This window comes from Lynx rufus, unplaced genomic scaffold (assembly GCF_022079265.1).
Source record: "Lynx rufus isolate CCGP_SWC_20201006 ecotype Redwood Valley unplaced genomic scaffold, mLynRuf1.p SCAF_21, whole genome shotgun sequence".
NCBI classification, from domain to species: Eukaryota; Metazoa; Chordata; class Mammalia; order Carnivora; family Felidae; genus Lynx; species Lynx rufus.
The window spans coordinates 4977250-5049338 of NW_025814836.1; positions in this window are offsets into that span (position 1 = coordinate 4977250).

Genomic DNA, 72089 nt, shown 5'->3' on the forward strand with positions numbered 1-72089 from the left:
GGGTGGCTTAGTTGGTTGACTTTGGCTCAGGTCATGATCTAACGGGTCTGGAGTTTGAGCCCCACATCAGACTCTGTGCTGATAGCTCAGAGCCTGGAGCCTGCTTCAGATTCTGTGTCTTCCACTCTCTTCCCCTCCCCTGCTCACACTCTGTCTCTATTTCTCAAAAATAAATACACCTTTTAAATTTTTTTCTTTTTTTTAAATTTTATTTTTTATTTTTTAAAGTTTACATCCAAATTAGTTATCATATAGTGAAACAATGATTTCAGTAGATTACTTAATGCCCCTTACCCATTTAGCCCATCACCTCTCCCACAACCCTTCCAGCAACTCTCAGTTTGTTCTCCATATTTATGAGTCTCTTCTGTTTTGTCCCCTTCCCAGTTTTTATATTATTTTTGTTTCCCTTCCCTTATGTTCATCTGTTTTGTCTCTTAAAGTCCTCAAATGAGTGAAGTCATATGATTTTTTACTTTCTCTGACTGACTAATTTCACATAGCATGATACCCTCCAGTTCCATCCACATACTTGCAAATGGCAAGATTTCATTCTTTTTGATTGCCGAGTAATACTCCATTGTATGTATACCACATCTTCTTTATCCATTCATCCATTGGGCTCTTTCCATACTTTGGCTATTGTTGATAGTGCTGCTATAAACATGGGGGTGCATATGTCCCTTCGAAACAGCATATCTGTATCCTGTGGATAAATGCCTAGTAGTCCAATTGCTGGGTCCTAGGGTAGTTCTATTTTTAGTTTTTTGAGAAACCTGCATACTGTTTTCTAGAGTGGCTGCACCAGGTTGCATTGCCACCAACAATGCAAAAGAGATCCTCTTTCACCGCATCCTCGCCAACATCTGTTGTTGCCTGAGTTGTTAATGTTAGCCATTCAAAAAAAATTTTTTTTAAAGATTGCCTTGGTTCCTCAGGGTCTTTGGTCATTCCACACAAATTTTATAATTATTTATTGTAGCTCTGTGAAAAATGTTGTTGGCATTTTGATAGGGATTGTATTAAATCTGAAGATTGCTTTGGGTGGTATTGGCATTTTCACAATATTTGTTCTTTCAATCCATGAGCATGGAATATCCTTCCATCTATTTGTGTCATCTTCAATTTCTTCCATCAACATTGTATAGTTTTTGAGTTTAGATATACCACCTTCTTACTTAAGCTTATTTCTAGGTATTATATTATTTTAATGCAATTATAAAAGGGACTTTGGTGCATCCCAAAGATTTTGGGCCATTTATTTTTATTTTTATTTGTCTCCATGTATTATTTCTGTTTCCTCTTTGATTTCTTGGTTGACTCATTACTTTTTTAGTAGCATGTTATTTAACCTCCATGTATTTGTACCTGTTTCAGATTTTCTCTTGTGATTAATTTTTAGTTGGATACTACTGTGGTCAGAAAAGATGCACAATGTGATTTTGATTTTTTAAAAATTTATTGAGACTTATTTTGTGGCCTAACGTGATCTGTTCTCAAAAATGTTTTATGTACACTGGAAGAGAAGGTGTATGTTGTTGTTTTGGGTTGGAGTATTCTGGATATACCTGTTGTGTCCATCCCATGAAATATGTCATTCAAAGTCACTGTCTCCTTGTTGATTTTCTGGTTAGATGACTTATTAATTAATTAATTAATTTATTTATTTATTTTAAATTTTAAATGTTTGTTTTTGAGAGAGACAGAGCTTGAGCAGGGGAAAGACAGAGAGAGAGAAAGACACACAATCCGAAACAGGCTCCAGGTTCTGAGCTGTCAGCATAGAGCCTGATGCAGGGCTCGAACTCACAACCTGAGATCATGACCTGAGCCAAAGTTGAACGCATAACTGATCGAGCCACCCAGACGCCCCAAGGATGACCTATTTATTAATGTAAATGGGTGTTAAAATCCTCTACAATATTTATACTACCTTTTTTTTCCCCTTTACATATGTAATAGTTGCTTTATGTACGTGGGTGCTCCCACTTTGCCTGTTGTAGGCCAGGTATGGTCCCTCAGCTGTAAAAAGTGTCAGTTTGGTGCCACCATAGAAGTTTTTAATTGGGTGGTGTCAGAAGTCAGACCAGCTGCCTGTCCCCATTCTATCTTTCAGGGATGCAATTACCTAGAATTGCAGGATAATCTCACTGTGTTTCTTCCTGAGAGATACTTGTTGGCAGGTGCAGCTAGAAGTCAGAGCAGATGATTGCCCCCAAGTCTGTCTTCTAGGGCTGCAGATATACGGATCAGAAGTGCATTCTCTCCGCACTGCAATTATAAGGTTTGGCTCCTGGAGCTGTGTGTGTGTGTGTGTGTGTGTGTGTGTGTGCAATCTCCCCTTGTCCTAGGGGGAGTCACTTTGGATCATCACTTCTCCTTGCCAGGGTTGCTTGCAGGATGAGTCATAGCAGGGTATGATCTGGAGTGACACCTACTGAGTGGCAGGTTGGATGTGTTTAATCCTCTGGAGAAAGTGTGATATTTGTAAGGTAGGTGGAAACTGTTCCTGCTGGCTCCGTGTCCAGCTATCTAAGCTTGGGGGCAGAAGAGAAATGACACTGGCCATATCTATTTGTTCTCTAAATATCCCTGACCCTCCAGCACACATACTAAGATTAGTAAGTAAATCTCCTTCTTTTATACCCAAGGTTCTTTCAGATGGTTGGTTCTATATTTTGGCAAATTTTTTTGTTATACTGTGTCTTTAAGGGTAGGGGCTCAGTTTTCTTTGGCTCTTGGGCTCTCCCAGAGTTAAGCCTGATGATTTTTAAAGTACCTGGAGTTAATCCCAGCTGATTGCAAAAACCCATAAACTTAAGGCCCACTGGTTTTCAAAGGCAAATGTTATGGGGACTCTTCTTCCCAGGGCAGTTCCTCTGTGTCTTTGGTGCCTGGTATTGAGTCAGCTCCTCCCTATTCTCTGTGTTTGTGGTTTCCCTGCTTTTTTGTGTCTAGTCCTGCTAGGAGTTTATTTTTCACCGACATCTCTGCCCCTCCTACTTTTCCTGATGTGGCCTCCTCTCTATGATTAACTGTAAAAAGTCATTTATACCACTCTTTGGTTTGTTTTCTGGGTTATTTGTACTGATGTGTCTGTTATCTAGGTGTGTTCATAGACAAGGTGAGCTTGAGAATCTCTTAGCCCACCATCTTCTAGAAGTTTCTCATTTTAATGCATTGGATCTTTCCTCTGGTTCCATTATTATTATTATTTTTTGTATGACCACTTTGAAGCCCTTCCTCTAACCCTCTGTCCCTCAGCCAGCCTATACCTTTCCACCTCAGACCCTCAGATCTCACAGTCACTTGAACTTTAGGGCCCCTACCCTCTATTAATGTCTCAAAATGGGAAAGAGACCTATCACCCACCCCAACAAATCACCTGAGGCTGAAAAGAGAAAAAAATAATATTAGGAAACAAACCTGGATGTTTTCTCCACTAAGATAGGCTTGAGAGACATCGAAGCAGATGTTAGATATCTCCTCAGTCATTGGCCTACTGTTTACGTCCTAACCCACATCAGATTACATTTCTAAGCAAATGAACATATTAATTATCTCCTTCACAAACATCAGTAAATATATAAATTTATAAATATATATATTACTTGCCTGCTCATTTGCCAGAAGCACAATTCAGATAAAAATATAAACTAGAGATAAACCAGTGAGATTGCTTTTATATTTTAGAGTAAAAGATATTAAATACTATTTTGCATATCTTTAGGTTTATGTATGCATGTTTATGTTACATATATATGAATGCATGTATGTTTTGTATATGGCGTTTTCTATATTTGCATTATATTACTAAATTAATTTATAAAATACCTTAAAATAATCCTACCAAAAATGCTTAGAGATAAACAAGCACTTCTATAAATTAAGTGTTCCTCAAATTCTCAAAAATCTATTTTTTAAAAAGTCTACTTTGCTTAGGATAATCTCACATAAAGAGCAAAGTAGTAAATTAAAGGGAAAAAAAAAGAAGAAAAGATGTGGAGGCATACATTTAATTTTTAAACTGTTTCTGAGATTTTATTGATACTAGTGTAATTTCTCAATGGGAAAAATAACTTGAATGATGACTGCTCTTCTTTGATTATCCCATAATTTTCTTTTTCTTTTTTTTAATATGAAATTTATTGTCAAATTGTTTCCATACAATACCCAGTGCTCATCCCAAAATGTGCCCTCCTCAATACCCATCACCCACCCCCCCTCCTTCCCATCCCCCATCAACCCTCAGTTTGTTCTCAGTTTTTAAGAGTCTCATGTTTTGGCTCTCTCCCTCTCTAACCCTTTTTTTCCCCTTCCCCTCCCCCATGGTCTTCTGTTAAGTTTCTCAGGATCCACATAAGAGTGAAAACATATAGAATCTTTCTCTGTATGACTTATTTCACTTAGCATAACACTCTCCAGCTCCATCCACGTTGCTACAAAAGGCCATATTTCATTCTTTCTCATTTCCATGTAGTATTCCATTGTGTATATAAATCACAATTTCTTTATCCATTCATCAGTTGATGGACATTTAGGCTCTTTCCATAATTTGGCTATTGTTGAGAGTGCTGCTATAAACATTGGGGTACAAGCACCCCAATGCCTCAGCACTCCTGTATCCTTTGGATAAATTCCTAGCAGTGCTATTTCTGGGTCATCGGGTAGATCTATTTTTAACTTTTTGAGGAACCTCCACACTGTTTTCCAGAGCAGCTGCACAAGTTGGCATCCCCACAATCAGTACAAGAGGGTTCCCATTTCTCCACATCCTCGCCAGCATCTATAGTCTCCTGATTTGTTCATCTTAGCCACTCTGGTCGGTGTGAGGTGGTATCTGAGTGCGGTTTTGATTTGTATTTCCCTGATGAGGAAAAATGTTGAGCATCTTTTCATGTGCCTGTTGGCCATCCGGATGTCTTCTTTAGAGAAGTGTCTGTTCATGTTTTCTGCCCATTTCTTCACTGGATTATTTGTTTTTTGGGTGTGCAGTTTGGTGAGTTCCTTATAGATTTTGAATACTAGCCCTCTGTCTGATATGTCATTTGCAAATATCTTTTCCCATTCTGTTGGTTGCCTTTTAGTTTTATTGATTGTTTCCTTTGCAGTGCAGAAGCATTTATCTTCATGAGGTCCCAATAGTTCATTTTTGTTTTTAATTCCCTTGCCTTTGGAGATGTGTCAAGTAAGAAATTGTTGCGGCTGAGTTCAGAGAGGTTTTTTCCTGCTTTCTCCTCTAGGGTTTTGATGGTTTCCTGTCTCACATTCAGGTCCTTCATTGATTTTGAATTTGTTTTTCTGAATGGTTTAAGAAAGTGGTCTAGTTTCATTCTTCTGCATGTTGCTGTCCAGTTCTCCCAGCACCATTTGTTAAAGAGACTATTTTCCATTGGATATTCTTTCCTGCTTTGTCAAAGATTAGTTGGCCATACTTTTGTGGGTCTAGTTCTGGGGTTTCTATTCTATTCCATTGGTCTATGTGTCTGTTTTTGTGCCAATACCATGCTGTCTTGATGATGACAGCTTTGTAGTAGAGGCTAAAGTCTGGGACTGTGATGCCCTCCACTTTGGTCTTTTTCAATATTACTTTGGCTATTCAGGGTCTTTTGTGGTTCCATACAAATTTTAGGATTGCTTGCTCTAGCCCTGAGAAGAATGCTGGTGCAATTTTGATTGGGATTGCATTGAATGTGTAGATAGTCTTGGGTAGTATTGACATTTTAAAAATATTTATTCTTCCAATCCATGAGCATGGAATGTTTATCCATTTCTTTATATCTTTTCATTTTCCTTCATAAGCTTTCTATAGTTTTCAGCATACAGATCTTGTACATGTTTGGTTAGGTTTATTCCTAGGTATTTTATGCTTCTTGGTGCATTTGTGAATGGGATCAGTTTCTTTATTTGTCTTTCTGTTGCTTCATTATTAGCGTGTAACAATGCAACTGATTTCTGTGCATTGATTTTGTATCCTGCAGCTTTGCTGAATTCATGTATCAGTTCTAGTAGACTTTTGGTGGAGTCTCCAGGGTTTTCCTTGTATAGTATCATGCCATATGCCAAAAGTGAAAGCTTGACTTCATCTTTGCCAATTTTGATGCCTTTGATTTCCTTTTGTTGTGTGGCTGCTGATGCTAGAACCCCAACACTATGTTAAACAACAGCGCTGACAGTGGACATCCCTGTCATGTTTCTGATCTCAGGGGGAAAGCTCTCAGTTTTTCCCCATTGAGGATGATATTAGCTGTGGGCTTTTCATAAATGGCTTTTATGATATTGATGTATGTTCCTTGTATCCCGACTTTCTTGAGGGTTTTTATTAAGAAAGGATGCTGAATTTTGTCAAATGCTTTTTCTGCATCGATTGACAGGATCATATGGTTCTTTTCTTTTATTAATATGATGTATCACATTGATTGATTTGTGAAAATTGAACTATCCCTGCAGCCCAGGAATGAATCTCACTTGATCATAGTGAATAATTCTTTTTATACGTTGTTGAATTTGATTTGCTAGTATCTTATTTAGAATTTTTGCATCCATATTCATCAGGGATATTGGCCTGTATTTCTCTTTTTTTGCTGGGTCTCTGTCTGGTTTTGGAATCAAAGTAATGCTGACTTCATACAATGGATCTGGAAGTATTCCTTCCCTTTCTATTTTTTGGAACAGCTTGAGAAGGATGGGTTAATACCCATCTCTGCTCTAAATATGTGGTAGAATTCCCCAGGGAAGCCATCTGGTCATGAGCTCTTATTTGTTGCGAGATTTTTGATAACTGATTTAATTTCTTTGCTGGTTATGCGTCTGTTCAAGTTTTCTATTTTTTCCTGTTTGGGTTTTGGAATTGTGTGGGTGCTAAGAATTTGTCCATTTCTTCTAGGTTGTCCAGTTTGTTGGCATATAATTTTTCATAGTATTCCCTGATAATTTCTTGTATTTCTGAGGGATTGATTGTAATAATTCCATTTTCATTCATGATTTTATCTTTTTTAGTGTTCTACATTTTCTTTCTGAGAAGCCTGGCTAAAGGTTTATCAATTTTGTTTATTTTTTCAAAAACCAACTCTTGGTTTCATTGATCTCCCCTACTGTTTTTTTTTATTATTCTGTATTGTTTATTTCCGCTGTGGTCTTTATTATTTCTCTTCTTCTGCTGGGTTTGGGGTGTCTTTGATGTTCTGCTCTAGTTCCTTTAAGTGTGTAGTTAGGTTTTATATTTGGGATTTTTCTTGTTTCTTGAGATAGGCCTGGATTGCAATGTATTTTCCTCTCAGGACCACCTTCGCTGCATCCCAAAGTGTTTGGATTGTGGTATTTTCATTTTCATTTGTTTCCATATATGTTTTAATTTATTCTCTAATTGCCTGGTTGACCCTTTCATTCTTTTGTAGGGTATTCTTTAACCTCCATGCTTTTGGAGGTTTTCCAGACTTTTTCCCGTGGTTGATTTCAAGTTTCATTGCATTGTGGTCTGAAAGTATGCATGGTATGATCTCAATTCTTTTATACTTATGAAGGGCTGTTTTGTGACCCAGTCAGTATGTGATCTACCTTGGAGAATGTTCCATGTGCCCTTGAGAAGAAAATATATTCTGTTGCTTTGGTATGCAGAGTTCTAAATTTATCTGTCATGTCCATCTGATCCAATGTATTATTCAGGGCCCTTGTTTCTTTATTTATTATCTGTCTAAATTATCTATCCATTACTATCCATACTGTAAGTGGAGTATTAAAGTCTCCTGCAATTATCACATTCTTGTCAATAAGGTTGCTTATGTTTGTGAGTAATTGGTTTATATATTTGGGGGCTCCCGTATTTGGCACATAGACATTGATAATTGTTAGCTCTTCCTGATGGATAGACCCTATAATTATTACATAATGTCCTTCTTCATCTCTTGTTACAGCCTTCAATAAAGTCTAGTTTGTCTGATATAAGTTTGGCTACTCCAGCTTTCTTTTGAGTTCCAGTAGTATGATAAATAGTTCTCCATCCCCTCACTTTCAATCTGATGGTGTGCTCAGGTCTAAAATGGGTCTCTTGTAGACAGAAAATAGATGGGTCTTATTTTTTTGTTTTGTTTTTTTTTCCATTCTGATACCCCATGTCTTTTGGTTGGAGCATTTAGTCCATTTACATTCAGTGTTATTATAGAAAGACATGGGTTTAGAGTCATTGTGTTATCTGTAGGCTTCATGCTTGTAGTGGTGTCTCTGGTACTTTGTGGTCCTTGCAACATTTCACTCACAGAGTCCCCCTTAGGATCTCTTGTAGGGCTGTTTTAGTGGTGATGAATTCCTTCTGTTTTTGTTTGTTTGGGAAACCTTTATCTCTCCTATTGTGAATGACAGACTTGCTGGGTAAAGTATTCTCGGCTGCATATTTTTCCTGTTCATCACATTGAAGATTTCCTCCTATTCCTGTCTGGTCTGCCAAGTTTTAGTAGATAGGTCTACTATTACCTTTATGTGTTTACCTTTGTATGTTAAGGCCCATTTATCCCTAGCCGCTTTCAGAATTCTCTTTATTTATCCTTGTATTTTGCCAGTTTCACTATGATATGTCATGCAGAAGATCAATTCAAGTTACGTCTGAAGGGAGTTCTCTGTGCCTCTTGGATTTCAATGCCTTTTTCTTTCCCCAGATCAGGGAAGTTCTCAGCTAAGATTTTTTCAAGCACACCTTCAGCCCCTTTCTCTCTCTTCATCTCCTTCTGGAATTTTATGATATGGATATTGTTCCATTTGATTGCATCACTTAGTTCTCCAATTTTCCCCTCGTACTCCTGGATTTTTTTAACTCTTTTTTCAGCTTCCTGTTTTTCCAGAATTTTATCTTCTAATTCACCTATTCTCTCCTCTGCCTCTTCAATCCGTGCTGTGGCCGCCTCCATTTTATTTTGCACCTCATTCATAGCATTTTTAAATTCATCATGACTATTTTTTAGTACTTTGATATCTGTAGCAATAGATTCTCTGCTGTCCTCTATGCTTTTTTCAAGCCCAGCGATTAATTTTATGGCTATTATTCTAAATTCTTGTTCCGTTATATTGCTCAAATTGGTTTTAATCAATTCATTAGCTGTCACTACTTCTGGAATTTCTTTTCTGGAGAATTCTTCTGTTTCATCATTTTGGCTAGTTTTCTGTCCCTTATGCGTTTTAAAAGCTTGTTGTGTGCTCTGCACCTGTGAGCACTGCTATATTAAAGGAGGGTCATACCCTGTCCAGGGCCTGGCCCTTAAGGAAGTGCTTTTTCTAGAATTGTTCCCTGATCTCTCTTGTTGTGACTTTGGTTATTTTATTACCCTACTCCTAGTAATATTTTAGACCTTCCACCAGGTGTGCTTTGATTTGTTCCTTGGAGTAGCCCTGTAAAGGAAAACAGATAGACAAACAGGATACAAAAGCACGCAAGCACACAAACAAATAACATAAACAAATAAAGAAAAACAAAACCCTAAAGACTAAAAACAAAAAACCCTAAAACACTGACTACAAGTAAAGAAGAGGGTGGAGGTGGTGCTGATGGAAGAGCATATACAAAGAGAGAAATGACAGGAGCAGGGTGGGGGAGGGGTAATAAACATTGATTACCAGAGAGACTAAAAGGCTTAATCCAGAGAGAGAGAAAGGAAAATAAAGAAGGAGGCAGAGAAAATGAAATGAAAATAAAGTTATCCAGACAGAGAAACTGTATGGCTTGATTATTTCAGAGAGAGAGAAAGGAGTGTAAAGAAGGAGGTATAAAACATGTATCAAGACAATGGATTAAATATGTCTGTTTTTACAGACCAATAATCACAGTATCCAGCCCAGGGATGGGAAGAGATAAGGAGGAGAAATTGAGGGGGGGGATATATCTATATATCCAGAATTTACCTAGAGTTAATCCAGGCATTGCTGCATCACTGGTTGGGAGTAGCTGTCCGCAGGATCTGTGCCATTCCAGTGGATATGCAGTTACCCAGTGCAAGGGGGCGTGGTTTGGTGAAATCTGAACCCACCTCCACTATCAGCCCTGGGAGTGATCTCTGCCTTGGTGGTGGTGGAGGAGGGACAATGGTGATCCCCCATTCTCTTCTCCATGGAGCTGGGCCCAATGGACTCAGTCTGAGCTGTCATCACTGTGCTGTTGGCACAGACGGGTCAGTCCTTCTTGCTCTGCCAAATCCCCTTACCCTGCACTTGGCTAGGATTCCAAGTCACGCTCCATGCTCTCTGGCACTGGGGAAGCTCCTCTCAGTGAAGCTGTATGTGGTCTTGGCTGACTTTGTCCCCCATATTTCAGGGAGCATTGCCTTCTCTTACTGCAGAATGAGCCGCTGTGCTCACTGCAGTGAGTCCCCAGGGTGGAGGATGCAGGCAGACTTTGTCTTTTCCCACAGTACTCTAGGGAAATGGCAGCCTTATACTCCTGCAGACTGAGCCCTCAGCCCAGCCACTGTGCCCGGGGATGGTTGGTGCAAGCCACTTGTGTACTATCATGCAGCCATCCAGGGAGGGAACCACTTTCTCCAGGTGTGGACTGAGTCTCTTACTTGAAACCTCACCCAGGCTTGGCTCCCCTTCCTCCCCAGGTATGCAAACAGGGAGCCAGCTCGAGTCCAAAGAAAGACCTTCATTTAGAGATCAGATCCCTCTCAGTCTTAGTCTGAGGTCTTTCTCCTGTCCAGATAGGGTCCTGCACTTCCCTATCCACTCTTTCTCTTCCCTTTGTCCCTCCACAGAAGGGGGTCCCTTTTCTCCATGCCCACACAGCCTTTTTTTTAATCTCCCCTAGTTTGCAGTTACCCACCTATCTTTTTTACAGGTTTCCCATTTTCTTCCTAGTAAATTCCTTCTCTTCCTCCTAGGCTCTGGTGTTCAAAACCCTTTGGCTTCTACACTTTTTTTTTTGAGAGACAAGCAAAGGATTCCCCCTACTTCTCTGCCATGTTGGCTCCTCCTCTTACAGGTCAATATCCTTGATGAACCTGGATGAAAAACTCCTCAACAAGATACTATAAAATTGAATTCAAGAGTACATTGAAAGAATGATTCACCATGATCAAGTGGGATTTGTTCTTTGGCTGCAGGAGTGGTTTAATATTCACAAATTAATCAATGTAATATGCCACTTTAATAAAAGAAAGGAAAAGAGCAATATGATCCTTTAAATAGATTTAGAAAAAGTTGTTTGAAAAAATATAGCATCCATTCTTGATGAAAGCCCTCAACAAAGTAGGGATAGATGGAACATACTTCAATATAACATAGGTCATTTAAGAAAGACCCAGAACTAATATTATCTTTAATGGGGAAAAGCTGAGAGCCATTCTCCTATGGTCAATAATAAGACAAGGATGTCCACTGTCATTACTACTATTTAATGTAGTACTGTGGTCCTAGCCTCAACAATTGATAACAAAAAGAAATAAAATGCATCCAAATTGATAAAGAAGAAGTCAAACTTTCCCTATTTGTGGATGACATGATACCCCATATAGAAAACCCAAAAAACTCCACCAAAAAATTGCTATAACTAATACATGAATTCAGCAAAGTTTCAGGATAGGAAATCAATGTACAGAAATGTGTTGCATTTATATACATCAATAAATGAAGCATGAGAAAAAGAAATTAAGGATACAATCCCTTTTATAATTGCACCAGCAGCAATAAGACACTGAGAAATAAACCTAACCAAGGAAGTAAAAGATCTGAACTATGAAAACAATAGAGGACTTATGAGAGAACTTTAAGAGGAATCAAAGAAATGAAAATATATTCCATATTAATGGATTGGAAGAACTAACATTGTTAAAATGTCTATACTACCCAAAGCAATGAATAAAAGAATGGATAAAAAAACAAGGTCTATCTGTATGCTGCCTACAGGAAACTCATTTTACCTAAAGACACCTGCAGATTGAAAATGAGGGGATGGAGAACAATCTATCATGTTAATGGGTGTCAAAAGAAATCCAGGGTAGCCATACTTATCACAGACAAACTAGATTTTAAAACAAATATTATAAAACATGAGAGATGAAGAAAGACATTATATCATAATTAAGGGGTCTATCCATTAAGATCTAACAACTGTAAATATGTATGTCTCCAACTTGGGAGAACTCAAATATATAACTCAACTAACAACAAACATAAAGAAACTCATTGATAATAACATAATAATAGTAGTGACTTTAACATACTATTTATAGCAACGGACACATCATTTAAGCCAAAAATCAACAAGGAAAATGGCTTTGACTGATGCACTGGACCAGAAGGACTTAACAGATACATTCAGAACATTTCATGCTAAAGCAGCAGAATACACATTTTTCTTGAGTGCACATGGAACATTCTCCAGAATAGAGCACACATTGGGTCACAAATCAGCCCTCAACAGGTATTAAAAGATTGAGATCCGTTCATGCATATAATCAGATCACAACACTATGAAACTTGGAGTCAACCACAAGAAAAAAATTGGAAAGTCTTCAAATGCATGGAGGTTAATGAACATTCTACTAATGAATGAATGGATTGGCCAGGATATTAAATATGAAACAAAATAAAACACATGGAAGGAAATGAAAATGAAAACACAACAGTCCAAACCCTTTGGGAATGCATCAAAGACAGTCTTAAGAGGGAAATATATTGCAATTCAGGCATATCTTAAGAAGCAAGAAAGGTTCTTCAAAACACAACCTAACCTTACACCTAAAGGAGCTAGAAAAGGAACAGCAAATAAAGCTGACTTTAAAGTCAGCAGAAAATAGGAAATAATAAAGATTGGAGCAGAAATAAATGATACAGAACAAACAACCAAAAATCCCAGTGGAATATATCAACAAAATTTACAGCTGGTTCTTTGAAAGAATTAACAAAATTGATAAACACCTAGTCAGGATTATCAAAAAGAAAAGAGAAAGGACCACAAATAGATAAAATCACAAGTTAACTAGGAGAGATCAAAGCAATTTCTGCCTTAATCCTGCTGCACTGATACACCTAAGGTATCATGGAGAAATTTCTTGAATCAGTTGAAAAAGGAATAAAAGATGTAGGGCTGGTTCATAGATGCTTCTGCAATACATGCAGACACTATCCAAATGTGGAGAGCTGCATTATTATAGCCCATATCTCAGACATTTCTGTTGAACAGTGGTGAATGAAAATTATTCCAGGGGCATAACTTTGAACAGTGTGCTCGATCATTATCATTGTAAGGACAAATGTACAGATACGTGATTATATACCTGGTTGTGGCTAATGGAATGGCTTAATTATCAGGGACTTAAAAGAAACTTAAGTGGAAAATTGGTGACAATAAAGTTTGGAGAACAGGTATGTGGATAAACCTTAATGAGCTAAATACCTGAACAAATTTCTGTCCCATGTAAATACTCACCAAAATGTGAAGTCATTAGAGGCAGATTTCAATAATCAAATGGGTTAAATCTGTAGGAACCAGTTAGCTCATCCACTCCTGGTATTAAACATGGGCTCATGAACAAAGTGGCCATAGAGGCAGAGGTGGAGAATATTACTGTATTAAAAAAAAATATTTTCACTCACCAAGGATGAGTGCCCAATTATCCAGCAACAGACAGCAACACTAATTTCCTAATACAACACCTTTCCTGAGGAGTTAAACAAACTACCTGGTGGCAGGTTGACTGCATTGGACAGCTTCTATCGTGAAAGGGGCAGCATTTTGTCCTTACTGAAATATGCATTTTATTTGGATATTAATTTTTTTCCCTGTATGCAAAGCTTCAACCAATATTACCAAATGTGTTCTTACAGAATACATTATCTTGCTTTGGATCAAGAAACTTTCTTCTCAGAAGAAAAATATTGCAGTGGGCCATGCTCATGGAATTCATTCACTTACCATGTTCCAAACCATTCTAAAGCAGTTGGATAGGGGCGCCTGGGTGGCCCAGTCAGTTAAGCAGCCAACTTCAGCTCAGGTCACGATTTCGGTGTCCATGAATTCGAACCTTGCATTGGGCTCTGGGCTGACAGCTCAGAGCCTGGAGCCTGCTTCATATTCTGAGTGTCGCTCTCTCTCTACCCCTCCCTCACTCACCCTCACTCACTTTCTCCTCCGCACAAAAATAAGTAAACATAAAAAAAACATAAAGCAGTTGGATATTAGGGGTGTCGGGTGGCTCAGTTGGTTCAGTGACCAACTTTGGCTCAGGTCATTATCTCACAGTTAATGAGTTCAAGCCCCACATCAGTCTCTGTGCTGACAGCTCAGAGCCTGGAGTCTGCTTCTGATTCTGTGTCTCCCTTTCTCTCTGCTCTTCCCTCACTCACACTCTGTCTCTCTCTCAAAAATAAATAAACATTAAAAAAATAAAGCAGTTGGATGTTAAATAGACTAACAGAAGACCATTTTGAAGACTCTTAGAGAACTAGTAAGGTGGCAACACATTGCAGAGCTGTGGCAAGGTTCTCCAAGTTGTATATTCTCTGAGTCAATTTTATTTGCTGCTGTTTCTTTTATATCAAGAATTCATGCCAGTACCATACAGTTTGATTACTACAGCTTTGAAATATAACTTTAAGTCCAGAATCGTGATGCCTCCATCTATGCTTTTCTTTTTTTTTTTATTATTTTTTTTTTAATTTTTTTGGGTTTATTTTTATTTTTATTTTTATTTTTATTTTTTTTTATTTTTTTATTTTTTATTTTTTTTATATGAAGTTTATTGACAAATTGGTTTCCATACAACACCCAGTGCTCATCCCAAAAGGTGCCCTCCTCAATACCCATCACCCACCCGCCCCTCCCTCCCACCCCCATCAACCCTCAGTTTGTTCTCAGTTTTTAACAGTCTCTTATGCTTTGGCTCTCTCCCACTCTAACGTCCTTTTTTTTTTTTTTACCTTCCCCTCCCCCATGGGTTCCTGTTAAGTTTCTCAGGATCCACATAAGAGTGAAACCATATGGTATCTGTCTTTCTCTGTATGGCTTATTTCACTTAGCATCACACTCTCCAGTTCCATCCACGTTGCTACAAAAGGCCATATTTCATTCTTTCTCATTGCCACGTAGTATTCCATTGTGTATATAAACCACAATTTCTTTATCCATTCATCAGTTGATGGACATTTAGGCTCTTTCCATAATTTGGCTATTGTTGAGAGTGCTGCTATAAATATTGGGGTACAAGTGCCCCTATGCGTCAGTACTCCTGTATCCCTTGGGTAAATTCCTAGCAGTGCTATTTTTAATTTTCTGAGGAACCTCCACACTGCTTTCCAGAGTGGCTGCACCAATTTGCATTCCCACCAACAGTGCAAGAGGGTTCCCGTTTCTCCACATCCTCTCCAGCATCTATAGTCTCCTGATTTGTTCATTTTGGCCACTCTGACTGGCGTGAGGTGATACCTGAGTGTGGTTTTGATTTGTATTTCCCTGATAAGGAGCGATGCTGAACATCTTTTCATGTGCCTGTTGGCCATCTGGATGTCTTCTTTAGAGAAGTGTCTATTCATGTTTTCTGCCCATTTCTTCACTGGGTTATTTGTTTTTCAGGTGTGGAGTTTGCTGAGCTCTTTATAGATTTTAGATACTATCCCTTTGTCCGATAGGTCATTTGCAAATATCTTTTCCCATTTCGTTGGTTGCCTTTTAGTTTTCTTGGTTATTTCCTTTGCTGTGCAGAAGCTTTTTATCTTCATAAGGTCCCAGGAATTCACTTTTGCTTTTAATTCCCTTGCCTTTGGGGATGTGTCGAGTAAGAGATTGCTACGGCTGAGGTCAGAGAGGTCTTTTCCTGCTTTCTCCTCTAAGGTTTTGATGGTTTCCTGTCTCACATTTAGGTCCTTTATCCATTTTGAGTTTATTTTTGTAAATGGTGTGAGAAAGCGGTCTAGTTTCAACCTTCTGCATGTTGCTGTCCAGTTCTCCCAGCACCATTTGTTAAAGAGACTGTCTTTTTTCCATTGGATGTTCTTTCCTGCTTTGTCAAAGATGAGTTGGCCATACGTTTGTGGGTCCAGTTCTGGGGTTTCTATTCTATTCCATTGGTCTATGTGTCTGTTTTTGTGCCAATACCATGCTGTATTGATGATGACAGCTTTGTAGTAGAGGCTAAAGTTTGGGATTGTGATGCCTCCTGCTTTGGTCTTCTTCTTCAGAATTCCTTTGGCTATTCGGGGCCTTTTGTGGTTCCATAGGAATTTTAGGATTGCTTGTTCTAGTTTCGAGAAGAATGCTGGTGCAATTTTGATTGGGATTGCATTGAATGTGTAGATAGCTTTGGGTAGTATTGACATTTTGACAATATTTATTTTTCCAATCCATGAGCAGGGAATGTCTTTCCATTTCTTTAAATCTTCTTCAATTACCTTCATAAGCTTTCTATAGTTTTCAGCATACAGATCCTTTACATCTTTGGTTAGATTTATTCCTAGGTATTTTATGCTTCTTGGTGCAATTGTGAATGGGATCGGTTTCTTTATTTGTCTTTCTGTTGCTTCATTGTTAGTGTATAAGAATGCAACTGATTTCTGTACATTGATTTTGTATCCTGCAACTTTGCTGAATTCATGTATCAGTTCTAGCAGACTTTTGGTGGAGTCTATAGGATTTTCCATGTATAATATCATGTCATCTGCAAAAAGCGAAAGCTTGACTTCATCTTTGCCAATTTTGATGCCTTTGATTTCCTTTTGTTGTCTGATTGCTGATGCTAGAACTTCCAGCACTATGTTAAACAACAGCGGTGAGAGTGGGCATCCCTGTCGTGTTCCTGATCTCAGGGAAAAAGCTCTCTGTTTTTCCCCGTTGAGGATGATGTTAGCTGTGGGCTTTTCATAAATGGCTTTTATGATCTTTAAGTATGTTCCTTCTATCCCGACTTTCTCAAGGGTTTTTATTAAGAAAGGGTGCTGGATTTTGTCAAAGGCCTTTTCTGCATCGATTGACAGGATCATATGGTTCTTCTCTTTTTTTTTGTTAATGTGATGTATCACGTTGATTGATTTGCGAATGTTGAACCATCCCTGAATCCCAGGAATGAATCCCACTTGATCATGGTGAATAATTCCTTTTATATGCCGTTGAATTCGATTTGCTAGTATCTTATTGAGAATTTTTGCATTCATATTCATAAGGGATATTGGCCTGTAGTTCTCTTTTTTTACTGGGTCTCTGTCTGGTTTAGGAATCAAAGTAATACTGGCTTCATAGAATGAGTCTGGAAGTTTTCCTTCCCTTTCTATTTCTTGGAATAGTTTGAGAAGGATAGGTATTATCTCTGCTTTAAACGTCTGGTAGAACTCCCCTGGGAAGCCATCTGGTCCTGGACTCTTATTTGTTGGGAGATTTTTGATAACCGATTCAATTTCTTCGCTGGTTATGGGTCTGTTCAAGCTTTCTATTTCCTCCTGATTGAGTTTTGGAAGAGTGTGGGTGTTCAGGAATTTGTCCATTTCTTCCAGGTTGTCCAATTTGTTGGCATATAATTTTTCATAGTATTCCCTGATAATTGTTTGTATCTCTGAGGGATTGGTTGTAATAATTCCATTTCCATTCATGATTTTGTCTTTTTGAGTCATCTCCCTTTTCTTTTTGAGAAGCCAGGCTAGAGGTTTATCAATTTTGTTTATTTTTTCAAAAAACCAACTCTTGGTTTCATTGATCTGCTCTACATTTTTTTTAGATTCTATATTGTTTATTTCTGCTCTGATCTTTATTATTTCTCTTCTTCTGCTGGGTTTAGGCTGTCTTTGCTGTTCTGCTTCTATTTCCTTTAGGTGTGCTGTTAGATGTTGTATTTGGGATTTTTCTTGTTTCTTGAGATAGGCCTGGATTGCAATGTATTTTCCTCTCAGGACTGCCTTCGCTGCGTCCCAAAGCGTTTGGATTGTTGTATTTTCATTTTCGTTTGTTTCCATATATTTTTTAATTTCTTCTCTAGTTGCCTGGTTGACCCACTCATTCGTTAGTAGGGTGTTCTTTAACCTCCATGCTTTTGGAGGTTTTCCAGACTTTTTCCTGTAGTTGATTTCAAGCTTCATAGCATTGTGGTCTGAAAGTATGCATGGTATAATTTCAATTCTTGTAAACTTATGAAGGGCTGTGTTGTGACCCAGTATATGATCTATCTTGGAGAATGTTCCATGTGCCCTCGAGAAGAAAGTATATTCTGTTGCTTTGGGATGCAGAGTTCTAAATATATCTGTCAAGTCCATCTGATCCAATGTCTCATTCAGGGCCTTTGTTTCTTTATTGACCGTGTGTCTAGATGATCTATCCATTTCTGTAAGTGGGGTGGTAAAGTCCCCTGCAATTACCACATTCTTATCAATAAGGTTGCTTCTGTTTATGAGTAATTGTTTTATATATTTGGGGGCTCTGGTATTCGGCGCATAGACATTTATAATTGTTAGCTCTTCCTGATGGATAGACCCTGTAACTATTATATAATGTCCTTCTTCATCTCTTGTTACAGCCTTTAATTTAAAGTCTAGTTTGTCTGATATAAGTATGGCTACTCCAGCTTTCTTTTGGCTTCCAGTAGCATGATAAATAGTTCTCCATCCCCTCACTCTCAATCTAAAGGTGTCCTCAGGTCTAAAATGAGTCTCTTGTAGACAGCAAATAGATGGGTCTTGTTTTTTTATCCAGTCTGATACCCTATGTCTTTTGGTTGGCGCATTTAATCCATTTACATTCAGTGTTATTATAGAAAGATAAGGGTTTAGAGTCATTGTGATGTCTGTATGTTTTATGCTTGTAGTGATGTCTCTGGTACTTTGTCTCACAGGGTCCCCCTTAGGATCTCTTGTAGGGCTGGTTTAGTGGTGACAAATTCCTTCAGTTTTTGTTTGTTTGGGAAGACCTTTATCTCTCCTTCTATTCTAAATGACAGACTTGCTGGATAAAGGATTCTCGGCTGCATATTTTTGCTGTCTAGCACCCTGAAAATCTCGTGCCAATTCTTTCTGGCCTGCCAAGTTTCAAAAGAGAGATCAGTCACAAGTCTTATAGGTCTCCCTTTATATGTGAGGGCACGTTTACCCCTTGCTGCTTTCAGAATTTTCTCTTTATCCTTGTATTTTGCCAGTTTCACTATGGTATGTCGTGCAGAAGATCGATTCAAGTTATGTCTGAAGGGAGGTCTCTGTGCCTCTTGCACTTCAATGCCTTTTTCCTTCCCCAGTTCAGGGGAGTTCTCAGCTATTATTTCTTCAAGTACCCCTTCAGCACCTTTCCCTCTCTCTTCCTCCTCTGGGATACCAATTATGCGTAGATTATTTCTTTTTAGTGTATCACTTAGTTCTCTAATTTTCCCCTCATACTCCTGGATTTTTTTATCTCTCTTTTTCTCAGCTTCCTCTTTTTCCATAACTTTATCTTCTAGTTCACCTAGTCTCTCCTCTGCCTCTTCAATCAGAGCCGTGGTGGTTTCCATTTTGTTTTGCATTTCATTTAAAGCATTTTTCAGCTCCTCGTGACTGTTCCTTAGTCCCTTGATCTCTTTAGCAAGAGATTCTCTGCTGTCCTGTATACTGTTTTCAAGCCCAGCGATTAATTTTATGACTATTATTCTAAATTCACTTTCTGTTATATTATTTAAATCCTTTTTGATCAGCTCATTACCTGTTGTTATTTCCTGGAGATTCTTCTGAGGGGAATTCTTCCGCTTGGTCATTTTGGATAGTCCCTGGTGTGGTGAGGACCTGCAGGGCACTTCCCCTGTGCTGTGGTGTATAACTGGAATTGGTGGGCGGGGCCGCAGTCAGTCCTGATGTCTGCCCCCAGCCCACCGCTGGGGCCACAGTCAGACTGGTGTGTGCCTTCTCTTCCCCTCTCCTAGGGGCGGGATTCACTGTGGGGTGGTGTGACCCGTCTGGGCTACTTGCACACTGTCAGGCTTGTGATGCTGGGGATCTGGTGTATTAGCTGGGGTGGGTAGGCAAGGTGCATGGCGGCAGGGGGGGCAGGCTTAGCTTGCTTCTCCTAGGTGATCCACTTCAGGAGGGGCCCTGTGGCAGCCGGAGGGAGTCAGATCCGCTGCCAGAGGTTTGGCTCCGCAGAAGCACAGAGTTGGGTGTTTGCGTGGAGCGAGCAATTTCCCTGGCAGGAACCGGTTCCCTTTGGGATTTTGGCTGGGGGATGGGCAGGGGAGATGGCGCTGGTGAGCCCCTTTGTTCCCCACCAAACTGAGCTCTGTCGTCTGGGGGCTCAGCAGCTCTCCCTCCCTTTGTCCTCCAGCCTTCCCGCTTTCCGAGCAGAGCCGTTTACTTATGACCTCCCAGATGCTAAGTCGCGCTTGCTGTCGGAACACAGTCCGTCAGGCCCCTCCGCTTTTGCAAGCCAGACTCAGGGACTCTGCTTGGCTGGCTAGCCGCCCCTCCGCCCCGGCTCCCTCCCCCCAGTCCGTGGAGCACGCACCGCCTCGCCGCCCTTCCTACCCTCTTCCGTGGGCCTCTCGTCTGCGCTTGGGTCTGGCGACTCCGTTCTGCTAATCCTCTGGCGGTTTTCTGGGTTATTTAGGCAGGTGTAGGTGCAATCTAAGTGACCAGCAGGACGCGCGGTGAGCCCAGCATCCTCCTACGCCGCCATCTTCCCCCGAAATCTACTATTTCCTTTTAAAAATATAAGTGAATTTCTTCTTTGCTTGTCCTTTCCTATCAAAGAAAATAAAAATCTGATGAATATATTTGCAAAATAAATCGATCTATTAAATTTGATCTGATTATTATTTATATTAGCGCAGCAAGATTAGTGATATGTCATGTAGATCTCTTGAGTTTTCTTTGATTGAACTTTTCATAAAAATTGGACTTTATATTCTCTTGAGGCTAGGAAACCATGACTAGAACTTGCCATCAGATTTTTTTTACTATAATTGAAAGCAAAATGTAACTTTACTTCTTTACTATGATTATGTCCTATAGACCAGGATCAAATTCTTGCTACCTGAAATGTAAAATATGTACACTCGTGCACTATAAAGTATCATTATAGAATGGGATTCCATTACTCTTATTTAAAAAGGTTATTATCAAGTTTAAATATAAATATAAATATAAATTTTCCATTCTATATAATGTGCACTTTAAAATCTGGTATCTATATTCAGGGCACCTGGCTGGTTTAGCCAAGGGAGCATGGGACTTTTGATCTCAGGGTTGTAAGTTTGAGCCCCGTGTGGGGTGTAGAGATTACTTAAAAATAAAATCTTTTAAAATTTAAAAAATAAAATGAAGTCTGGTATCTATTTTCAATTCATGTCTTCACATTTGGCCCACACACATTTCTCTTCTATAGTGTTTTCATTCCCATTAAATCCATTATCAATATTTAAAGTACAGTAAATAAAAAAATACCCTGATTATCTTGGCTGAGAATTTTCATCTCAGTAAATTAAATTAAGCAACTTAATTGTTTGTGAATAAATACAGTTAAGAAGGTAAGTCATTTTGAATGACTACATGTACTATATCCGTAACACCCAGCAGAGTTATGCTGGATATAACAAAAAATGAGTAATTCCAAATACTATAAGATCAATATGCAAGGGGAGTGAAAAACAACTGAGCACTTTAAAGAATGGATTACTCAGCAACTTCTTCATGTACTGATTCTCCAAGAATCTCACATTGACACTGCCTGTTTATCACAGTCTTGAGGAAATAAAGTGATACACTATAGCTGCCATTTCAATTTAAAATATCATCATGTATAGTGTTTATAACTCTTTTTTATTTTATTTCATTTTATTATTTTTTAAATTTAAATTCAAGTTAGCCACTGTATTTAAATACAGTGTAGTCTTGGCCTCAGGACTAGAAACCAGTGATTCATCTCTTACATATGACATCCAGTGCTCATGCTTAAAAATGCCCTCCTCAATGCCCTCAAATTTTGCCCACAGAACCTATATGGATGGATTCTTCTCTTCTTGAAGTTCCCAAATATGCTGAGGTTCATGAACCTATCAAGAAGTTATCTTTCTTTGTGCCTTTTTTAAAAGTTTATTTATTTTTAGAGAGACAGAAACAACATGAGTGTAGGAAAGGCTGAGAGAGAGGGAGAGAGAGATCTCAAGCAGGCTCTGTGCTGCCAGCACAGAGCCCAATGCAGGGTTGAAACCCACGAAGCCATGAGATCATGATCTGAGCCAAAATGAAGAGTTGGATATTTGACTGAGCCACCCAGGTGCCCCTTTCTTTGTGCCTTTTATGTCAGGGTACACCATATGACTGTTATAGGATGCATTTTTCTAAGAGTGGTCTAACGAACATTAGCTTCTTAAAGTCAACCTTAGTTTTTAAAAACTTGTCATAAATATAAGAACATTCACTAAGAGTTTTCAAATTCTGGAGGATTCAGGTAAGGGAAAAAAGCTGTTTAATCTTAGGTCACAAAAGCATAATTTACAAATATTGTAACCTACATGTATATTAAGAGAAAAAAAATTATTTTATTCCAGGAAAAACAGAGAAAAAAAGAAAACATCATAAGGCAGACATTTTGAAGATGGTGGAGTCGGAGTATCCTGAGCTCCCCTTACTCTATGGACCACCGAGGCAACAGCTATGTCTATGCAACTAATTCAGAAACTGACCTGAAGACTGGCAGATCACCATAGCTAGTTATAGAGAAAAGACCACATCAAAAGAATAGGTGGAGTAGAAACATATTTGGGAACCAAACCCAACATGACTAATCACAAATGGGAACAATATCACATTCACAAAGAAGCAAGGGGATAAGACGCCACATAGGGCATCCCCATCACTGGGGGCCTGCATTGGGAAAATCAGTTCCTATAACATTTGGCTTTGAATGGAAAATTCAATTGGCTAGTCTGAATGTCAATCCTGCCCACCAAACAGCCCATGGCAGCAGTAGCCATGTCTCTCAACAGTGCTAGGAGCCCTCTCTGATAGCACACAAATGTCATTCATTGCAGTCAGCTAATCTTAAGTCAATAGTGGCTCAGGTACAACAGAAAGGCATACACAGCCTACACAGGGACACCCCTAGAGCAACTGGTTCTAATATTCATGGGGTATTGTACTATATAGGGAACCACAGAACCTTTTCTATACAATGTCATTACATTCAAGACCAGGAAATATAGGGGTGCCTCAGTAGCTTGGTTGGCTAAGCATCTGACTCTTGATTTAAGCTCAGGTAATGATCTTGCAGTTCATGAGTTCAGGACCCATGTCTGGCCCCACACTAACTGTGTGGTGCCTGCCTGGGATTCTCTCTCTTGAAAGAGAGAGCCCTCTCTCTGCTCCTCACCCATGCATGTGGTCTCCCTCTTGCTCTAAAAAATAAATAAACTTTTGGGGCACCTGGTAAGCCCAGTGAGTTAAGCATCTGACTTTGGCTCAGGTCATGATCTTGCAGTTCATGTTGAGCCCCACGTCAGGCCTTATGCTGATAGCTCAGAGCCTGGGGCCTGCTTCAGATTCTGTGTCTCCCTCTCTCTCTTTGTCGCTCCCCAGCTCAGCTCTGTTTCTCCCTCTATCAAAAATAAGTAAACATTTAAAAAATTAAATAAATAAATAAACTTATTTTTTGATGTTTATTTATTTTTTAGAGAGAGAGAGAGAGACATAGACAGAGACATAGACAGGGTATGAGTCAGGGAAGGGAAGAGAGAGAGAGGGAGACACAGAATCTGAAGCAATCTCCAGGTTCCAAGCTGTCAACACAAAGCCCAATATGGGCTAAAACCCATGAAACACGAGATCATGACCTGAGCTAAAGATGGATGCTTAACAAACTGAGCCACCCAGATACCCCCAAAATAAATAAACTTCAAAACAAAGCAGAACAAAAAAAAACAACCAGGAGATATAAGTAATATACCTAATATATAGAAACATACACACAGAATTAGACAAAACAAGGAGACAGAGGAATATGTCCTAAATGACAGAAAAAAAAAAACATCACAGGAAAAGAGCCAAATGAAAGAGATAAGCAACATGCTTGATAAAAAATTGAAGGTAATGGTTATAAAGACACTCATTTGACTTGAGGAAAGAGTGGATAAATTCAGTGAGAACTTCAACAAAGAGATAAAATAAATTAAAAAATAACTAGGCAGAGATGAAGAATTCAATAACTGAAAGGAAAAATACACTGGGGGGAATCAACAGCAGATTAGAGAATGCAGAAGAATGGATCAGCAATCTGGAAGACAGTGTAAATAAAAGCAAACAACCACCAGAATATCAAATGATGATGATGATGATGATGATGATGATATTAATAAATGAGAATAGGTTAAGGTACCTCTGTGATATTATCAAGCATAACATTTGCATTGTAAGGATCCAAGAGGACAAGGGGGGGGGATAAAATTTATTTGAAGAAATAATAACAAAACTTTCCAGATCTGAGGAAGAAAACAGACATCCAGGTACAGGAAGAACAGGGAGCTCTTAACAAGATAAACCCAAGGAAGTTTACACCAAGACACGTAATATTTAAAGTGGAAACAAGTGATGATAGTGAATTTTAAAAGCATCAAGAGAAAAGAAAATAGTTACATACAAAGGAAACCCCATAAGGTGTCAGCTGATTTTTTTAGCAGAAAGGTTTCAGACCAGAAGGGAGTGGCATGATATATTAAAATCATTAAAAGGAAACAGAATGTCCACTCTCAATACTTTTATTGAACATAGTACTGGAAGTGCTAGCTACAGCAATCAGACAAGAAAAATAAATAAAGGAAGTAAATCCACTATTTGCAAATGACATGATAATATGTATAGAAACCTTAGAAGACTATCCACGAACTATTAGAACTAACAAATGAATTCAGTAAATTGTAGTATACAAAATCAATGCAAAGAAATGTTGCATTTATATACACTAATAATAAAGTAGCATGAAGGCAAATAAAGAAAAATAATCCCATTTACAAGTGAATCTAAAAGAATAAAATAATTAGGCATAAATTTCACCAAGGAGGTGAAAAACCTATACTCTGAGCACTATAAAATATTGATGAAAAAATTGAAAACAATACAAATAGAAACATGTACCATGCTCTTGAATTGTAATAAATAATATTATTAAAATATCTATAGTACCAAAAGCAATTAACAATTAAATGAAATTTTATTTTTTAGTTTCTTTGTTTTTGGTTGCTTGTTTTTCAGGTATTTATTTAAATTCTAGTTAGGTAACATATGGTAAAATTGTTTTCCGGTGCAGAAAGCAGGTGATTCATCATTAACATATAGCACCCAGTGCTCATCATAACAAGTGCTCTCCTTAATACCCATCACCCATTTAGCCCATCTGCTACCCAACTCCCTCCAAAAACCCTGTTTGTTGTACATAGTTAAGAGTTACTTATAGTTTCTTTATCTCTTACTTTTTTTTCCCTCATTCCCATATGTTAACCTGTTTTGTTTTGTAAATTTCACATATGAGTGAAATCATATGCTATTTGCCTTTCTCTGACTTGTTTTGCTTAGCATAATACACTATAGCTCCATTCACATTATTGCAAATGGCAAGATTTCATTCTTTTTGTTTGCTGAGTAATATTCCCATACACACATATGTAACAAATAATAATAATAATAATGTAAACAAAAGCAAGTGAGATACACATACACATCTTTTTCTACTCACAAGTCAATGACCATTTGGGCTATTTCCATAATTTGGCTATTGTTGATAATGCTGCTATAAACATTGGGGTGCATGTGCCCCTTTGAATCAGTATTTTTGTAACCTTTGGGTAAATCCCTAGTAGTGCAATTGCTGAGTCATAGGGAAGTTTTATTTTTAACTTTTTGAGGAGCCTCCATACTGTTTTCCAGAATGGTTGCACCAGTTTGTATTCCCACCAACAGTGCAAGAGTGTTCCCCTTTCTCCCTATTCTTGCCAACATCTATTGTTTCCTGAGTTGTTACTTTTAGCCATTCTGTCTCGTGTGAAGTGTTATCTCATAGTGCTATTTATTTGTATTTCCCTGATGATGAGTTCCCTAAAGCATCTTTTCATATATTTGTTTGTTAACCATCTGTATGTCTTCTTTGGAAAAATGTTTATTCACTTCTGCCCATTTTAAGCTAGATTATTTATTTTTGAGGTGTTGAGTTTCATAAGTTTATAGATTTTGGATATTAAGCTTTTATAAGATGTGTAATTTGCAAATATCTTCTTCTATTTTGTGGGCTGACTTTTAATTTTCCTGATTGTATCCTTCAATGGGCAGAAGCTTTATATCTTCATAAAGTCTCAATAGTTCATTTTTACTTTTGTTTTCCTTGCCTCCGTAGATGTGTCTAGCAAGAAGGTGCTGCAGTCAAGGTCAAAAAGGGTGCTGTGTTGCTCACTGAAGTCTGTGAATGATGATTGGCAGGTTGGTGAAATGGCATCCCTTGCTCTCTCATCCATGGTGAGGTGATTTCACACCTGCTGCCATTCAGGAAACCCTCACAATAGAGCATAATAATGTCTCCTCTTGTGTCCAAAGCTTCTGTCAGAACCCTGCTTTCACTCTGTCTGTGTCTGAGCCATCTGTCTCCCTGGAGGTACAGTACTCCTGTGTTTTATCTCAGAAACATGGCTGGGTTTCAAACATTCCAAATTTTAGGGACCTGGCAGGGTGTGGACCCAGGCTAATCCTCTGAGGATGGGTCTTACCGGGCTGTGGCTGGTGCCGGGTTGTCCCAGGAAAGTAGTCTTAAAACTGTGCAGATTCATGGGTTTATGGTTAAGTGCAGCCAAAATCTGGCTTCAAGGTTAGCTGCCTTCAACACTGGCCTCTGCTGCTATGCTAATTAATGAGGCTGCTCAATGGTGTCTGCCATCTCTTTTGTCCTGTCAGATGTGCTACCTCTCCCAAATGCCATCCAAGAAGAATGGTTTCTCCTTGTGCAACCCAGGAGATCTTCAGACCATACTGTCCACTCCAGAGCCTCTGCCCTCCTTCCCCACAGCCCACAGGAACACCATCAAGACCATTGGGTACAAACTTGGCAATGCATGGACTTCTAAAATTTCAGACTTTGGGGTCTACTGCTTGTAAAAAGTTGTGAAAAGCAATCCTCTATTTTTCCCAGTCAATGGTTTTGGGGGAGAGTTTATCCTCTACAATCCCCTGCATGATGCTTTCTCTCTCTCTCTCTCTCTCTCTCTCTCTTCATAAGGGCTAATATCATTGACACATCTTTTTTTTTTCCCAAATCAAAACTCTGCAGCTCCTATCTTCCATGATATGGCCATTTTTCTACCTCTAGATGTGAAAATTTTCTCAGTCCTCAGATGGATTTCTTGGGTGTTCAGAATTATTTGATATTTATCTAGCTGTGCTTCAAGGATGAGGCAAGTATAAAGTCTCCCAACTACACTGCCATCTTAACTACTCCTGATAAGTTCTTTACAGATTTTGGATACTAACCCTTTGTCATAAATGTCATTTGCCAATATCTTCTTCCATTCAATAGGTTGTTTTCCACTTTTGTTGGTTATTTCCTTTGCTGTGTGGAAGCTTTTTATATGGATGAAGTCCCAATAGTTTATTTTTGGTTTTGTTTCCCTTGCTTAAGGAGATATATGTAGTAAAAGGTTGCTATGGCACATGTCAAAGATGTCACTGAGTGTGTTCTCCTCTAGGATTTCATTGTTTCATGTCTCACATTTAGGTCTTTAATCCATTTTGAATTTATCGTTGTGTGTGGGATAAGACAGTGGTCCAGTTTCATATTTTGCATTTTGCTGTCCAGTTTACCCAACATAATTTGTGTAAAAGACTGTTTTTTTTCCCCAATGGATATTCTTTCCTGCTTTGTCAAAGATTAATTGATCATATAGTTGTGGGTCAAATCTAAGTTCTGTATTCTGTTCTATTGATATATGTGTCTACTTTTGTGCAAGAAGCATACAATTTTGTTCACTAAAGCTTTGTAATATAACTTGAAGTCCAGAATTGTGATGCCTCCAGCATTGCTTATCATTTTCAATATTCCTTTGGCTATTTGGGGTCTAATGTGGTTCCACAGAAATTTTAGGATTGTTTGTTCTAGCTCTTAAAAATGCTATTGGTATTTTGAGAGGGATTGCATTGAATGTGTAGGTTGCTTTGGGTAATATAGATTATTTTTTTGTTTTTATTTTATTTTTTTAAATTTACATCCAAGTTAGCATACAGTGTAATAATGATTTCAGGAGTAGATTCCTTAATTGCCCTTACTCATTTAACCCACCCCCCAACCCACAACCCCTCCTGTAACCCTCTCTTTGTTCTCCATATTTAAGAGTCTCTTATGGGGGCGCCTGGGTGGCTCAGTCGGTTAAGCGGCTGACTTCGGCCCAGGTCATGATCTCGCGGTCCGTGAGTTCGAGCCCCACGTCGGGCTCTGTGCTGACAGCTCAGAGCCTGGAGCCTGTTTCAGATTCTGTGTCTCCCTCTCTCTGACCCTCCCCCGTTCATGCTTTGTCTCTCTCTGTCTCAAAAATAAATAAACGTTAAAAAAAATTAAAAAAAAAGAGTCTTTTATGTTTTCTCCCCCTCCGTGTTTTTATATTATTTTTGCTTCCTTTCCCTTATGCACCTCTGTTCTGTGTCTCAAAGTCCTCATATGAGTGAAGCCCTTGATATTTCTCTTTCTCTGTCTGACTAATTTCGCTTAGCATAATACCCTCTAGTTCCATCCATGTAGTTGCAAATGGCAAGATTTCATCCTTTTTGATTGCCAAGTAATACCCCATTGTGTGTGTGTGTGTGTGTGTGTGTGTGTGTGTGTGTATACCACATTTTCTTTATCCATTCATCCATCAATTGACATTTGCGCTCTTTCCATATTTTGGCTATTGTTAATAGTGCTGCTATAAACATTGGGGTGGATGTGTCCCTTCAAAACAGCCACCTGTATACCTTGGATAAATAGTGCAATTGCTGGGTCGTAGAGTAGTTCTATTTTTAATTTTTTGAGGAACCTCCATATTGTTTTCCAGAGTGGCTGCACCAGTTTGCATTTGCACCAGCAATGCAAAAGAGATCCTCTTTCTCTGCATCCTCACCAACATCTCTTGTTGCCTCACTTCTTAATGATAACCATTCTGACAGGTGTGAGGTGGTATCTCACTGTGGTTTTGATTTGTATTTCCCTGATGATGAGCGATGTTGAGCATTTTTTCATGTGTCGGTTGGCCATCTGAATGTCTTCCTTGGAGAAGTGTCTACTCATGTCCTTCGCCCATTTCTTCAATGGATTATTTGGGGTTTTTTTCTGGGGGGAGGGGGTTTGAGTTTGATAAGTTCTTTATAGATTTTGGATACTAACCCTTTATCTGATATGTCATTTGCAAATATCTTCTCCCATTCTGTTGGTTGTGTTTTAGTTTTGCTGATTGTTTTCTTTGCTGTGCAGAAGCTTTTTATTTTGATGAGATCCCAATAGTTCATTTTTGCTTTTGTTTCCCTTGCCTCTGGAGATGTGTTGAGGAAGAAGTTGCTGCGGCCAAGACAAAAGAAGTTTTTGCCTGCTTTCTCCTCGAGGATTTCGATGGCTTCCTGTCTTACATTTAGGTCTTTCATCCATTTTGAATTTACTTTTGTGTATGGTGTAAGAAAGTCATCTAGGTTAATTTTTCTGCATGTCACTGACCATTTGCTGAAGAGACTGTATTCGACTGAATATTTTCTCAGCACCATTTGCTGAAGAGACTGTATTCGACTGAATATTCTTTCCTGCTTTGTCAAAGATTAGTTGGCCATATGTTTGTGGGTCCATTTCGGGGTTCTCTAATCTGTTCCATTTATCCGAGTGTCTGTTTTTGTGCCAGTACCATACTGTCTTGATTAGAGCTTTGTAATACACCTTTAAGTCTAGGGTTGTGATGTCTCCTGCTTTGGTCTTATTTTTCAAGATTGCTTTGGCTATTTGGGGTCTTTTCTTGTTCAATAAAAATTTTAAGATTGTTTGTTCTAGTTCTGTGAAGAAAGCAGGTATTATTTTGATAGGCATTGCATTGAATATGTAGATTGCTTTGGATAATATTGACATTTTAACAATGGAGTATTTTTCCATTTTTTGGTGTCTTCTTCAATTTCTTTCATAAGCTTTCTATAGTTTTCCGTGTATAGATGTTTCACCTCTTTGGTTAGATTTATTCTTAGGTATTTTATCGTTTTTGGTGCAATTGTAAATGGGATCGATTCTTGGATTTCTGATTCAGTTGCTTCATTTATAGGAATTCAAAAAAATTCTGTGCATTGATTTTATATCCTGCAACTTTGTTGAATTTCTGAATCAGTTCTAGAAGTTTTTTGATAGAATATTTTGGGTTTTCCATTTAGAGTATCATGTCATCTGTGAAAAGTGAAAGTTATACTTCCTCCTGGCCAATTTGGTTACCTTTTATTCTTTTGTGTTATCTCATTGCTGAGGCTAAGACTTCCAATACTATGTTGAATAGCAGTGGTGAGAGGGGACATCCGTGTCTTGTTCCTGACCTAAGGGGGAAAGCTCTCAGTTCTTCCCCAATGAGGATGATATTAGTGTTAGATCATTCATATATGGCTTTTATGATCTTGAAGTATGCTCCTTCTATCCCTACTTTCTTGAGGGTTTTTATCAAGCAAGGATTCTGTATTTTGTCAAATGCTTTCTCTGCATCTACTGAGAGAATAATATGGTTCTTGCCCTTTCTTTTATTGATGTGATGAATCACATTGATTGTTTGGTGGATATTGAACCAGCCCTGCATCCCAGGTATAAGTCCCACTTGGTCATGGTGAATTATTTTTTAATGTATTGTTGGAGCCAGTTGGCTAATATCTTGAGGATTTTTGCATCCAGGCTCAACAAGGAAATTGGTCTACAGTTCTTTTTAGGGGGGTCTCTGTCTGGTTTCGGAATCAAGGTAATGTTGTCTTCGTAGAAAGAGTTTGGAAGTTTTCCATCCATTTCTATTTTTTGGAACAGCTCCAAGATAATAGGCGTTAACTTTTCCTTAAGTGTTTGGTAGAATTCCCCTGGATAGCCATCTAGCCTTGGACTCTTGCTTTTTGGGAGATTTTGATTACTAATTCAATTTCTTTACTGGTTATGGGTCTGTTCAAATTTTCTATATCTTCCTGTTTAAGTTTTGGTAATGTATATGTTTCGAGGAATTTGTCCATTTCTTCCAGATTGCCCATTTTATTGGTGTAAAACTGCTCATAATATTCTCTTATTATTGTTTTTATTTCTGTTGTGTTGGTTATGATCTCTCCTTTTTCAATCTTTATTTTATTTATTTGCGTCTTTTCCTTTTTCTTTTTGATCAAAATGGCTAGTGGTTTATCAATTTAGTTAATTCTTTCAAAGTACCAGTTACTGGTTTCATTGATCTCTTCTACTGTTTTGTTTTGTTTTGGTTTGGTTTGGTTTGGTTTTGATAGCATTAGTTTCTGCTCTAATCTTTATTTCAAGTCTTCTGCTGGTTTGGGTTTTATTTACTGTTCTTTTTCCAGCTCTTGGAGGTGTAAGGTTAGGTTGTGTATCTGAGATCTTTCTTCCTTCTTTAGGAAGGCCTGGATTGCTATGTACTTTCCTTTCTTATTGACTTTTTTTGTGTCCCAGAGGTTTGGGGTTGTTGTGTTATCATTTTAATTGACTTTCATGTACTTTTTAATTTACTCTTTAACTTCTTGGTTAGCCTATTCATTCTTTAGTTGGATGTTCTTTAGTCTCCAAGTATTTGTTACCTCTCCAAATTTTTTCTTGTGATTGATTTAGAGTTTCATAACATTGTGGTCTGAAAATTTGCATGGTATGATCTCAATCTTTTCGTACTTGCTGCGGGCGGATTTGTGTCCCAGTATGTGGTCTATTCTGGAGAACGTTCCATGTGCACTGGAGAAGAATGTATATTCTGCTGCTTTAGGATGAAATGCTCTGAATATATCTACTAAGTCCATTTGGTCCAGTGTGCCATTCAATGCCATTGTTTCCTTGTTGATTTTTTGATTAGATGATCTTTCCATTGCTGTAGGTGGGGTGATGAAGTCCCCTACTATTATGGCATTATTATCAATGAGTTTCTTTATGTTTGTCATTAGTTATTATGTTATTAATTTGTTTTTATGTTTTATTTGTTAATAATTTGTTATTATGTAATTAATTGATTTATATATTTGGGCATTATCACAATTTGGCACATAAATGTTTACAACTTTTTTATGTTTTATTTGTTAATTTGTTATTATGTTATTAATTGATTTATATACTTGGGCGTTTCCATATTTGGCACATAAATGTTTACAATTTTTAGGTCTTCTTGGTGGATAAATCCCTTAATTATAATATAATGCCCTTCTTCCTCATGATATAGTCTTTATTTTATTTTATTTATTTTTTAAAATATAAAATTTATTGTCAAATTGGTTTCCATACAACACCCAGTGATCATCCCAAAAGGTGCCCTCCTCAATACTTATCACCCACCCTCCCCTCCCTCTCACCCCCATCAACACTCAGTTTGTTCTCAGTTTTTAAGAGTCTCTTATGCTTTGGCTGTCTCCCACTCTAACCTCTTTTTTTTTTTTTTTCTTCCCCTTCCCCATGGTCTTCTGTTAAGTTTCTCAGGATCCACATAAGAGTGAAACCATATGGTATCTTTCTCTGTATGACTTATTTCACTTAGCATAACACTCTCCAGTTCCATCCACGTTGCTACAAAAGGCCATATTTCATTCTTTCTCATTGCCATGTAGTATTCCATTGTGTATATAAACCACAATTTCTGTATCCATTCATCAGTTGATGGACATTTAGGCGCTTTCCATAATTTGGCTATTGTTGAAAGTGCTGTTATAAACATTGGGGTACAATTGCCCCTACGCCTCAGCACTCCTGTTTCCCTTGGATAAATTCCTAGCAGTGATATTGCTGGATCATAGGGTAGATATATTTTTAAATTTTTGAGGAACCTCCACACTGTTTTCCAGAGTGGCTGCACCAGTTTGCATTCCCACCAACAGTGCAAGAGGGTTCCTGTTTCTCCACATCCTCTCCAGCATCTATAGTCTCCTGATTTGTTCATTTTAGCCATTCTGACCGGTGTGAGGTGGTATCTGAGTGTGGTTTTGATTTGTATTTTCCTGATGAGGAGTGACATTGAGCATCTTTTCATGTGCCTATTGGCCATCTGGATGTCTTCTTTAGAGAAGTGTCTATTCATGTTTTCTGCCCATTTCTTCACGGGATTATTTGTTTTTCAGGTGTGCAGTTTGGTGAGCTCTTTATAGATTTTGGATACTAGCCCTTTGTCCGATATGTCATTTGCAAATATCTTTTCCCATTCTGTTGGTTGCCTTTTAGTTTTGTTGATGGTTTGCTTTGCAGTGGAGAAACTTTTTATCTTCATGCGGTCCCAATATTTCATTTTTGTTTTTATTTCCCTTGCCTTTGGGGATGTGTCAAGTAAGAAATTGTTGCGGCTGAGTTCAGAGAGGTTTTTTCCTGCTTTCTCCTCTAGGGTTTTGATGGTTTCCTGTCTCACATTCAGGTCCTTTATCCATTTTGAGTTTGTTTTTGTGAACGTTGTAAGAAAATGGTCTAGTTTCATCCTTCTGCATGCTGCTGTCCAGTTCTTCCAGCACCATTTGTTAAAGAGACTATTTTCCATTGGATATTCTTTCCTGCTTTGTCAAAGATTAGTTGGCCATACTTTTGTGGGTCTATTTCTGGGGTTTCTATTCTATTCCATTGGTCTATGTGTCTGTTTTTGTGCCACTACCATGCTGTCTTTATGATTACAGCTTTGTAGTAGAGGCTAAAGTCTGGGATTGTGATGCCTCCTGCTTTGGTCTTATTCAAAATTACTTTGGCTATTCGGGGTCTTTTGTGGTTCCATACAAATTTTAGGATTACTTGTTCTAGCTTCAAGAAGAATGCTGGTGCAATTTTGATTGGGATTGCATTGAATGTGTAGATAGTCTTGGGTAGTATTGACATTTTGACAATATTTATTCTTCCAATCCATGAACATGGTTTGTTTTTCCATTTCTTTATATCTTCTTCAATTTCCTTTATAAGCTTTCTATAATTTTCAGCATACAGATCTTTTACATCTTTGTAAATTAGGTTTATTCCTAGGTATTTTATGCTTCTTGGTGCAATTGTGAATGGGATAAGTTTCTTATTTGTCTTTCTGTTGCTTCATTATTAGTGTATAAGAATGCAACTGATTTCTGTACATTGATTTTGTATCCTGTGACTTTGCTGAATTCATGTATCAGTTCTTGCAGACTTTTGGTAGAGTCTTTCGGATTTTCCATGTATAATATCATGTCATCTGCAAAAAGTGAAAGCTTAACTTCATCTTTGCCAATTTTGATGCCTTTCATTTCCTTATATTGTCTGATTGCTGATTTTAGAACTTCCAACACTATGTTAAACAACAGCGCTGAGAGGGGACATCCCTGTCGTGTTCTTGATATCAGGGAGAAAGCTCTCAGTTTTTCCCCATTGAGGATGATATTAGCTGTGGGCTTTTCATAAATGGCTTTTATGATGTTGAAGTATGTTCCTTCTGTCTCGGCTTTCTCGACTTTTTCTTTTTTATTAAGAAAGGATGATGAATTTTGACAAATGCTTTTTCTGCATCGATTGACAGGATTATATGGTTTTTATCTTTTCTTTATTAATGTGGTGTATCACATTGATTGATTTGCGAATGTTGAACCAGCCCTGCAGCCCGGGAATGAATCCCACTTGATCATGGTGTATAATTCTTTTTTATGTGGTGTTGAATTCGATTTGCTAGTATCTTGCTGAGAATTTTTGCATCCATATTCATCAGGGATATTGGCCTGTAGTTCTCTTTTTTTGCTGGGTCTCTGTCTGGTTTGGGGATCAAAGTAATGCTGGCTTCATAGAATGAGTCTGGAAGTTTTCCTTCTCTTTCTATTTTTTGGAACAGCTTGAGAAGGATAGGTATTATCTCTGCTTAAATGTCTCGTAGAATTCCCCTGGGAAGCCATCTGGTCATGGACTCTTATTTGTTGGGAGATTTTTGATGACTGATTCAATTTCTTCTCTGGTTATGGGTCTGTTCAAGTTTTTTATTTCTTCCTGTTTTAGTTTTGGAAGTTTGTGGGTGCTGATGAATTTGTCCATTTCTTCCAGGTTGTCCAGATTGTTGGCATATAATTTTTCATAGTATTCCCTGATAATTGCTTGTATTTCTGAGGGATTGGTTGTAATAATTCCATTTTTATTCATGATTTTATCTATTTTGGTCCTCTCCCTTTTCTTTTTGAGAAGACTGGCAAGAGGTTTATAAATTTTGTTTATTTTTTCAAAAACCAACTCTTGGTTTCATTGATCTGCTCTACAGTTTCTTTTTTTCTTTTTTCTTTTTTTTTTTTTTTTACATTCTATATTGTTTATTTCTGCTCTGGTCTTTATTATTTCTCTTCTTCTGATGGGTTTGGGGTGTCTTTGCTGTTCTGCTTCTAGTTCCTTTAGGTGTGCTATTAGATTTTGTATTTGGGATTTTTCTTATTTCTTGAGATAGGCCTGGATTGCAATGTATTTTCCTCTCAGGACCGCCTTTGCTGCATCCGAAAGCATTTGGATTGTTGTATTTTCATTTTCATTTGTTTCCATGTATTTTTTAAATTGTTCTCTAATTGCCTGGTTGACCCATTCATTCTTTAGTAGGGTGTTCTTTAACCTCCATACTTTTGGAGGTTTTCCAGACTTTTTCCTGTGGTTGATTTCAAGCTTCATGGCATTATGGTCTGAAAGTATGCATGGTATGATCTCAATTCTTGTATACTTATGACGGGCAGTTTTGTGACACAGTATGTGATCCATCTTGGAGAATATTCCATGTGCCCTCGAGAAGAAAGTATATTCTGTTGCTTTGAAATGCAGAGTTGTAAATATATCTGTCAAGTCCATCTGATCCAATGTATCATTCAAGGCCCTTGTTTCTTTATTGATCCTGTGTCTACATGATATCTCAATTGTTATAAGTGGAGTATTAAAATCCCCTGCAATTACCACATTCTTATCAATAAGGTTGCTTATGTTTGTGAGTAATTGTTTTATATATTTGGGGGCTCCTGTATTGGCACATACCATTTTTTTTTTTAATTTATTTTTTTTTCAACGTTTATTTATTTTTGGGACAGAGAGAGACAGAGCATGAACGGGGGAGGGGCAGAGAGAGAGGGAGACACAGAATCAGAAACAGGCTCCAGTCTCCGAGCCATCAGCCCAGAGCCTGACGCGGGGCTCGAACTCACGGACCGCGAGATCGTGACCTGGCTGAAGTCGGACGCTTAACCGACTGCGCCACCCAGGCGCCCCTGGCACATACCATTTATAATGTTTAGCTCTTCCTGATGGATAGACCCTGTAATTATTATATAATGCCCTTCTTCATCTCTTGTTACAGTCTTTAATTTAAAGTCCAGTTTGTCTGATATAAGTTTGGCTACTCCAGCTTTCTTTTGAGTTCCAGTAGCATGATAGATTGTTCTCCATCCCCTCACTTTCAATCTGAAGGTGCCCTCAGGTCTAAAATTAGTCTTTTGTAGACAGAAAATAGATGAGTCTTGTTTTGTTTTGTTTTGTTTTTTCTCCATTCTGATACCCTATGTCTTTTGGTTGGAGCATTTAGTCCATTCACATTCAGTGTTATATAGAAAGGTATGGAATTAGAGTCATTGTGATGTCTGTAGGTTTCATGCTTGTAGTGATGTCTCTGGTACTTTGTGGTCCTTGCAACATTTCACTCACAGAATCCCCTTTAGGATCTCTTGTAGGGCTGTTTTAGTGGTGATGAATTCCTTCAGTTTTTGTTTGTTTCGGAAGACCTTTATCTCTCCTTCTATTCTAAATGACAGACTTGCTGGATAGAGGATTCTCAGCTACATATTTTTTCTGTTCATCACATAAAGATTTCCTGCCATTCCTTTCCAGCCTGCCAAGTTTCAGTAGATAGATATGTCGCTAGTCTTATCAGTCTCCCTTTATATGTTAGAGCCTGTTTGTCCTAGGCTGCTTTCAGAATTTTCTCTTTATCCTTGTATTTTGTCAGTTTCAGTATGATATGTCGTGCAGAAGATTGATTCAAGTTAAGTCTGATGGGAGGTCTCTGTGCCTGTTGGATTTCAGTGCCTTTTTCCTTCCTCAGATTAGGGAAGTTCTCACCTATGATTTGTTCAACTACACCTTCAGCCCCTTTCTCTCTCTCTTCCTCCTCTGGAATCCCTATTATACAGATATTATTGTGTTTCATTGCATCATGTAGTTCTCTAATTCTCTCCTTATACTCCTGGATTTTTTTTATCTCTCTTTTTCTCAGGTTCCTCTTTTTCCATTATTTTATCTTCTAATTCACTCCTCTGTCTCTTCAATCCGAGCTGTGGTCACCTCCATTTTATTTTGCACCTCATTTATAGCAGTTTTTAACTCCTCCTGTTTCTTAGACCCTTGATCTCTGTAGCAATAGATTCTCTGCTGTCCTCTATACTTTTTTCAAGCCCAGTGATTAATTTTATGACTATTGTTTTAAATTCTTGTTCAGTTATATTGCTTAAATTGTTTTTGATCAGTTCATTAGCTGTCGCTACTTCCTGGAGTTTCTTTTGAGGAGAATTCTTCCGTTTCATCATTTTGGATAGTCTCTGGAGTGGTGCAGAACTGCAGAGCTCTTTCCCTGTGCTGTCTGGAGTAACTTGTGCAGTGGGAGGGGCCACAGTCAGATATGATATCTGCCCCCCAGCCCACCACTCGGGCCTCAGTTAGACTGGTTTGTACCTTATCTTCCCCTCTCACAGAGGCAGTACTCACTGTGGAGTGGTGTGGCCCTGTGTGGGTTACTTGCACACTGCCAGGCTTATGGTGCTGCTTCTGTGGGATCTGGCATATTAGCCGGGGTGGATCCACAGGTGCACAGGGATGGGAGGGGCAGGCTCAGCTTGCTTTGCCTTTGGTGGTCCGCTGCAGTAGGGGTGCTGCGGTACTGGGAGGGAGGCTGACCCATCGACGGGATAGATCCACAGAAGCACAGTGTTGGATGATTTGGTGGTGCAAGCAAGTTCTGTGATAGGAACTGGTTCCCTTTGGGATTTTGGCTGGGGGATGGGTGAGGGAGATGGTGCTGGCCAGTGCCTTGTTCCCTGCTGAGCTGAGCTCTGTCTTCTGGGGCTCAACTCTCCCTCCCTTTGTCCTCTAGCCCTTCCCACTCTCCGAGCAGAGATGTTGACTTATAACTTTCCAGATATTAAGTCCCGCTGGCTGTCAGAACTCACTCCGTCTGGCCCCTCTGCTTTTGCAAGTCAGACTTCGGGGGCTCTGCCTTGCTTGGTGGGCTGCCCCTCCATTGCCCCAGGTCCCTCCCACCAGTCCGTGTAATGTGCACTGCCTCTCTGCCCTTCCTACCCTCTTCTGTGGGCCTCTTGTCTACCCTTGGCTCTGGAGAGTCCATTCTGCTATTCTTCTGGTGGTTTTCTGGGTTATTTAAGCAGATGTGGGTGGGATCTAAGTGGTCAGCAGGAGCAGTGAGATCAGCATTCTCCTCCGCCCCCATCTTCCGATCCTAAGTCCAGTCTTTATTTTAAAGTGTAGATTGTCTGATATATAAGTATGGTTACTCTGGCTTCCTTTTGTTGACCATAAGCAAGGCAGATGATTTTCCATTCCCTTACTTTCAATATGAAGGTGTCTTTAGGTCTAAAGTGGGTCTCTTGTAAATAGCATATAGATGGTCTTGTTTTCTTATCCATTCTGTTACCCTGTATCTTTTGATTGGAGCATTTAGTCCACTGACGTTTAGAGTGAGTACTGAAAAAAGTGAATTTATTGCCCTTATGTTGCTTGTAGAGTTGGAGTTTCTGGTAGTGTTCTCTGGTCCTTTCTAGTCTTTGTTGCTTTCGGTCTTTATTTATTTGTTTTTTTCATCTTTTCTCCCCTCTCAGAAAGTCCCCCTTAAGATTTCTTGCAGGGCTGCTTTAGTGGTCACAAACTCCTTTAATTTTTCTTTCTCTGGGAAACTTTTAATTTCTCTTTCTATTTTGAATGACAGCCTTGCTGGTGAAGAATTCTTGGCTGCATATTTTTCTGATTGAACACATTGAATATATCCTGCCACTCCTTCTGGCCTGCCAGGTTTCTGTGAATAGATCTGCTGTAAACCTGATCTATCTTCCCTTGTAGGTTAAGGACTTTTTTCCCTTGCTGCTTTAATGATTCTTTCCTTGCCTGAATCACTTGTGAATTTGACTATATGTCTTGTTGATGGTCAGTTTTTGTTGAATCTAGTGGGAGTCATCTGTGCATCCTGGATTTTGATGTTTGTGTCTTTCCCCAGGTTAGGAAAGTTTTCTGCTATGATTTGCTCACATAACCCTTCTATCCCTATTTCTCTCCCTTCCTCTTCTGGAACCCCTATAATTCCAATGTTGTTCATTTTTAATGAGTCACATGATTTCTCTAATTCTTAAATAGTGCTTTTTTAAGAATTTTGCCTTAGTCTGCCTCTTTTTTTCTGCTTTATTATTCTCCAGAAGTTTGTCCTCTATATCGCTGATTCTCTGCTCTGCCTCATCCATCCTTGCCACCATGGCATACTTTCAAGATTCCAGCTCAGTTATAGCATTTCTTTTATTTCATCCTGACTAGCTTTTACTTCTTTTATCTCTGCAGAAAAGGATTCCAATCTGTTTTGACTCCAGCTAGTATTCTTATTATCATGCTTCTAAATTCTGATTCAGATTTCTTGCTTGTATCTGTGTTCATTAAGTCCTGGCTGTCATTTCTTCCTGTTCTTTCTTTTGAGGTGAATTCCTTTGTTTCATCATTTTGAAGAGAGAAAAGGAATTAATGAGGTAAAAAAAGAACTAAAATTTAAAAAGTTAAAAAACATATATTAAAATTAAAAATTAAACACGCACACACATATCACATAAATGATCTATATCCTAGATGTGTTTTGGTCTGGGTGTTGAAATGGGCTTGATATATTAGAGAAAAAAGGGGAAAGAAAAAAAAAAGAAAATCGTTTGAAAATTTGAAAAAATGAATACACTGAAGTAAAATAAAATTAAATGATAGAAGTAAAATAGAATTTGAAAAAAATACACAAAAGTAAAAAATATACTAGAAAAAAATAAGGAAAATATTTGTAATAAAAATTGAAAATAAAAATATATTTTTTCTCTTTCTGTATTCAAGAAGAAGAAAAGAAACGAAAAAGAGAAAAAAGAAAAAAAAAGAAAATTGAATAGATGGACCAGCAAACAGACGGAAATTGACTCAAATTACTTCGTTTTCCCCTAGAAGTCAAACTATGAGGCACTTTTTTTTTTTAATTTTTAACGTTTATTTATTTTTGAGACAGAGAGAGACAGAGCATGAATGGGGGAGAGGCAGAAATAGGGAGACTCAGAATGAAACAGGCTCCAGGCTCTGAGCTGTCAGCACAGAACCCAACACGGGGCTCGAACTCACTGACCATGAAATCATGACCTGAGCCAAAGTCGGGCTTAACCGACTGAGCCACCCAGGCGCCCCCCCTTTTTTTTATGAGGCACTTTATAGTCCATAAACTAAGCAAGCGGAGAGGAGAGATTTGTGTGGCCCATTGGGCGGGGTTTAGTGTAATGGCTCCATTCTCCACTAGATGGTACTCCTTAGTTTACTGGAGTGGATTGTTGTGGCGCTTGTAGGTGTGTATGCTCATGCACAGGAGTGGTGAAAATTGCACCACCCAGCTACCCAATGTCTAGTATTGGAACTCGGTTCTCCCCAATCAGCAATCGGGCACCTGTCCTTTGTCTTTGGTTTCCATGCACTTCCTGCTTTTACACTGTCTCTGACCAGGCCCCGAGCAGAATCTCCTGCCTGAGTTTTATCTCAGATGTGACTGTTTTTCCTGACACATTGTTTCTGAGGGACTGTGGCTTTGACCAGTTCTGCCTCTCTGTGGGAGAGTCTTACCAAGCAACAGCCAGGTGCTGGCTGCATCCAGGAACATTCTGCTGCTGATGCTCAGATACTGCGGCTGGGTGCCAGCCCGCCTGTAAAAGTTCATGTGATTGTGTAGCAGCAGTGTGTCATGGATTATGACAAATCACAACACTCATCTGGCACCAGGTTCCCCCCCCAGTGACCTTGTTCCAGCACCAGTGAATGTGTTTTTTCTCCCAAGTCCACTGGGGCCTTTGCCTTTGGGGGAGACACACAGCCTCTGCTAGGTGTCCTCCCAACAGGGGAGCTGTCTCTCCCTGTGACTTCACTCTGCTTCTGTGGATTCACTCTTCTCACCAGAGCACTGCCAGGTATTGAGCTGTGGAGTTTCAGACTCTGTTTTCCCCTTTTATAGAGTCTTAATGGGATTTAAACCATCTTCTTTCTCCTTTCTCCCTTTTTAGTTCAGTCCCTGTGGTTGTTTTCACTTACCACTTTCTTTCCAGATGCTTTTGGGGGATTTGCTTTTCCCATATTTACCCACCCCTGCCTCCATCCTCTCTCCATATGCAAAAACCACTCCCTGCCCTCCACAGCTCCTCTCTCCCCCAGTTCATCTCTCTGCACCATGTACCTGCTGAATTCTGTGGTTCAGGTTGTGCAGATTGTTGTGTTAATCCTCAAATCAGTTTTCTAGGTGTGCAGGATTGTTTAATGTTAATCTGGTTGTATTTCATGCATGCAAGACACACACACACAAAAAAAAACTTTCATGCTGTTCTGCCATCTTGGCTCCTCCCCTCTCATAAGGTGTGACTTTAAAAACCAGAGGGGCTTATTATGTGACTTTGTACAACTAGTGGGGCTTGGAACCTGGAGCTTTAAAAGACAGCTGACTAGACACGTGACGAGCATGAGGGTAAGTGATATCTGGGTCTTTGTCCTTAAAGAGAAAACAGCCTGCCTGTAGAGGCAACATAATAATGACAATCTACACAATGCCTGGGCAAACAGGGGATAGATCTGTTCATAAACATTTTGGAGCAATTTGGAGAACTTCTCTGAAAACAAGGAAGCAGGCAACCACTGTTTTCCTCCCCTGCCCCCCTGAATAAGCACCGAGACAGGGTTACACAGACACTTGCTACCTAACCCAGTAACAGTGCACTATGCCTGCAAGTAACCTTCAAAAGTTGCCAACTCCAAGTCTGTTTACCTTAGCCTTGGGTTATGGGAAGTCAGTTTAAGAATTCTGTACACTTGCACCAATAGGTTAACAAGGCTTAGAGTGGAAAGCTGCCACAGGGTAAACACTCCCAAGGCCAGTTATTAAGTACAACAAGGCTTAGGGTGGAAAGCTGCCTCCACAGGATGAAAGCATCCAAGAAAAGTTAGAAGTGGAAAGCCATTATAGGACAAAGATGCCCAAGTTTAGCTAGTGAAAAGGGAAGATGCTCCAAGGACAAAAGGCCCTGCAGGTGCCCACCAGCAAGAGGTCCCTTGTCGGCTGGCTGTGTGGAGTGGCTCTACCATGGAACCAGGGTGTGTGGAGCAGGATCCTTTAAGACATCATGGTTTGAATCTGAGCCGAGCACCTGGGAGGCATAGGAGACTGTAGAGAAGAAGAAACTGGCACACTTGCACCCACGTGGCACTGTGAGGACAGGCGTAACAGAGTGGTTTAGGACACCCAGTCCGGAGGAGGGGGTAGAGACTGGGGTAATGATCTCCCCATTATCAACAAGGTGGGGCTTCAAGGAATGGACAGCAGGCCCACAATGGAGGGGGGACTAGCCACATCAAACTATGCCCCTCTGTGCCTGGTAACAGCATATCTACAGGAACGAGACTGACACTGCCCAACCAGAGAGTCCCTCCCCCAGACCAGCATGGCCACCAGTTCCAAGGCACCATCAGATATCTGTCTAGCAGCTTTGCATTTTCTGATGTGATTCTTGGTCGATTCTTATCATATATATATATATATATATATAAAGATAGATATAGATATCTATAGATAATAGATACAGATATATATATATAAAGATAGATATAGATATTATATATATCTATATCTACATCTATATATAAAGATATATATATATAAATATATAAGATATGTATAAAGATATAAGATGTGTATATATATTTATACATATACAAAGATATAGATGTAATCTCTATCTGTATCTACATCTATATTTATATCTATCTATATATTCTTTTTTCTTCTTCCTTTTCTTCTGCTTTTTCCTTCCCTTCTCTATTCTGGTTATTCTGGTTGGTAGTTTGTTTAAGCAGACATTTTTAATCTATTCTTTTTACACCTCTTCTGTGTCTCCTTCTTTATTTTCCTCTGTCTCTCTCTTACTGGACAAAGCCAGATAGTTTCTCTGCTTCTCTGCATGGTCAGTCTTTCTTTTCTTTTCCTTTCCTTTCTTTTCCTTTCCCTTTTCTTTTCTTTTCCTTTTCTTTTATTTTTCTGGGGGAAAAAGGGAAATTTTATTGATCTTCTCTTTTAATCAATTAATTAGTTAATTTTAAAACTTACATTCAAGTTAGTTAACATATAGTGCAACAATAATTTCAGGAGGAGATTCTTTAATGTCCCTTACCCATTTAGCCCTTCCCCCCTCCCTCAACCCCTCCAGAAAACCTCTGTTCTCTATATTTAAGACTCTCTTATGTTTTATCCTCCTTCTTGTTTGTATATTATTTTTGCTTCCCTTCCATTATATTCAACTGTTTAGTATCTTAAATTTCTCATGAGTGAGTTCATATGATATTTGTCTTTCCATGACTGACTAATTTTGCTTAGCATAATACCCTTTAGTTCTGTCCACATAGTTGCAAATGGCAAGATTTCATTCTTTTTGATTGCCAAGTAATACTCATTGTGTATATATATATATATATATATATACAACATCTTTTTTATCCATTCATACATTCATGGAAATTTGGGCTGTTTCCATATTTTGGCTATTGTCTATTGCACAGATATAAACATTGGGGTGTGTGTGCCCCTTTGAAACAACACACCTCTGTCCCTTGGATAAATACCTAGCAGTTCAATTTTTGGGTCATAGGGTTGTTCTATTTTTAAGTTTTTGATGAATCTCCATATTGTTTTCCAGAGTGTCTGCCCAGTTTTCATTTCCACTAACACTGCAAAAGAGATCCTCTTTCTCTATATCGTTGCCGACATCTGTTGTTGCCTGAGTTGTTAATGTTAGCCATTGTGACAGGTGTGAGGTGGTATCTCATTGTAGTTTTAATTTGTATTTCCATGATGAGTGATATTGGGCACTTTTTCATGTGTCTGTCAGCCATCTGGATGTCTTCTTTGGAGAAGGGTCTATTCCTGTCTTTTGTCCATTTCTTCACTGGATTATTTGTTTTTTGGGTGTGGAGCTTGATAAGATCTTTACAGATTTTTAGATACTAACCCTTTATCTGATATCCACACAAATTTTTACAAATTGTCATTTGCAAATATCTTCTCCCATTCCGTCAGTTGCCTTTTAGTTTTGCTAATTGTTTCCTTCACTGTGCATGAGCTTTTTATCTTGAGGTCCCAATAGTTCATTTTTGCTTCTGTTTCCTTTGCCTCTGGAGACATGTTTAGTAAGAAGTTGATGTGGCCGAGGATAAGGTGGTTTTTGCCTTCTTTCTCCTCTAGGATTTTGATGGCTTCCTGTCTTACATTTAGGTCTTTCATCCATTTTGAATTTATTTTTGTCTATGGTGTAAGAAAGTGGCCCAGGTTCATTTTTCTCCATGTTGGTGACCAATTTTACCAGCACCATTAGCTGAAGAGACTGTCTTTATTCCATTGGATATTCTTTCCTCCTTTGTCAAAACTTAGTTGGCCATACATTTGTGGGTCCATCTCTGGGTTCTCCATTCTGTTCCACTGATCTGAGCGTCTGTTTTCGTGCCAGTACCATACTGTCTTGATGATTATAGCTTTAAAATAAACCTTAAAGTCCTGGGTTGTGATGTCTTCAGCTTTGGTTTTCTTTTTCAAGATTGCTTTGGCTATTCAAGGTCTTTTCTGGTTCCATACAAATTTTAGTATTGTTTGTTCTAGCTCTGTGAAGAATGCTGGTGTTATTTTGATAAGGATTTCTCAAACTGTTTTTTTTCTTTTTCCCCCACCCCTGTCATTTCTCTCCTTGTATGGGGTCAGGATTCTTCCACCACCTCTCCCCCACACTTTTAAATTTTTTTTTCCAGGGTTACTTCAATGAACAAATCAAAGCACACCTGTTGGAAGGCCCAAACAACCACTACGAGTAGGCAGACAAAGCAACCAGAGTCACAACAACAGAAAGCACACAACACACTCCAAAACCACCTCCTAAATGGCCAGGTGACCCCCTTTTAACATAATAGTTTTCACAGGTGAAGGACACATTATAAGGTATTAAAACACATAAGGAACAGAAAACTAGCCAAAATGATGAAACAGAAGAATTCTCCCAAAATAAATTCCATGAAAAAAGGACTGCTAGGGAGTTGAACAAAATAGATATAAAAAATATGTTTGAGCAAAATTTTTGAATAGTAGTCATAAAATTAATAGTTGGTCTTGAAAAAAGCATAGAAGACAGCAGAGAATCTATTGCTGCAGAGATCAAGGAACTAAGAAATAGTCATGATGAATTAAGAAATGCTCTAAATGAGTTGCAAAATAAACTAGATGCAGTGACCTCAAGGATAGAGGAAGCAGAGGATAGAAAAGGTGAAATAGAATATAAAATTATGGAAAATAATGAAGGCAAGAAAAAGAGAGATAAGAAAATACTAGACCACGGGGGAAGAATTAGAGAACTAAGTGATACAATGAAACATAATAATATCCATATTGGGGTGCCTGAGTGGTTCATTCAGTTAAACATCTGACTTCAGCTCAGGTCATGATCTCATGGCTTGTGGGTTCGAGCCCCATGTTGGGTTCTGTGCTGACAGCTCAGAGCCTGGAGCCTGTTTCAGATTCTGTGTCTCCCTTTCTCTCTTCCCCTCCCCTGCTCACACTCTGTCTCTCAAAAATAAATCAATGTTTAAAAAATTTTAAAAAGTAAATAATATCCATATCATAAGAGTTCCAGAAGAAGAAGAAAGAAAGGAGCAGAAGGTTTACTTGAAGAAATTATAGCTGAGAACTTCCCTAAATTGGGGAAAGAAGCAGACATCCAAATCCAGGAGGCACAGGAATTCCCATCAGATTTAACAAGAATAGGTCTTCTCGCTGGCATATCATAGTGAAAGTTGCAAAATGCAAAAACAAAAAGAGATTTCTTAAAGAAGCCAGGGACAAGCAGGCCTTAAACTACAAGGGTAGGCACATAAGGTTAGTAACACATGTGCACTGAAACTTGGCAGGCTACACGGCAATTAATCACAAACATAAGCAACCTTACTGATAAGAATGTAGTAATTGCAGGGGACTTTCATATCCCACTTACAACAATGGATAGATCATCTACACACAGGATCAATAAAGAAAGAAGGGCCCTGAATGATACATTGGATTAGATGGACTTGACAGATATATTTAAAACTCTGCATCCCAAAGCAACAGAATATACTTTCTTCTTGAGTGCACATGGATCATTCTCCAAGATAGATCACATACTTGGTCACAAAACAGCCCTTCATAAGTATACAAGAATTGAGATCATACCATGCATACTTTCAGATCACAATGCCATGAAGCTTGAAATCAACCACAGGATAAAGTCTGGAAAACCTCCAAAAGCATGGAGGTTAAAGAACACCCTACTAAAGAATGAATGGGTAAACCAGGCAATTAGAGAATAAATTAAAAAATACATGGAAACAAATGAAAATGAAAATACAACAATCCAAACGCTTTGGGATGCAGCGAAGGGGCAGTTCTGAGAGGAAAATACATTGCAATTCAGGCCTATCTTAAGAAACAAGAAAAATCCCAAATATAAAACCTAACTACACACCTAAAGGAACTAGAAACAGAACAGCAAAGAAACCCCAAGGTCAGCAGAAGAAGAGAAATGATAAAGATTAGAGCAGAAATAAACAATATAGAATAAAAAAAAAACACTAGAACAGATCAATGAATCTAAGAACAACAACACTGAGAACCCTTAGCCAGACTTCTTGAAAAGAAAGAACCCAAAAAGTAAAATCACAAATGAAAGAAGAGAGATCACAACCAACACCACAGATATACAAACAATTATTGGAAATTACCATGAGAAATTATAAGCCAACAAACTGGACAACCTGGAAGAAATGGGCAAATTCCTAGACACCCACACACAACAAAAACTCAAATGTGAAGAAATAGACAATTTGAATGGACCCATAACCAGCGAGAAAATTGAATCAGTTATCAAAAATCTCCCAACAAACAAAAGTCCACAATCAGATTCCCAAGGGAATTCTACCAAACATTCAAAGAAGAGTTAATACTTATTCCTTTGAAGCTGTTTCAAAAAATAGAAATGAAAGGATAACTTCCACTTTTCCAAAGAAGACATCCAGATGGCCAATAGATACATGAAAAGGTGCTCAACATCACTCACCATCAGGAAAATACAAATCAAACCCACATTGAGATACCACCCCACACCAGTCAGAATGGCTAAAATGAACAACTCAGGAAAAAGCAGATGATGACCAGGATATGGAGAAATGGGAACCCTCTTGTATTGTTGGTGGGAATGCACACTGGTGCAACTCCTCTGGAAAACAGTGTGGAGGTTCCTTAAAAATTAAAAATAGAACTACCTTACGACCCAGCAATAGCACTACTAGGAATTTATCCAAAGGATACAGGAGTGCTAATTCATATGGGTACATGTACCTCAATGTTTACAGCAATGCTTTCAACAATAGCCAAATCATGGAAAGAAACCAAATGCCAATCAACTGATGAATGGATAAAGGAGATGTGGTTTATGTGTACCGTGGAATACTACTTGTTAATGATATAGAATGAAATCTTGCCATTTGCAACAACATGTATGGAACTGGAGGGTATTATGCTAAGTGAAATAAGTCAGTCAGAGAAAGCAGATATCATATGTTTTTACTTATATGTGGAACTTGAGAAACTTAACAGAAGACTATGGGGGAAGAAAGGAAGAAAAATAGTTTCAAACAGAGAGGGAGGCAAACCCACAAAGACTATTAAATGCAGAGAACAAACTGAGGGTTGATGGGGGGACAGAGAGAGGGGGAAAAATGAGTGATGGGCATTGAGGAGGGCACTTGTTCAGATGAGCATTGGATATTGTATGTAAGTGATGAATCATGGAAATCTACCCCTGAAACCAAGAGCACATTGCATACACTGTATGTTAGTTAACTTGACAATAAATTATATTTAAAAAAAGTAACCATACATTTCAAGCATAGCTTAATATCATGCTGGATATAAACATGTGAATTAAGTTCTTATTGATTTTTTATTATTTAAATAATCTATAAAGTACATAAATTTAATAATATTGATAAAAGATAATATGAAAAACTATATGCTAATAAATTGGCCAACATAGAATAAATTAATAAATTTCTAGAAATATATAAACTATCAAAAACTGAAACAAGAAGTAACAGAAAATTTGAACAGACTGATAACCAGTTGAAAAATTAAATCAGTAATAATAACTCCTCAAAAACAAAAATGAAGGATTGGATGGCTTTACAGGAGATTTCTACCAATCATTAAAGAATATTTAATACCTATTCTTCTCAAACTATTAAAAAAAATAGAAAGGAAGGAAAACTTCCAAAGACATTCTATGAGGCCAACATTACCCTGATTTGAAAATTAAATAAAGACACCATAAAATAAGAGAGACAGGAGAATTTGAGGCCAATATCCCTGATGAACATAGAAAAAAAATTCTCAGAAAGTACTAGCAAAACTAAATTCAACAATACATTAAAAAATCACTTATCACAACAGATGAGATTTCTTCCTGTGCTGCAAGGATGGTTCAGTATTTGCAAATTAACATGATACATCACATCAATAAAAGAAAGGATAAGAACCATAGTCTCCTCTCAATAGATACAGAATAACCTTTTGACAAGGTGCAACATTCATTCATGATAAAACCTTTCTTTTAATGTCTATTTATTTTTGAGAGAGACAGAGACAGGATGCGAGTGGGTTGGGACAGAGAGAGAGGGAGACACAGAATCTGAAACAGGCTCCAGGCTCTCAGCTGTCAGCACAGAGCCTGGCGTGGGGCTCGAAGTCACTAGCTGCAAGATCATGACCTGAGCTGAAGTCGGACCCTCAACCGACTGAGCCGCCCAGGCGCACCAAAAACTTTCAACAAAAATAGGCTTAGAAGGAAAATACCTCAGCATAATAAAGGCCATCTGTGAAAAATCCACAGCTAACATTATCCTTAATAGGGAAAAAAACTGAAAACTTTTCCCAAAAGGTCAGGAATAAGACAAGAGTGTCCACTTTACCACTTTTATTCAGCAGAGTACCGTAAGTCCTAGCCACAGCAATCAGACAAGATAAGAAATAAAACACATCCATATTGGTAAAACACATCCATATTGGTAAAAAAGAAATAAAACTTTCATTATTTGCACATGTCATGATACTATTTATTGAAAACCTGAATGACTCCATTAAAAAACTGGTAGCTGACAAACCAATTCAGGAAATCAAAGGATACAAAATCAATGTAAAGAAATCTTTTGCATTTCTATACACTGATGATGAAGTAGGAGAAAAATAAATTATGAAAACAATCCTATTTACAATTGCACCCAAAATAATAGGATACTTAGGAATAAACTTAATGAAAGAGGTGAAAGAACTGTACTCTGAATACTATACAATACTGATGAAAGAAACTGAAGATAACACAGAAACATGGGAAGGCTTCCCATGCTCATGGATTTGAAGAACAAATATTGTTAAAATATCTATTCTGCCTACAGCAATTTACACATTCAGTTCAATCCATATCCAAATACCAACAACATTTTTCTCAGAAGTAGAACAAACAATCCTAAAATTTGTGTGGAACCACAAAAGACCCTGGATAGCAGGAAACAATCTTAAAAAAGAAAAGCAAAGCTGGTGGCATCACATTCCAGAACTCAAATTATATAACAAAGCCTGTTGCAGTCAAAACAGTATGGAACTGGCAAAAAAGTAGACACATCAATCAATACAACATAATAGAGGTGTGAGCTAACATGGTGGATTAATAGGAGGACCCTAGGTTTGTCTTGTCCCCCTAATACAGCTTGATTACTATTGAATCATTTTGAATATTCAAGACTACAACCTGAAAACTGAGAGAAAAAACTGCGCATCTAGAGGGAGAGAAGAGGCCACAAACTGGAATGTAGGAAGTATGGAGACATGATTGGGGGAGAAACGTATTGTGAGGTGCTGCAGAGGGGAGGGAACCCTCATCATGGAGAGAGCAAGAGGGGAGAGAGAGAGAGATTAGCACACAGGGGATCTCACAAGGAAAACACTTCCCCAAAGCCATTGACTAGGAAAACAAGAGGGGCTGATTTTTGTGTTTTTACAATGTGTGGAGCTCAAAGACAGGAGTTTTAGATGTCCATGCCATGGGTGTTATTGAGCCCACATGGCACTGCAGTGATCATGTGGAGAAGGAGGACAGAAGCCTAGAAGTAGAGAGCACCATCGAAGGATCCCCTGGGATTCACTGGGAGACACAATAACCCCTTCTTGGAGTGTATCTGGGAGAGGTGTCATTTGCTTCCAGGAGACACTGAGCTGGCAAGCACTATTACACTCCCCCACACCTTAGCATAGGGACAGAGATACCTGCTGAGGGTGTCTAACCTGGACACCGACTTTTTGCTGAACTTTACTAAAAACTTCAAGATCTTGTGCATTGGTGCAACTTCCCCTTGGGGATAAACCTGCATCAGCACCAGCATGGTAAGACCCTCCCACAGATGATGGGAGAGGGGTATGTGCCACACCAGGTCCCTATCTTTTGTAGTTCCAAAACTCAGCCAGCCTGAATGGGATAAAACACCAGTACACTGCTTTGCTGGGAAGTTTGACAGCTCAGACTTAGACAAGGTGAAGGCAGGGATCTGAGGGACATGAGGAACACATGAGGAGAGATTGTTCACTCTTCTGTGAAGGTTTCCTGAATAGCATAGGGTGGAAACTCCACCCTCCAGTTAGGAGGGAGAGGGCTAGTGCCTTTTCTCTCACCCACCCCTCAGAATAAACTAATTTCAGTAAGCAGCACAGCACCAATAGTGGCAGCTTAAACTGCTTACACCATGCCCCATCTCCTCTGTGCTCTGCAGATGCTAGGGAAGCACCTTTTCCACTAGGGAAGGTGGTCTTGAAAACTGGAGTAATGGGCCCTTCCTCCAGAAGACCAACACAAATCATCCCCCACACACCACATCTACTGACCATAAAGTGCTGCAAAGCTTTTGTCCCTACTGTCCTTCTTTTGTTCCTTCACCACATCTACTGACCATAAAGTGCTGCAAAGCTTTTGTTCCTTCTGTCCCTACTTTCTTGAGGATTTTTATCAATAAATGAAGATGTATTTTGTTAAATACTTTTTCTGCATCTATTGAGAGGATCATTGGCTCTTATCCTGTCTTTTATTAATATGGTGTATCATGTTGATTGATTTCCAAATATTGAACCAACCCTTCATCCCAGGAGTAAATCCCACTTGATCATAGTAAGGAATTATTTATTATTATTTATTATTTAAAAATAATAGTAGGTAAATGCCGGGTAGAATCCCCCTGGGAAGCCATCTGGCCCAGGACTCTTGTTTGTTAGGAGATTTTTGATAAGTGATTCAATTTCTTTGCTGGTTATGGGTATTTTCAAAATTTCTATTTCTTCCTGTTTCAGTTTTGGTAGTGCATGAGTTTCCAGGAATTTGTCCATTTCTTCCAGATTGCCCAGTTGATTGACATATACTTATTCATAGTATTCTCTTCTTATTGTTTGTTTTTCTGTAGTGTTGGTTGTGATATCTTCTCTTATTCCTTATTTTATCTATTTGGGTCCTTTCTCTTCTTTTTAAGCATTTAATTTCATTGATCTATTCTACTTTTTTTAATGTTTGTTTCTGTATCATTTACTTCTGCTCTAATCTTTATTGTTCCCCTTCCACTGCTGGCTTTAGGATTTATTTTCTGCTTCTTTTCTAGCTCTTTAAGTGTAAGGTCAAGTTGTCTTTGGTATGTTTCTTGCTTCTTGAGATTTACCTGGATTGTAATGTACTTAGTTATTAGGACTGCCTTTGCTGTATCTCAAAGTGTTTGTACATTTTTTTTATAAATAGCTTCTGCTTTTTTCATCCTGATGTGTTTACCTTTAGGATGTGTTTTTCTTTAATCCTTTGACAGTCCTCAAATAATGGTAAGGGGGATAAGCTTCAACTGACTGGCGGGATATGAGGGGCTGAAGTAGGAAAGAAAAAATATGGCACAATGAATGGGTCAAGGGATAGAAGAGTTAAGAGTTTGGAGGGGAACATATCAAAGGTTTCAAGGAAACAGGAGGAAAGATCTAAATAAGTAATAGGAGGAAGTAGGGTCAGCTTTGATGGAAAAGGAGGGGTTAGCACAAATATTTTTAATCTCCCAAGATGTCTTTGATGTCCTAAGTTATTTTTAGTAAAGTTGTGTTAACAAGAATGGGAGAAGCATGAGTTGGTAAGCTATATGGTCAACAAGGGTTTTCAGTCTACTGAAAACCTCTCATGTTCTTAACTGATGGTACCTTTATAATTATAGAGTAACTTGGGATTCTAACCTAGCTTCTATTTGCCTGACACTCTATCCCAGCTTTTTATACACAGGTGCTTGCTTTGGATATATCAGTTAGAGTTTACCTGGACTTTAATCAAGTCTCTTACAAACTGATTAACCTAGCACATTAACTTAGCCTCTCTCTGGTAATCTATCCTATCTTCTAGAATATAAACAACATCTTAGGAATCACAGTATATTACTACCAGATTTAAGAAACATTTGTTTAGAGCAACAGTTTAAGAAGTGGACTCAACAAAGAATCTTCAATCAATTAGGAGTGAAAGCAAGGTCTTCAAAGATGCAGATTTGGGATCTTGGGTGAGTATCTGGAGTTCTGATGTTGAATTTGATCTTTTCTATAACTTTAAAGATAAACCAGAGATGACTAGTAGTTAAAACAGAAAAAAATAGAGTATTCAGGACTATTTAAATATAATAAAATGTATTTCATATATAAAAAGGTAAATTCCAATGGGCAAATTGAATTTTATAGTTAAGGAGCCTGGTGAGGGTGAGTGGATAGAAAATTACTAGGAGGTAACATGGAGTTTAAGGATATTTTGGCTAAATTGAGCTACCTGTTTGTCTTACCGAAGACAAACCACACTTACCAGACATCACCTAGTGTATGAGAAACATGATTATATGAGAAATATGATTATATATTGAGGATGATAAGATACAGAAGATAAGGGACTCTTGCTACACTGATATAGCATAGTTATTGCTAAGGATTTTTAAAAATTTATTTTGAGAGAGACAGCAAGTGAGGGAGGGATAGAAAAAGAGAAAAAAAAAATCCCAAGCAGGCTCTGTGTTGTCAGCATCAAGCCCAATGCAGAGCTTTATATGAGATGAAACTGAGATGAAATCAAGAGTTGGACACTTAATGACTGAGTCAGCCAGGCTCCTGATGAGGATTTTATAATAAAGTGCACAGATGAGCCTAGGGGAAGGTTGAGTAGCCTAAAATTGAGTAAAGCAAAAATTACTATCACTACAAAAGTAAAACAGAACTACTCTAGAATAATAAAGGAAAAGATGTGTAGGTCTGGAGTAGAAATTCCTTAAGATTTCTCTTGTTTTCATTCCCTTTAATTAAGGTAAATGGAAAACTACAGCAATCCAATCCAAGAAACACTAATAATGTCCTAGATACTTCAGAAATAAAAATTTGGACCACCCAACCAGCAAAAGAACCAAGATTAATTACGTGTTTGCTGAGACAAAAGGAATACTGCATTTGCAGTAGAAAATAGTTATTAATAAGGTGACTTAAAAAGCTTCTAGTTTGACTGGGTTGGAGGCCCCGCAATAGGTCCAGTTTGGTGTAAAGCTGTTCTTGCACTTTGGTTATGTATTGCAGGAGACCCAGTGGTTGCAAAGTGTCACTGACAGATAGGAACTGTGTCTGGATCATCTGTAAACCTTGTGGACTGTCACTGGGCCTACCAGAGACTAATTGGTTGATTATAGGCTACCCAAGTTACCGTGCAATAGAAGTTGATTGTCATTAAATGTGTGTTATATGATTGACCTAGTCATAAAGTTGTGAGTGCACTGAAAAACTGCATCATGAAAAGATAATGGTATAGATGTGATTATGCCAGAGATGGCCATGAAGGCACAAGTAGTTACATGAAGTGTTCCAAATTCCCACAGCCTTTAATATCCCTACACTTCCTTCTCTCTTCCAGCTTACACTTACCACATAATGGGGATTTGCCTATAATCAGTTGGCAGAGGGAAGACATGATGTGGGGCTAATTTACAGATGGTTGTGCAGACACCACCCGAAAGTGGAGAGCTACAGGACTGAAACCCATCTCTGGGACAATTTGAAGGACAATGATGAAGGGAAATACTTCTAGTGGTAGAAAGTCAGGCAGTGCACTTGATCATTCTTTTTGCTTCATCAAATGTGGAATGACATATGGATTCATGAGCTGTGGTCAATGGTACTGCTTAAAGTCGGAAACTTGAAAATGATTGTAAAATTGGTGACAATGAAATTTTGGGGAAAATTATGTTGATAGACATGTGTAAATGGGCTGAATAATTTGAAAATATTTGCATCCATATAAATGGTCATCACAGGATGACCTCAGTAAAGGAAGATTTAGATAATTAAATTGACAGTATGACCCATCATTGGGATACTAGCCAGGATTTTTCCCCAACCATAACTGTCTGTCCACCTAATGGGTTTACAATAAAATGGCCATGGTGGCAGGGAGGGAGGTTATAAATGGGCTCAACCATGCTGACTTCCACTTACCAGGGCTGAGTGTCTGATCCACCAACATCAGGAAGCAACACTAAGTTGAACCCTGGGGTGTTCAGCTAGCTACAAGGTGGCAGGTTGGTTACACTGAACTGCTTCCATCTTAGAAGGGTAAGACTTTCACATTACTGGAATGCACACTTCCTCTGGATATGGACCTACCTTGCCTACATGCAATAGTTCAACCATATCAACTATCTGTGTACATACAGAATGCCTTTATTCAGAATTGTTTCATATAAAAGAACTTATTTCAGTCAAAGAAGTACAGCAATGGGCCTACACACATGGAATTCCATGGTCATGTTCCTCATATTCTTCACCATTTTGAAGAGGATGCTTGATAAAATGGCAAAATAGTCTTAAAAAAACTCAATTGCCTAGCAAGTTAAGTGGGTATATGGTGCAGGACTATAGCAAGGCTCTACAGTGGACTTTATGTGGACCAAATCAGCATCCAATATATGGTGCTGTTTGTTTTATATTCAGGATTAATGGGTCAGGAATCAAAGTTTTCAAATGGAAGTGGCACTGTTTGCTTCCTGTTCCCTCAACTTTGTGCCCTACTGATGTAGAGGTCTTTATTCCAAAGAAAGGAATGTTTCCACCTGAAGTAAAAACAATTAATTCCTTGAATGAAAGTTAAGACAGCCATCTGGCCACACTGGGCTCCCCATACATTTGAATTTCAAAAAGGGGAGTTTGGGTGTTGGCTAGAGTGACTGATTTTGACTACTGTAAAAAAATACATATCTGGGGGTCCTTGAGTGGCTCAGTTTGTTAAGTGTCTGACTTTGGCTCAGGTGATGATCTCACAGTTTGTGGGTTCAAGTCCTGTCTCAGGATCTGTGCTGACAGCTCAGAGCCTGGAGCCTGCTTCCAATTCTGTATCTCCCTTTCTCTTGTCCCCTCCCCTGCTTTTGCTCTCTCTTTCTCTCTCAAAAATGTAAGAAAAATAAACATAAAAAAATCCATATCTGGACAATAGAAAAATTCAGACTTGACCTGGACTGTAAAAAACAAACAAACAAACAAAAAACCGTGCAAGGTGGATTCCAAAACATGCATTATAGTTTTCCACTTAAACATAATTATTCTGTCTGCAGTGACTACCTTTCAATCAAAAATAAAAGTAAGACTAATTTTTGTTGTATAACAAGTGTGTTCTAATTAAATATGGTCTAATTATTTACATATGTACAACAACAACAACAACAAAAAAGAGATTGGCCACATAGGTCTTTCTGGTTTGCTTTACTGGAACTTTTCAAAAGAAATCTCAGATTGGTCAAAGCCTCTTGAGGCTAGGAAGTCAAGCAAAGTTCTGACACCTATATAATTTTCTCTATAATAACTATAGATTGGGTGAATTTCCCTCTTCTAGGGATTCTGAATGTGTACCTAGATCCCTATGCCTGCCAGTAAGTGACGTTCTTTGCTTACTTGTAAAGCAGGAAGACACAAGGCACATATAGGCTGGTTTTTCCAAGGGCGGAAAATGGCTCATTGAAGTAATACCATTGGCTCATTAAAGTAAACCTTAGTTCTTTTAAGCTATGTGATACTATTTAATTCCATGCATGTCACTCTCAAATATGACATTATAATCAAAACCCTGTTACGTAATCAATGTTTCCATATGTGTTGTATCACATGGAAACCAAATTCTTTTTGGACTTATGCATATAGTTATATCGCCATAAAACAAGAATACTCACTAAGAGATTTTGAATTCTGGAGAGATCAGTTAGGGAGAAAAAAAATTAATCTTTGTTCACAAAAGCATATTTTAGCAAAATGTTGTAAGTTACATGCATCTAGGTGAAAAATTATCCCTTCTACCATAAAAAGAAAACAATAATTTAAAAGCATCCATTTAAAATAAAATTTATAAAATTATAATGGGCCTAATGTTTAGTTCATCTCTGTATTAATTTAGTTCTAATCTGTGTTAGGTTAGAACTTTTATGAATATATAAGCTTGTTACTTCTGAAAATTATGACACAGTCTAGAGGAACCATTTCAAAGTTATCCATGTTGTTACCATTATGTAGCATTATTGCCTGTATGTGTTTGAATAGAAAAAAAAGCAAAACAATAATTGTTTGTTAATGACAAATGATTTATGAAGGCCATGGTTAATGATAAGGTAGGAGTTTTTTGACAAGAAAAAGTAATTCCTTTTGTGGTATACAGCATATGAACATAACTGTCCAATGAAGGTATTGACAAATTTGTGTGAAAATCATACAATTTCTGTATTATCTGTATTAGTAACATATACCCACACACATATAACCTAAAAAAAATGCTATCTCTTCTTGTCAGCACTTCTTATGTAATTTAACATACCAAGTAAATATAATTAGTTTAATATTTCCTTTTTATCAAGTGAGAGACAAATCCTCTGTTTATCCATGGATTCTCTGGCAAGTTCCAAAGTTAGTATGAGGTCCCAAAGACTCGACTTTGAATTTTATTTGGGGAAGCTGTTTACAATGCCAAAAGTTTCAATACTTGATTAAATAGCCTCACATGTAACTGTAAAATGATCCATAGTTATCCATTTAAATAAAATGACAATTGAAAGATTTCAAAAGCGAATAAGGAATTTATATAGTTGTAAAAATATTTTCCTTTATTATTGAGAAGACTTGGCTTTCTTAAGTAATCAATAACTTGATAAAGAGAGCATGAAACAGAGATAATAATTTGGAAACACAAAATCTGGCCTCTGCAAAATACTTGAAAAGAAAAGTAAAACTTAAAAGAAATTCTTATTAAGAGTGGACCAATAATCCAAGAAATAATTTCATTTATTTATTTATTTATTTATTTTTTGTAGCAGAAAGAGACAGCCTAATTCTAATTTTGTGTCATTATGCTATTAACTCTAAAGCTAACTGTAAGAACTCATGAATTTATCCCAATCTTACCAGCACACCTGTAAGATTTGTTTCAAACAGTACCTTCCCCACAACCCTTATACAGCTTAAAAACTATATCCATTCAGTTTTTGTCTTATTCTTACCTTCTTTCTCATTCCTAAAGAATCCTTAATTATACTTTAGAACAAAATTACTATTTTCCCTTTAGAAAAACACATATGGCATACTTTTCCTTATCAAAAAGATATTATATTTTCCCCATGTCAGAGGTTTTCTCCTACGTCCTGATTAGACCTAGTAGTTTTGTTTACCTTTACTAATTAGAATTTTGACCTCATTTATTTTACAAAAAATACCAAGATGTAAGTAATTGTTAACTGTATGGCACAGAATATCATTTCATAGCAAATTTATGAATGCATTATTTCATAATTTTCTGGAGGCATATGCCTTTTTAATAGTATAATGTCTCATTTAAAACAGACTCTAATATGTTTAATTTTTCCATACCATTAAAATTAGATGCCAAAAGTAAATAAACTTATATTCAGTAGTTAATATTTCTATATTTTACCTTCTTTTGAAATGATCTTGATAATCAAATCATTTTATTGTAACTTGTATAGCTTTAAAATTGCAAATTACTAAAACCAGTTTGCGAAATAATTTTTAAAGGCACACTATCAAATATAATTATATAAAACATTATAAAACAAATAAAGATGTCATAAACCTTAACTATTTAAAATGTCATTTATAATTTTTTTAACTGACTTGATTTAAATGTAAGGCATGAAACCATAAAATTTCTAGAAGTCAATGTATGAGTAAGGTCCACAACATTAGTCTTGACAATAATTTTTATCTGTTGACACCAAAAATAAAGGTAACAAAGCAAAAATAACCAAGCAACTGCACAGCAAAAAAACAAAAACAAAAACCATTAATAAACATAAGTAATCAGAGAAATTATTTGCAAGTCATATACCTGAAATTGGGCTAATATCCAGCCCTTTATGTGTAATACACACAAGTCAATAGCAAAAATAACCAACCTGATTTAAAAATGGACAGAAGAACTGGATACACATTTTCCCAAGATATACAAATGATCAATAGGTACATGTAAAGGACTTACACATTATAAATCATCAGAGAAACGCAAATCATAACCTTAATGAGAGATCATCTCCCTCCTGCTAGAATGACTATTGTCAAAAACAAACAAAAAAATTAAATTAAAAACAAACAAATGAAACAAACCCACTATAGATGTAAAACTGGACAGCCACAGGCAAAAGAATGAAACTTCACTGTTTTATACTGTACACAAAATATAACTCAAACAGTTGAATGTAAACCCCAAAACATAAAATGACTAGAATAAAACATAAATGATAAGCTTCTTGACATAGGTCTTGGCAATGATTTGTTTTTTAATTTCAATTCCAGTACAGTTAACACCTGGTTTTACCTTAGTTTCAGGTTGCATATTAGTGATTCAACAATTCTATACATTACACATTGTTCATCATATAAGTTACTCCTAATCACCTTCACCTATTTTACTCATCCCCTTAACCACCTCCCCTCTAGTAACCATCTGTTTATCCTCTAAAGTTAAGAGTCTGTTTTTTGGTTTATCTCTTTTTGTTGTTGTTCATTTGTTTTGTTTCTTAAATTCCACATATGAGTGAAATGATGTGGTATTTGCCTTACTTTGACTCACTAATTTCACTTAGCACTCTACCCTGCATATCTAGCCGTCTTATTGTAAATGGCAATATTTTACTTTTTATGGCTAAGTAATATTCCATTGTGTATATCTATCTTATCTTTATACATTCATCTATTGATGGACATTTGGGCTGTTTCCATCATTTGTCTATTGTAAATAATGCTGCAATAAGCACAGGAGTGCGTCTATCTTTCAAATTAGTGTTTTTGTATTTGTTGGATAAATACCCAATAGTTAAATTACTGCATAATATGGTAACTCTATTTTTAATTTTTTGAAGAATATCCATACTGGTTTCCACAGTGGCTGCAATAGTTTTCTTTGCTACCAAAAAAGAAAAACAGTTACTTTTTCTCCGTGTCCTTGTTAACATCTCTTGTTGCTTGTGTTTTCGATTTTAGTCATTTTAACAGGTGTGAGGAGATATCTCATTGTGGCGTCGATTAGCATTTCCCTGATGATAAGTGATACTAAACATCTTTTCATGTTTCTGTTGGCCATTTGTATGCTTTCTTTGCAGAAATGTCTGTTCCTGTTGTCCGTCCATTTTTAAAACTTTTTTTTTTTTTGGTGTTCAATTGTGTTAAATTCTTTATATATTTTGGATACTAACCCTTTATCTGATATGTCATTTGCAAATATCTTCTCTCATTCAGTAAATTGTCATTAAATTTTGTTAATGGTTTCCTTTGATGTGTAGAAGCTTTTTATTTGGATGTAATCCCAATAGTTTATTTTTATTTTATTTCCCTTGCCTCCTTGAGACATATCTAGAAAAATGTTGCTATGGCAGATGTCAGAAAAATGACTGCGAATGCTCTCTTTCAGGATTTTTATGGTTTGGGGTTTCATATTTAGGTCTTTAATCAATTTTGAGTTTATTATTATGCATGCTGACAGGAAGTGGTCAACTTTAATTTTTTTGCATATAGCTGTCCAGTTTCTGAACACGTTTTTTTTTTTTAAAGATTTTTTTAACGTTTATTTATTTTTGAGAGAGGCAGACTACAAGCGAGGGAGAGACAGAACTGGAAGCAGGCTCCAGGCAACGAGCTGTCAGCAAAGAGCCCATCGCGGGGCTCGAGGTCACAAACTGTGAGATCATGACCTGAGCTGAAGTCGGATGCTTAACCGACTGAGCCACCCAGGGGCCGCTGAACACCAGTTTTTTTAAACTGTCTTTTTTCCCATTGTATATCCTTGCCTACTTTGTTGAAGAATAACTGATGACATAATCATGGGCTTATTATTGAAAACTGTATTCTGTCCTGTTGGTCTATGTGTTTTTTTCTGCCAGTACCATAGTGTTTTGCTTACTAAGGTTTGTATTATACCTTGATATCTGAGACTGTGATACTTTCATTGTTCTTTTCAACATTACCTTGGCTCTTTAGAGTCTTCTGTGGTTCTATGCAAATTTTAATATTATTTGCTCTAGCTCTGTGGAAAAAGCTATTGGTATTGTGATGGGGATTGCATTAAATTTATAGACTGCTTTGAGTTGTATGGACATCTTAATATATGTTCTTCCAGGAAATGAGAATGGAATATCTTTCCATTTGCTTGTGTTGTCTTCAGTTTCTTTCATCAGTGTTTTATAGTTTTCAGAGTACAGGTCTTTCACTTCTTTGGTTAAGATTATTCCTAGATATTTTATTATTTTGGTGCAATTGTAAATGGGCTTGTTTTCTAAATTCTCTTTCTTCTGCTTTATTGTTAGTGTATAGAAATGTAACAAATTTCTGTATATTGACTATGTATCCTGTGGCCCTACTAAGTTCTTATATAAATTCAAGACTCTTTTAGAGTCTTCAGTGTTCACTCTATATGGTATCATTTCATCTGCAAATAGTGAAGATTTTACTTCTTATCAATTTGAATGCTTTTTATTTCTTTTTCTTGTCTGAGAGCTGTGGCTAGGACTTCCAATACTATGTTGAATAAAAGTGTTGAGAGTAGAGATCTTTGTCTTATGGGAAAACTTTCAGTTTTTCATCATTGAGTATAAAGTTCACTGTAAGTTTTATATATTTAGATTATGTTGAGGTATGTTTCCTCTAAACTTACATTGTTGAAAGTTTTCATCATTAATACATTTTGTACTTTGTCAAATGCTTTTTTTTGGCTTCTATTGAAAAGATAATATTTTTTTTTGTAATTTCTTTTATTGATGTGATGTATCACAGTTATTAGTTTGCAAATATTGGACCACTATTGTGTCCAGGAATAAGTCCTACTAGATCATGGTGAATGATTATTTTAATGTATTTTTGGATTGGTTTTGCTAATATTTTGATGTGAATTTTTGCATCTATGTTTATCAGACTTATAGGCCTGTTGTTCTCCTTTATTGTAGCGTTTTTATCTGGCTTTGGTATCATGGTAATGCTGGTTTCATACAATGAATTTGGAATATTTCTTTCCTGTCCTATTTTTGGAATACCTTGAGAAGAATAGGTATAAACCTTTCTTTAAATGTTTGATAGAATTTGCCTCTTAATCCTCACAGTCATGGACTTTAATTTGTGAGGAATTCTTTGAATACTGATTCAATTTCATTGTTGGTAATTGGTTTGTTCAAATTTTCTATTTATTCTTGCTTCAGGTTGGTAGGTTATATGCTTATAGAAATTTATCAAATTCTTCTATGTTGTCAAATATGTTATACATAATTTTTCATAGTATTCTTATAATTATTTGTATTTTTGTGGTGTCGGTTGTTATTTTTTTTGTTTCATTTCTGATTTTATTTACTTCAATTATATCTTCTATTTTTATGAGTCTGGCTAAAGTTAATACATTTGTTAATGTTATTAAAAAACAAGCTCCTGGTTTCATTGATTTGTTCTATCGTGTTTTGTTTTGTTTTTAGTTTCTATTTTATTTCTGGTCTCATTTTTGTTATTTCCTTCCTTCTACCAGATTTGGGTTTTCTTTTTTTTCCTTTTTTTCTTTTTTTTTTTTTTTTATCCTGATCCACAAGGTTAGGTTGATTATTTGGGATTTTTTATTGCTTCTTTTTCTTTCTCTCTTTTAAATTTATTTATTTAAAATCAAGTCAGTTAAAACACACTGTAGTATTGGTTTCTGGAGTACAACCCAGTAATTAATCACTTACATATAACCCCCAGTGCTCATCCCAACAAGTGCCCTCCTTTATGCCCATCACCACTTAGCCCATCCTTAACCTCTCCAGCAAATTTTGTTCTCTGTATGTAAGAGTCTCTTCTAGTTTGCCTCTCTCTCTGCCTTTATCTTATTTTTCCTTCCTTTCCCTTATGTTCACCTGTTGTGTTTCTTAAATTCCACATATGAGTGAAATCATATATTTGTCTTTCTCTGACTGACTTATTTCACTTTATTTCACAAAGTTCCAGCCACATTGTCACAAATGACAAGATTCCATTCTTTGATCGCAGAGTAGTACTTCATTGAAAATATCTTTGATCTTGACCACAACAATTTACTAGACATATCTGTGGAGGGAAGGGAAATATAAAAATGAACTGGGATCTCATCAAGATAAAAAAAAATTGCATAAGGGTGTGTGGGTGACTCAGTCAGTTGAGCATCTGGCTTATGATTTTGGCTCAGGTCATGATCTCATAGTTCATGAGATCCAGCCCTATTTCAGGCTTTTGCTGACAGCGTAGAGCCTACTTGGGACTTTCTCTCTACCTGTCTCTCTTCCCCTCAACCTGCTTGTGTGTGACTTCTCTTTCTCAAAATAAATAAGTAAACTTTATGGGAAAAAAGCTTCTGCACACAGTGAAGCTATGATCTAGCAGTTGAACTACTAGTTATTTACTCAAAGGATATAAAAACACCAATTTGAAGGGATACATGCATCCCAATGTTTATAGCAGCATTATCAACAACAGCCGAATTTTAGGAAGAGACCAAATGAGTGGATATAGAAAAGGTGACATCTATATCTATATCTGTATCTATATCATCTATATCTATATCTACATCTACATCTATATCTATATCATCTATATCTATATCTATATCTATATCATCTATATCTGTATCTATCTATATCCATATCTATATCCATATCTATATCTATCTATCTATAACTATATCTATATATAAATCAGACATAAAAATGAAATCTTGGCATTTTCAATTATGTGGATGGAGCTACAGAATAATATGTTAAGTGAAATAGTCAGCAAAAGATAAATACCATATGATTTTTCTCATATGTGGAATTTCAGAAACAGAACAGATGAACGTTGGGTGAAAAAAAAGGGAAACCAAGAAAAAGACTTTTAACTATAGAGAACAAACTGATGATTATCAGAGGGGAGGTTGGTGGGAACATGTTTTAAATAGGTGATGGGGATTAAGGAGGACACTTGTCATCAGCACAGGGCATTGTATGTTATTGTTGAATCACTAAATTGTACACCTGAAAGTAATATTACCCTGTATGAGTCACTGATTTCTCTAATTCTTAAATCGTGCTTTTTTGCCTTAATCTCCCTCTTCTTTTTTTCTTCGTTATTCTCTATAAGTTTGTCCTCTATATCGCTGATTCTCTGTTCTACCTCATCCATCCTTGCTGCCACTGCATCCATCTGTGATTACAGCTCAGTTACAACATTTTTAATTTCATTCTGGCTATTTTTACTTCTTTTATTTCTGCAGAAAGGGATTCTAATCTATTTTCGATTCCAGCTAGTATTCTTATTATCGTGATTCTAAATTCTGGTTCAGGCATCTTGCTTGTATCTGTGTTCGTTAAATCCCTGGCTGTTGTTTCTTCGTGCTCTTTCTTTTGGGGTGAATTCCTTCATTTTGTCATTTGGAAGGGAGAAAAGGAATTAATGAGGTAGAAAAATTGAATTAAAAAATTAAAATAAAAAAATGTTAAAATTAAAAATTAAACACACACACACACAAATCGAATAGATGATGCTAGATCCTAAGTGTGTTTGGTCTGGGTGTTGAAAGTGGTTTTACAGATTGGAGAAAAAAAAAGGGGGGGTGGAAGAAAAAAAAAGGAAATCGTTTGAGAATTTGAAAAAATGAATACACGGAAGTAGACTAAAATTAGATGATGGGGGTAAAATAGAATTTGAAAAAATATACACAAAAGTAAAGAATATAGTAGAAAAATTAAGAAAAATATTTTAATAAAAATTTAAAATAAATATGAATTTTTTTCTGTATTTAAGAAAAAAGAAAAAAATGAAAAAGATAAAAAAGAGGAAAAAATCATTTGAAAATTTGAAAAAGTGAATGCACTGTAGTAGACCAAAATAAAATGATGGAAGTAAATTAGAATTTGAAAAAAATTTACATAAAAGCAAAAAATATAGTAATAAAAATTAAATAAAAATATTTTTAATAGAAATTGAAAGTAAAAATGAAGTTTTTCTCTTTTGCATTCAAGATAAAGAAAAAAATGAAAAGAAAAAAGGAAAAGAAAGAAAAAAAGGAAATTGTTTGAAAATTTGAAAAGGTGAATACACTGAAGTAGACTAAAATGAAATGATGGAAGTAAAGTAGAATTTGAAAAAAATTACACAAAAGTAAAAAATATAGTAATAAAAATTAAAGAAAGATGTTTTTAATAAAAATTGGAGATAAAAATGAATTTTTCTCTTTCTGTATTCAAGAAAAAGAAAAGAATTGTAAAAGGGAAAAAGAAAAGAAAAAAAGAAAAAAAAGAAAGAAAATTGAATAGATGAACGTGCTAACAGATTGAAGTAGGGCTGAAATTGCTTCATTTTCCTCTAGAAGTCAATGTAGCTCTTTATAGTCCATAAATTAAGCCGGCAGTGAGGCTTGTGCTCTTGATGAACGAAGTTGGCCCAGTTGGGCAGGGCTCAGTGTAACAGCTCCACTCTCCACTAGATGGCGCTGCTAACCTACTGGGGTGGATTGTTGTGGTGCTTGTAGGTGGGTATGCATATGCACATGCGCAGCAGAGGTGAAAATGGTGCCACCCAGCTACCCAGTCTGTTCTTCCAGATCAGCAATTGCACACCTGTCCTCTGTCTTCAGCTCTCCTCCGCTCCCTGCTTTTCCACTCTCCCTGACCAGGCCTCAGGCAGTACCTCTCTTCTGAGTTTGGTCTCAGATGCTGCTGTTTTCCCTGGCCCCTTACTTCTGAAGGACTGTGGCTTTGATCCGCTCCACCCACCTGTGGGAGGGTCTCACTGAGCAATGGCCAAATGAGCAATGGCTGAATATCAACTGCACCCAGGAATGCCCGCTGGACCTTGCTGCTGCCAGTGCCCCTGAGACTGCAGCCAGGTGCCAGCCCATCCCAGAAAAAATTTGCAAGACAGTGTAGCAGCAGCGTTTGAGGGATTATGGAAAATCACAACACACATCTGGCACCAGGCTTCACACTTAACCTTGCCCCAGCACCAGTGAATGTGGCTGTCTTTAAAATACAAATTGCTGTAAAAGTTTCCTTGCCCAAAATCTGGTCCACAACTTCCAGAAGATCAAAAATGTCACCAAAAATTTTAGACATGTGACTGTGTACCTGATTAATGATTCAAATTTTGAAATAAAAATTAAATTAAAGTATAAAGTTGCAGAAATTTTATGGAAAGGCAATACTGAGAAAGAATTTTTTTTATTTTTTTAACATTTATTTATTTTTGAGAGAGAGCATGAATGGGGGAGGAGCAGAGAGAAAAGGAGACACAGAATCCAAAGCAGGCTCCAGGCTCTGACCTGCCAGACAAAGCCCAATGTGGGTCTCGAACTCATGAGCAGTGATATCATGACCTGAGCCAAAGTCAGACGCCCAACTGACCAAGCCACCCATGCACTCCTGAGAAAGAATTTTGTGTGCAGTAATATTGGAATGATTTTACGTGGGTTAAAAAGGAAAAAAAAAATAGAGTGTTTTATTATCAAAAGTAAACTGATGCAAAATTAGAATTTGGTTTTCTCTTTGTTAAAATAATAAAGATTTCTTAGATTATTGGTCTACTATTATCAAGAAATTTTAAATAAAGGTTTTTCTTTACTTTTAATCTAATCTGTCTATAACAAAGATTTTGTGTTTTGTTCTTATCAGGTCTTTTGTTGCATAAGATACTGAGTATTCTGAGGAGGGGCCAACATGTTGGAGAAGTAGGGGGAATCCATACTTCCGGCTTCTCTTAAATAAAGAAGTGTAGGGGCGCCTGGGTGGCGCAGTCGGTTAAGCGTCCGACTTCAGCCAGGTCACGATCTCGCGGTCCGTGAGTTCGAGCCCCGCGTCGGGCTCTGGGCTGATGGCTCAGAGCCTGGAGTCTGTTTCCGATTCTGTGTCTCCCTCTCTCTCTGCCCCTCTCCCGTTCATGCTCTGTCTCTCTCTGTCCCAAAAATAAATAAACGTTGAAAAAAAAAATTTTTTTTAAATAAAAAAAAAAAGAAGTGTAGAAGCCAAAAGAGTTTGAACACCAGAGCCTGGGAGGCAGAGACTGAATCTACTAGGAAGAAAATGGGAAAGCTGGAAAAAAGATAGGTGGGTAACTGCAAACTGGGGAAGATAAAAAAAAAAAAAAAGGCTGCATGGGCACAGAGGGTAGTGACCCCCTTCTGTGGAGAGACAAGGGAAAGAGAAAGAGTGGCTAGGGAAGTGCAGGACCCTAACTGGACAGGAGAAAGACCTCAGACTAAGACTGAGAGGGATCTGATCTTTAACTGTGAGGCTTTCTTTGGACTGGAGCCAGCTCACTGTTCTTGGACCTGGGGAGGAGGGGAGCCAGACCTGGGTGTGGGTGTAGGGGCTCAGTCTGCCGCTGGAGAAAGTGGTTCCCTCCATGGAGATCTCTGTGCAATAGTACAGAACCTGCCTGCATCCATCATCCCAGGCACAGTGGCTGCACTGAGGGCACAGTCTGCAGGAGGAAAAGGCTACCATTTCCCTGGAGTGCTGTGGGAAAAGACAAAGCCTGTCTGCATCCTCCACCCCAGGGGGTTGCTGCGGGACTTGAGGCAGGGGCTCATGGTGAGGGCAGTGGCTCAGTCTGCAGTAGGATAAGGTGGTCCTTTCTGAAGTGTGGTGGCACAGACAAAGCCAGCCAGGACCACATATCACAGCACTGAGAGGCACTTCCCCAGTGCCAGAGCACATGGAGCGGGACTTTGAATTCTAGCCAAGGACAGGGTCAGGGAAGTTGGTGGAGTGAAAAGGACCTCCCCATCTGCGGCTGTGGCACAGTGAGGATGGCTCAAACTGAGTCCACCAGGTCTGGCTCTGTGGAGAAGAGACAGGAATCACCACCCCCCCCCCAAACCACCAAGGTGGGGTCTCAGGGATCACTCCCCAGGCCCATAGTGGAGGTGGGCCCAGTTTACACCAAATCATCAAATCAGGCCCCTTTGCACTGGGAAACTGCGTATCTACCAGAGCAGCACAGACCCTGTGGACAGCCATTCCTGACAAGCAATTCAGCAATGCCTGGATTAACTCTAGGTCAATTCTGGATATATAGATATATTCTCCCCCTCCTCCATTTCTCCTCCTTATCTCTTCCCTACCCTAGACTGGTTATTCTGGTTATTGGTCTGTCTAAACAGACATATTTAATCTGTTGTCTTGATACATGTTCTACACCTCCTTCTTTAACTCCTTTCTCTCTCTCTGAAATAACCAAGCCATATAGTTTCTCTGTCTGGGTAACTTTATCTTCGATTCATTTCCCCCACCTCATTTAGTTTCCTTTTTCTCTCTCTGGATTAAGCCTTTTGGTCTCTCTGCCTAATCAATGTTTATTTTTTCTGCCCCCACCCCTGTCATTTCTCTCTCTGTATGTGTTCTTTCATTAACCCCACCTCTACCCTCTTCTTTACTTGCAGTCGGTGTGTGTGTGTGTGTGTGTGTGTGTGTGTGTGTGTTTAGACTTTAGGGATTTTTCTTTGTTTGTGTTATTTGTTTGTGTGTTTGTGTGTTTTTGTCTCCTGTTTGTCTATCTGTTTTCCCTTATAGGGCTACCCAAGGAACAAATGAAAGCACATCTGGTGGAGGGTCCAAAATATTACTATGAGTAGGGTAATAAAACAACAAAAATCTCAAAAACAGAGAGCAAGTAACAATCCTAGAAAAAGCACCTCCTTAAGGGCCAAGCCCTGCATAGTGTGTGACCCTCCTTTAATATAGCAGTGCTCACAGGTAGAGAGCACACAACAAGATTTTAAAATACATTAGAGACAGAAAACTAGCCAAAATGATGAAATGGAAGAGTTCTCCTCAAAAGAAATTCCAGGAAGTAGTGACAGCTAACGACTTGATCAAACACTATTTAAGCAATATAATGGAACAAGAATTTAGAATAATAATCATAAAATTAATCACTGGGCTTGAAATAATAAGTCTGGAAAACCTCCAAAAGACCTTCCTTGACCTGGCAAAGGTAGTCACATAAAGGTATCTACTAAAACTTGGTAGACCAGACAGGAATGGCAGGAAATCTTAAATGTGATGAAAAGGAAAAATATGCAGCTGAGAATACTTTACCCAGCAAGTCTGTCATTCACAATAGAAGGAGAGATAAATGTTTTCCCAAACAAAAACAGAAGGAATTCATCACCACTAAACCAGCCCTACAAGATATCCTAAGGGGGATTCTGTGAGTGAAATGTTGCAAGGACCAGAAAGTACCAGAGACACCACTACAAGCACGAAGCCTACAGATAACACAATGACTCTAAACCAATATCTTTCTATAATAACACTGAATGTAAATGGACTAAGTGCTCCAACCAAAAGACATGGTGTATCAGAATGGAAAACAAAACAAAACAAAACAAGACCCATCTATTTGCTGTCTAAAAGAGACTCATTTTAGACCTGAGGACACCTTCAGATTGAAAGTGAGGGGATGGAGAACTATCTATCATGCTACTGGAACTCAAAGAAAGCTGGAGTAGCCATACTGATATCAGACAAACTAGGATTTAAATTGAAGACTGTAACAGGAGATGAAGAAGGGCATTATGTAATAATTACAGGGTCTATCTATCAGGAAGAGTTAACAATTAAAAAGATCTATGCACAGAATTCAGGATCACCAAAATACATAAAATTATCACAAATATAAGCAACCTTATTGACAAGAAGGTGGTAATTGTAGGAGATTTTAACACTCCACTTACAGTAATGGATAGATCATCTAGACAGAGAATAAATAAATAAACAAGGGCCCTGAATGATACATTGGATCAGATGGACTTGACAGATATATTAAGAACTCTGCATCCCAAAGCAACAGAATATACTTTCTTCTTGAGGGCACATGGAACATTATCCAAGATAGATCACATACTGACTGCATCACAAAACAGCCCTTCATAAGTATAAAAGAATTGAGATCATGCCATGCACACTTTCAGACCACAATGGAATGAAACTTGAAATCAACCACGGGAAAAAGTCTGGAAAACCTCCAAAAGCATGGAGGTTAAAGAACACCCTACTAAAGAATAAATGGGTCGAGGTCTTGGGAAGATGGCGGCATAGGAGGATGTTGGGCTCACCGCGCATCCTGCTGATCACTTAGATTCCACCTACACCTGCCTAAATAACCCAGAAAACTGCCAGAGGATTAGCAGAACGGAGTCGCCGGAGCCAAGCGCAGACAAGAGGCCCACGGAAGAGGGTAGGAAGGGCGGCGAGGTGGTGCACGCTCCACGGACTGGCGGGAGGGAGCCGGGGCAGAGGGGCAGCCTGCTGGCCAAGCAGAGCCCCCGAGTCTGGCTGGCAAAAGCGGAGGGGCTGGAAGGAGTGTGTTCCAACAGCAAGCGTGACTCAGCATCTGAGAGGTCATAAGTTAACAGCTCTGCTTGGAAAGCGGGAAGGCTGGAGGACAAAAGGAGGGAGAGCTGCTGAGCCCTGGGATGACAGAGCTCAGTTTGGTGGGGAACAAAGGCGCTGGCCAGCGCCATCTCCCTCGCCCATCCCCCAGCCAAAATCCCAAAGGGAACCAGTTCCTGCCAGGGACTTGCTCGCTCCGCACAAACACCCAACTGTGTGCTTCTGCGGAGCCAAACCTCCGGCAGCGGATCTGACTCCCTACTGCTGCCACAGGGCCCCTCCTGAAGTGGATCACCTAAGGAGAAGTGAGCTAAGCCTGTCTCTCCTGCCCCGTGCACCTTGCCTACCCACGCCAGCTAATATGCCAGATCCCCAGCATCACAAGCCTGGCAGTGTGGAATTAGCCCAGATGGGCCACGCCATCCCACAGTGAATCCCTCCCCTAGAAGAGGGGAAGAGAAGGCACACACCAGTCTGACTGTGGCCCCAGTGGTGGACTGGGGGCAGACATCAGGTCGGACAGCGGCTCCGCCCACCAACTCCAGTTATACACCACAGCACAGGGGAAGTGCCCTGCAGGTCCTCACCACACCAGGGACTATCCAAAATGACCAAACGGAAGAATTCCCCTCAGAAGAATCTCCAGGAAATAACAACAGGTAATGAGCTGATCAAAAAGGATTTAAATAATATAACAGAAAGTGAATTTAGAATAATAGTCATAAAATTAATCTCTGGGCTTGAAAACAGTATACAGGACAGCAGAGAATCTCTTGCTACAGAGATCAAGGGACTAAGGAACAGTCAGGAGGAGCTGAAAAACGCTTTACACGAAATGAAAAACAAAATGGAAACGATGATGGCTCAGATTGAAGAGGCAGAGGAGAGACTAGGTGAACTAGAAGATAAAGTTATGGAAAAAGAGGAAGCTGAGAAAAAGAGAGATAAAAAAATCCAGGAGTATGAGGGGAAAATTAGAGAACTAAGTGATACACCAAAGAGAAATAATATACGCATAATTGGTATCCCAGAGGAGGAAGAGAGAGGGAAAGGTTTGAAGGGGTACTTGAAGAAATAAGAGCTGAGAACTTCCCTGAACTGGGGAAGGAAAAAGGCATTCAAGTGCAAGAGGCACAGAGACCTCCCTTCAGACGTAACTTGAATCGATCTTCTGCATGACAAATCATAGTGAAACTGGCAAAATACAAGGATAAAGAGAAAATTCTGAAAGCAGCAAGGGGTAAACGTGCCCTCACATATAAAGGGAGACCTATAAGACTCGTGACTGATCTCTCTTTTGAAACTTGGCAGGCCAGAAAGGACTGGCATGAGATCTTCAGTGTGCTAAACAGAAAGAATATGCAGCCGAGAATCCTTTATCCAGCAAGTCTGTCATTTAGAATAGAAGGAGAGATAAAGGTCTTCCGAAACAAACAAAACTGAAGGAATTTGTCACCACTAAACCAGCCCTACAAGAGATCCTAAGGGGGACCCTGTGAGACAAAGTACCAGAGACATCACTACAAGCATAAAACATACAGACATCACAATGACTCTAAACCCGTATCTTTCTATAATAACACTGAATGTAAACGGATTAAATGTGCCAACCAAAAGACACAGGGTATCAGAATGGATAAAAAAAACAAGACCCATCTAT